The sequence below is a fragment of the Symphalangus syndactylus genome, chromosome 12, assembly GCF_028878055.3.
Source record: "Symphalangus syndactylus isolate Jambi chromosome 12, NHGRI_mSymSyn1-v2.1_pri, whole genome shotgun sequence".
Taxonomy (NCBI): domain Eukaryota; kingdom Metazoa; phylum Chordata; class Mammalia; order Primates; family Hylobatidae; genus Symphalangus; species Symphalangus syndactylus.
In genome coordinates this window covers 32,599,033-32,671,121 of record NC_072441.2, presented here as the reverse complement: position 1 = coordinate 32,671,121, position 72,089 = coordinate 32,599,033, and the positions used below count along the sequence as shown (strand labels likewise).

Genomic DNA, 72,089 nt, shown 5'->3' with positions numbered 1-72,089 from the left:
CCTACTGCTGGGATGCTTTCCACATTTGTCTCTCAATTCTGGCTGTGGGGTCCTGTCCCACTCCAGAGTAAGTGCACCAATCTCTGACCTGACTGGAATGCTTGCTTGGCCACACTGCTGGGTTGCCAAAAAATAGCTGACTTTGCATGAGCCCAGGTGAAAACTGGCATCCTGCTTTAAGTCCTGGATCTGAGAAAATGCCTACAGCTTTTCCCAGTGTCTTTCCCTCTCTGCATCTCCAAGCTTCTCCCAACATTTCCCCCAGGGCTTTGGAGAAACAAGGTGCTCTCCCTTGGCCTGGGTTGCTTGGATCCCTAGTGGAAAGGTGAGTCACAATGGGAGCCTCCGCCCCTCGCTCATGCTGGAGCTTCACTCACTTTTATCAGCCTGATGCTGTCCTGGGAGCTGTTAATCAACTGTCACCTCCCCAGGATCTGGGGTATCCTTCACTATTCCAGTAAATTCCTTTTTTCTTTTCTGAATTAAAGCAAAGAGAGTTGGTGTATTAGTCCGTTTCCATGCTGCTGATACAGACATATCTGAGACTGGGCAATTTACAAAAGGAAGATGTTTAACTGGACTCACAGTTCCACGTGGCTAGGGAAGCCTCACAATCATGGTGGAAGGCAAGGAGGAGCAAGTCCCATCTTACATGGATGACAGCAGGCAAAGAGAGAATGAGGAGGATGCAAAAGCAGAAAACTGTGATAAAACCATCAGATCTCATGAGACTTATTCTACCAGGAGAACAGTATGGGGGAAACTGCCCCCATGATTCAATTATCTCTCATCAGGTTCCTCCTACAACACATGGAAATTATGGGAGTGTAATTCAAGATGAGATTTGGGTTGGGACATAGCCAAACCATATAAGTTGGTGTTTTCCCACTATTTCGCTATTTCCAAGTGACTGAGGCACACTAAAGGCCTCTTATCTGCTCTGGGAAAAATTAAAAAGTATAAATCCTTTTAGAAATGTACAAGACACTTTTCTTCAGATTCATTGTAAAATACTGATAATAATACTTGTCTCTTTTTTTTGAGAATTAAGAAATTACACCTAGTACAATACCTAGGCTAGAGTATACTTTTAAAAATATATTTCCCACCCCTCTTCCTTTTACATACGTGTATCCATCTCTCCCTTTCCCAGCTGCCTCTTGCAATTGGTATAGAAGTACACTTGCATCAATAATGTCAAGTGACTTCACTGCTCAAAAATTTCCTAAAGATAATTATGAACTGGAAATAAATATATTTTCATATACATTTACCTTGACTTTTTTAGTTAATATGTTTACAATGCAGAGATAAAGTGGCTAGGCATATTTCTGGAAAGACAAAAAATTTGATGGGTAGTATTTGGGTTAGTATACTAAACATAAAATACACGTTTATTTTTTTCAACTTTTATTTTAGATTCAGGGGGTACATGTGCACTTTATTTACCTAGCTATATTGTGTGATGCTGAAGTATAGGCTACAAATGATCCCATCACCCAGGTACGCAGGTACCGTGCATAGTACCCAACGGTTACCTTTTCAGTCCTTGCCCCCCCGTCCCTCCCTCCACTTTCTAATCGTCTCTAGTTTCTATTACTCCTTTCTTTACATCCATTTGTACCCAATGTTTAGCTCTGACTTACAAGCAATAACATTTTGTATCTGGTTTTCTGTTTCTGTGCTAATTTACTTAGGATAATGGCCTCTAGCTGCATCCATGTTGCTGCAAATGACATGATTTTGTTATTTTTTGTGGTTGTGTGGTATTCTGTGGTGTATATGTAGCACATTTTCTTGATCCAATCCATTGTTGATGGGTACCTAGGTTGATTCCATGTATTTGCTATTGTGAATAGTGCTGCAATGAACATATGAGCACATGTGTCTTTTGATAGAATGATTTGTTTTCTTTTGGATGTATACCCAGTATTGGGATCACTGGATTGAATGATAGTTCTGTTTTAAGTTCTTTGAAAAATCTCCAAACTGCTTTCCACAGAGGCTGAACAAATTTATATTCCCACCAACAGTGTATATGTAAGTGAGGTAGGAGAATAGAGAATTAGGATAACCAAGGGTTAAGGGAGAAGCAAAAGAACCACAGGTGCATCTAGTTCTAGGAAAGACTAGGCAGCAGACAGCCTGCTCCTGTATAACAAGACAGAAGTTTCCACTTCAGCCTCTGATTGACCAAAGACCAAGTCTCTACTTAGCCTCTGATTGGTCACTGGCCAGTCCTTCATAGGGTGTAACCAATTGGAGGCCTCTAAAGGGCACTTAGGAGTGTTACCAAATTCTTTTAGCTTAGTAAAACCCCTAAAGAACGTTGTAATCAGAGCTCTTGAGCTACTCGCTCAAGGCTGCTCCAACTCTTTGGAGTGTACTTTCATTTAGATAAATCTCACTTTTGATGCTTCCTCTTTCATTGCTTCATTCTTTTGTTGCCTTCTTTTTGCATTTTGTTCAACTCTTCGTTGGATGCACCAAGAAACCAGAAAACTCGCAGACAAGACCTTCCATCAGGTAACGTAAGCATTTCCTTTTCTCTTCACCCTTGCCAGCATCTGTCGTTTTTTGACTTTCTAATAACACCTATTCTGACTGGTGTGCAATGAATCGTATCTCATTGTGGTTTTGATTTGCGTTTCTCTGATGATTAGTGATATAGAGCGTTTTTTCATGTTTGTTGGCTGCTTGTATGTTTTCTTTTGAGAAATGTCTGTTCATGTTCTTTGCTCATTTTTTAATGGGTTTATTTGGTTCTTGTTTGTTGACTTAAGTTCCTTATAGATTCTGGATATGAGACCATTGCTGGATGCATAGTTTGCAAATATTTTCTCTCATTCTGTAGGTTGTCTGTTTACTCTGCTGATAGTTTCTTTTGCTTTGCAGAGCTCTTTAATTTAATTAGCTTCTACTTGTCAATTTTTGTTTGTGTTGTAATTGTGTTAGAGGACTTAGTCATAAATTCTTTCCCAAGGCCAATGTCCAGAATGGTGTTTCCTAGGTTTTCTTCTAGGATTCTTGTAGTTTAAGGTCTCATATTTAAATCTTTAATCCATGTTGAGTTAATTTTTGCATATGGTGAAAGATAAGGATGCAGGTTCAATCTTCTGCTTTTGGCTAGCCAGCTAACTCAATACCATTTATTGAATAGGGTGTCCTTTTCCCATTGCTTATTTTTGTTGATTTTGTTAAACATCAGATGGCTATAGGTATGCAGCTTTGTTTTTTTCTTGAGTTTCTATTTTTTCCATTTGTCTATGTCTCTCTCTCTCTTTTTTTTTTTTTTCTTTTTTTACCAGTACAATCCTGTTTTTATTTCTGTAGCCTTACAATATGATTTGAAGTCAGGTACTGTGATGCCTATGGCTTTCTTGTTTTTGCTTAGGATTGCTTGGCTGTTTGGGCTCTTTTCTGGTTCCATATGAATTTTAGAATAGTTATTTTCTATTTCTATGAAGAAAGACTTTGGTAGTTTTATAGGGATAGTATTGAATCTATACGTTGCTTTGGGCAGTTAGGGCCATTTTAATGATATTGATTTGCCCAATCCATGAGCATGGAATGTTTTTTTTCATTTCTTTGTGTCATCTTTGATTTCTTTTAGCATGTTTTGTAGTTCTCCTGGTAGAGATATTTCACCTCCTCAGCTAGATGTATTCCTAGGCGATTTATTTTGTGTGTGTGGCTATTGTAAATGGGATTATGTTCTTAATTTGGCTTTCAGCTTAAACATTATTGGTGTGCAGAAATGCTAGGTTTTTTTTACAGTGATTTCATATCCCAAAACTTTACTGAAGTCATTTATCAGTTCTAGGAGCCTTTTGGTAGAGTCTTTAGGGTTTTGTAGGTATAAAATCATATTACCTATGAAGAAAGATAGTTTGACTTCTTTTCCTGTGTGGATGCCTTTTGTTTCTTACTCTTGCCTGATTGTTCTGGTTAGGACTTCCCAGTTACTTTTAAATAACATTAGGCAAATGGAATTCTTAATAATGGTACCAGTGTCCAACCTATAAATTAGACTGTTTAATTATAACACCATATTTTAAGTTTTTTTTCATGGCAGCAGTGTAGCCTGAATCTTAAGAGGCTGATGTTTTCATCCTCTCTCTGGGATTTTAGCAAATAGTTTCTTCAAGCTGTAGTGTTTTTGTCTATTTAAAATGACACAATAATACAGTGATATAATAATACCACAGTAAGGATCAAATTAAATAATTGTGAAGGTTACAAATCTAAAACTTCCAGGCAAGAGAGTCTTATTTTTATGGCTAATGAAGAGGTGTAAACATGGTCAAATCCGGGCAGTCACAGAGTATAAACGTAGTTACTGGTAAACACCTCTGATCATGACAGAAAGACTCAGAAATCTCAGAGAGGGGAGGATGATTTATAGGCTGATTAGATTCTCCAGAAAGGATCCACTAAAGACAAGATAATGAAGATCTTTGACTATCATGCTAAGTAGTTTGGATCTTACTCTGTCGACAATGAAGAATAAAAATAATTCAAAACAGGTAAGTACAACAGACATAATTATATTTTAGGAGAAAATTCAAAACTCAGTGGTAACCCTTAGGGGAACAAAAAGGTAGGGGGAAAAAAAACACCCAGACAGCTATACATCAATTAAAGCATGATGATACTTTGCCTGCAGTGGCCAATGCAATGAAGCAAAGTTAGAAGCTCACATGTTGGGACTCAATAACCATCTACCATCTCTTAATTATTAGAGCGAAGGGCTTGTCTCTATAAATAAAAATATGTCATTAGTCAAGTGGAGGTCTAACCACAGGCATTTTTTTCAGATGGCGTTAATATTTTAAAGTTTGATAATGACACTCTTACCTACTTGCAAAATTTACTCAGAATTACAATTGAAAGTTGAATTTCAGGGGCTGGTTATAATCTTGTAAAGAATTACTGGTAATACTTATGAGAGTTAAGTTATTTCCCAAGGCAATGTTGTAATATGATGACAGATCATCTTCTATTCTTGAAATCTGCAAGTTTTTCTTCTGAGACTACAGACATTAAAATCCTTCCCCCTATCTTTCCCCATACTTATCCTCCTCCAGGAATCTGGAAAGTTCCTAAACACATGTACAAGTGAGTGATAGCACTGCCAGCCCATGGGCTAAGTGGTTGACGTTGCTTCATCAGGTCAGAATGAATTGCTGTCTTAATTCTGGATTGAATTACAATCCATGGTAGATTATTCTGCTAAGGGTCAGCTGATTCAAAATATGTTTACAATTTAGTAGGACATAAGCCAGAAATCAGCTTAAATCAGTACAAGACTAGCTATCTACCTTCACAGGCACAGACGATGAGCTAACAACATGACTAGGGAACATAGAAGGCAAAAGCCAGTTGATTCTACAGTTGGACTATATTACAGCCTAAAAGCACACCACCACATAATTCTAAGCTCCGTCGCACTTCTGGGCATTGGCACATGGGGTTCTTGTGAAACCTTTTCTGAGTATCACAAGTTTCTGATTAGTGTGATTAATAAGGGCTGGAAGAAGTGTGCCACAAGTTGGAAAAAGGGTAAGAGCCTCAGGAGCCATAGCTAGATTTTCTGGAGAATTTTTCCTCATGGAAAATGCCATTATTTCCTAAGACATCTCTGAAAGCATCACTAAAGCACAATTTTAATATCTGCTTACCCACAATTTGGAAAGAAAATAGTTATGTAATACTTCTAATTTTAGCTTCTTTAATTCTCACACTTTTTAGCTCTCTGTTTTATATTTTCTTTTGAGTAGCTCTGTGAGGAAATCACTAATCTTATAAAACCCAAGTCATAAAGTGATGACAAATGTCACAATCTTCAAAAAAACTGTATACTATTGCCATTTTCTACTCCTTGAATAGTTTCAATTTTATGAATTAGGATACATTGCATGGAGATTTCAGAACAATAACATTTAAAGTGACTAAAACATTTTAATCTGTGTGTATTTTTAATATTCTTTGTAAACCTCATAGTAGCCAATGACATATTCTTCTTAGGAAGGACAGAAACTTTCCTGAATGGAAATAATGTCTTGAAAAAGCATAGCCTGGACTTTTGCTTCTGCGGTTAGCTTTTCTGTTTTTCCTTACCTTTGAAATACCATGTATTTGGAATTGCATAAAAGACTCTGTATTTTTAATGTCTTTAGAATGGCATTTTGTGTTCAAGTATTTTTATTTGGTTTTGATTCATTTATTCTCAACTGTCATTCTAATTATTTTGAATAAAGTCCATTATAATAGTTTACTTGTTCCAGAAGAAAAGGATTAGCTTTATATTTTATTTGGAAAATAAATACCCAGTATCTCCATGGAGAGCCAACAACTTATTAAAGACTTATTTTACTAGAGTAGGAAATTATCTTAAGACCAACTGGACTAAAACAAGACTGGAAAATACAAGGATCAAAGAAGATTCTAAACATTGAAAGTGTAAGAATGAAAACATAAAATTAATCCAAATGACCTGGAATTTTTGAAAAGAAGAAAAGCTTTAGTTAGAATAATAAAATATAAGCAATATTCCCAGAGATGACTATGGGAATTTTGCCTGTCTACATGGTGACAATAATCCTTTTGAAACCAGTAAGAGATTTTAGACCACCTAACCCTTGACTCACTTATGTGTTTTGTTTTTTTATGTACATTTTTTACTGTCAATTGATATCATCTCATGTTCTTGCCCCTTTCTGCACAGCTTTTACATTTTTCAGGTCTAAATGGTTTGGTGTTGAGGCAAAAAACGCAATTTAGGAAACTGATGAAATTGCCAGTACTAAAAGAGTGGAGCAACTTTGCATTATCAAAAAGCTTCATGAGGCTGGGCAAGGTGGCTCATGCCTGTAATCCCAGCATTTTGGGAGGCCAAGGTGGGAGGATTGCTCAAGCCCAGGGAACCATCTTGGGTAATACAGTAAGATCCTGTTTCTACAAAAAATAAATAATAATTTTTAAAAAATTAGCTAGGCATGGTGGTGCGCACCTGTACCCAGCTGCTCAGAAGACTGAGATGGGAGATGGCTTGAGCCTGGAAGTTGAAGCTGCAGTGAGCCATGATTGTGCCACTGCACTCCAGCCTGGGCAACAGTGGAATCTGTCTCAAAAAAATCTTCATGGTTATTATATATTTCATATCATGCCATATAGCTGCTTAGCCTAGTTGATTTGGCCAGTGGTTCTCAAAGTCTGTTCCTAAGATTAGCATTGCCTGGGACCTTGTTAGAAATGTAAATTATCTGGCCCCACCCTAGACCAACTGAATTAAGTCACTGATGTGGGGCCTCACCATCTGATTTAGTAAATCCCCCATCTAAAAAGGACGCATGCTAATGTTTCAGAGCCACTAGATTAGCTGTAGGGCCAATAAACCCAAGTTAACAGGCTCAATAGCTGTGTGGACCAGTTAGCATAGCTTTATCTCAACATCACTAACTATACTATACTGTAACTATAAGTTACAGACTGAATTGCTTCCAGCCAAAATTTATATGTTGAAGTTCTAATCCCAAATCCTCCAAATGTGGCTGTTTTTGGAAGTAGGATCTTTATAGAGATACTTATTAAATAAAGCCACTAGATTAAACCCTAATCGAGTGACTGGTGTTCTTGTACAAAGAGGAGATTGAGACATAGACACACACACAGAGGAAAGACCATATAAAGTCACAGGGAGAAGATAATTATCTACAAGACAAAGAGACAGGCCTCCAAAGAAACCAAACCTGCCCACACTTTGGTCTTAGACTTCTAGCCTCCAGAACTGTAAGGAAATAAATTTCTGTTCTAATCCACCTAGTCTGCATTACTTTGTTACGGCATCCCTAGCAACCTAATACAGCTACTAACTACCCCCACTTAGCCATCTGGAAACTCAATGGTGTTGGTCATAGCAGACATCTGGCAAAAAGGGAAAATAGTATTGCATAAAATTATGTTCTTTACTAGAAAAACCTGTGATAGGTCTTAAGGTCAATGTTGAATACTAAGGGTAGTATTATTTTTATTATTTTATGGTCTTTCTAGTGTTTCCCAATCTGAGTAAATAACAGAGGCCAGATGAGATAAATTCAATATTTCAAAAAGACTAATGGAAACTTGTTGGAGGCCGAAAGAATGAGGGTCGTGATCAGCTCAGTATACCACTGGAGGCTATATGAGTAAACAGCAAACTGTTCTGATAAATGCAGAATGTTGGCAAACTGTCAAACTGCGTCTGCCACCCAGAGGGAGTGCTGAGGGCAGTCACGCCTCAGGTGCAAGTGTTGCTTGTGATTAGGCACATCTGAAGCCTGTTAGCAATAATGTGAACAAGTGATCAACCAAGCAGCTGACCAACTGTTACCTCGTCCTCCCTGCTCTTTCTACCCAATAAATACAGAGTGCCGTGGAAGCTCAAGGCCTTTGCTCACTAGAAGCAAGGAGCCCCCTGACCCCTTCTTTAAAACAGATTCTTTTGTCTTAAGTTTTCATTACTGCATTCATCCTCTTTCGTTCAGTCCAGTAGTAATTGTCACAAGTGGCGTTCGTCCTCCTTTGTTCAGTCCCGTAGTGACTATCACAGAAACCTACCTCATATGATTTGGATTTGAGTCCCTGCCCAAATCTCATGTTGAATTTAATCCCCAGTGTTGGAGGAGCTTGATGAGAGGTGATTGGATCTTCAGGGTAGATTTTCTCCTTGCTGTTCTCATGATAGTGAGTTCTCATGACATCTGGTTATTTAAAAGTGTGTAGCAACTCGCCCTTCTTTTTCTTCCTCCTGCTCCGGCCATGTAGGACATGCCTGCTTCCCTTTCACCATGACTGTAAGTTTCCCGAGGCCTCCCCAGCCATGCTTTCCATATAGCCTGTGAAACTCTGAGCCAAGTAAACCTCTTTATACATTACCCAATCTCCAGTAGTTCTTTATAGCAATGTGAGAATGGACTAATACACTACCTAAAGTAAGATTTCAAGAATGTAGCTTAAAAACTATTGGGGTGTCTATTGGCTATACATTTATGGGAAAACAAAATTTCTAACTCACATGAGACACAAAAAAATAAATTCCATAAAATCTAGAAAATCTAAAGATAAAAGTCTAATTGTAGAAAATGACAATGGGGATATATTTATAATCTTTGTGGACAGAAATGTTTTCTAAACAGGAAACAAATCAAAGAATCTACAAAAGATGTCTCCCTTAAAACTTTGTAAAATTTATAGTCCTTTGGGTATATACCCAGTAATGGGCTATAAATCATGCTGCTATAAAGACACATGCACACGTATGTTTATTGCGGCACTATTCACAATAGCAAAGAGTTGGAACCAACCCAAATGTCCAACAACGATAGACTGGATTAAGAAAATGTGGCACATATACACCATGGAATACTATGCAGCCATAAAAAATGATGAGTTCGTGTCCTTTGTAGGGACATGGATGAAACTGGAAAACATCATTCTCAGTAAACTATCGCAAGGACAAAAAACCAAACACCGCATGTTCTCACTCATAGGTGGGAAGTGAACAATGAGAACTCATGGACACAGGAAGGGGAACATCACACTCCGGGGACTGTTGTGGGGTGGGGGGAGGGGGGAGGGACAGCATTAGGAGATACACCTAATGCTAAATGACGAGTTAATGGGTGCAGGAAATCAACATGGCACATGGATACATATGTAACAAACTTGCACATTGTGCACATGTACCCTAAAACCCTAAAGTATAATAAACCAGTATGTATTAAAAAAAAAAAAAAAAAAAAAACTTTGTAAAATTTTGTAAAACTCTTACATGGCAAAAAACCAACAAAACACCCTCATTGCAGAATAAAACGGCAGCCTGGAAAGAAAAATTGTAACATATAATGTATTAGTTCATTTTCATGCTGCTGATAAAGACATACCTGAGATTGGGCAATTTACAAAAGAAAGAGATTTATTGGACTTACAGTTCCACGTGGCTGGGGAGGCCTCACAATCGTGGTGGAAGGAAAGGATAACAGCAGGCAAGGAGAGCTTGTGCAGGGAAATTCCCATTTTTAAATCCATCAGATCTCCTGAGACTTATTCATCATCATGAGAAAAGCTTGGGAAAGACCTGCCCCCATGATTTAATTACCTCCCACTGGGTTCCTCCCACAACATGTGGGAATTCAAGATGAGATTTGGGTGGGGACACAGCCAAACAATATTATATATAAAAAATAAAAGGTCAATATCCTTAATATACATAGTCTTACTGCAAGTCAAAAAAAATCATTAAAAATGGAAAAAAGTCAAGAACAGGAATTCACAGAAGTGGTATAAATGGCTTACCAATGTATGAAAACATGCCTCAGCTTTATTAGCAATGGAAAATACAAGTAACATAAAGTATGGTTTAAATATGATTTAATTTTAGTCTATTAAACTGGTAAAAATAGATTGCTAAAATACACAATGGGTAATACCAAGAAGCAAGCATTGTTTCTTAGAAGAGAATGAGAGTACACAATACATATTTTAGCAGTACATATCGACATTGAAAATGAGCATGTCTAATCTGGTGATTTCTGCAAACTGCAAAGACAGATAGAAATATAAGAACATACATATTGAAATAGCATTATTTGAAAGAGGGAGCTGGGTACAGTGGCTCATGCCTATAATCCCAGCAATTTGGGAGGCTGAGGTGGGCAGATCACTTGAGGTCAGGAGTTCAAGATCAGCCTGGCCAATATGGTGAAACCTCGTCTCTACTAAAAATACAAAAAAACTAGGTGGGCATGGTGGCGGACACCTGTAATCTTAGCTACTGAGGCAGGAGAATCGCTTGAACCCAGGAGATGGAGGTTCCAGTGAGCCGAGATTACACCATTGCACTCCAGCCTGGGTGACAGAGTGAGACTCCATCTCAAAAAAAAAAAAAAAAAAAGGAAAAAGAAAAGAAAAAAGGAAATAACTGGAAACAAATGAAAATTGTTATTTAAATTATGATACATTCATATTATGTAATACTATTGATATGATTTGGCTGTGTCCCCACCCAAATCTCATCTTGAATTGTAACTCCCACAGTTCCCATGTGTTCTGGAAGGAACCCAGTGGGAGGGTGATTGAATTATGGGGTCAGGTCTTTCCATGCCACTCATGAGTGAATGGGTCTCCCCAGATCTGATGTTTTAAAAATTGGAATTTCCCTGCACAAGCTCTTTCTTTGCCTGTTGCCATCCATGTAAGATGTGACTTGCTCCTTCTTGCCTTCCTCCATGATTGTGAGGCCTCCACAGCCATGTAGAACAGTAAGTTCATTAAACCTTTTTTTCGTCTCAGTCTCAGGTATGTCTTTATCAGCAGCATGAAAAGGGACTAATACAACTATCTAGCTGTTGACAAGAATACTTTTATGTACCGACATGGACTATTGAAATAAAAATTTTCAGTACAACAGTATGTCTAGCATGGCCTCACTTTCTAAAACTAAAATTATTTAACTATATACTAGTACAAGATTACCTCATTTAATGTAGAGCTTAGCACTACAACAACACAATGCATTTTGTTAATTTGGGGTTTTACAAATCAGGCATTGAAAATAATTCAAGTTAAATATTAAACACTAAGGTTGAGTTTAGATCCTTGTTAAAATTTAAAGTGCACTTCAAATTTAAGATATAGTTCCTTCAGATTTCAGTAATCTGCCTCTTCTTTATTATAAGATAAATATAAAGTGAAATGTTCATAATTTTCTCATGAACCATCTAGATTGTTTACTGAAAATATACTTTAGCAAATATGAGACTAATAGCATAAAAACCTTCAAATGACTTTCTCATAATCACATATCATATCTTCATCATATTGCTTTCAGTTTATATTTATGCAGGACAGAAAGACAGCTCTGCCAAAAATCCTGTGCAATAACTTTCAGTTGAAGCTTAGAACAGAACATTTGGTTTATATGAACCTACATCTCAAGATTGCTAAGATTTAATTTTACCAAGTTTCTGACTTACTTCATGCACTGTCATGTTTGAGTTCAAAATGAAGGCACTGTTCCCACTTGGAGAAAAAGAAAAGAAAAGAAGTGTACAGTTTTATCTTGTTCCAGTGCGATTATGCTTCAGGTTTTCCAATAATTTGATAGAACTCAGTGAATTACCTTTATATCAAGGTAAATGTATGCTATTATAGGGAAATTAAAAGTGCAAAGGCAAAACACATTTTAGTCATTTTCATTTATTAGAAAAGCAACCATTTCAGACAATACTGCAACAATGCTTGGTATTACACAGAAATGTTTCAATCGCCTGAATTTTTAAGAACCAAGACTTCCCTCTTTCTATTATATAGTCCTTTTAGTCACCTAAAATTTCTTTTAGTTCTTTTATTCTACCTCATCTTTACAGATTACAAGACCATGCTTGTCAGTACTTACAAAGAGTGAGTCCTAAATGTTTTTATGCCATGATGTTCCTAAATGTTAAAAACAACTTTTAAAAATGGTTTCTGTTTAAATGCTATTAGGAAGACAAGAATGAAATTTTTTTTTACCTAATGTGGAAATCATTAGTGCTGTCTACAAATTAGTTTCTGTTTTCCTAACGTATCATAGTATTGCGCTTAGCTGCCCCCTGGGAAGTTAGTAAAGCCACATTATTTATGTTAGCTGGAGAAGTGTATGCAAATGTGTGTTGCCTCCAGATGAAAATTCTAACAGCCTGTCTGTGATTCACCATGCTCTGTAGCGTGAGGAACAGCCACGTATAATGGTGGCTGTTTTGTCACCTGAGTTTTCTGAGTGATTACAGCAGCAGAGCTCCCCTTCAGAGTGGACAGGAACCATGTGTGAGATACAAACCTTTGTGAAGTTTATGGCGCTGTAATTTGGAGGTTGTTTCTTATTGCAGACATGTCAAGGCTTTTCTGAATGATATATATAAACCTGGAGGCTTGGGAAATAATCAGATTTCTATCTAAATTATGACTTGCCTAGGTAAGTTGAGACACAGGTAAAAGAGTGAAGATATCACAGAAAAGTGGGCATGGTGGGAGAGCAAAAGGTAATAATGGAAAATAAGTTGAAATTCTTCCCATCCGGTAGCAAATAAAACGGGAGTTTAGGTTCAAGCGTTTCAAGTTTTATATGGTCCTCCTAAAAATAATCACTCTTGAAAAACATTAGTACAACTTTATTATAAAATTACTTGTTTGAAGTTTTAAGCTAGTTAAAGCACTAAAATTACATGAGTTGCATACCAAAGCAAACAACAAAATATACATATCACTATTTAATCTCTATACAATCCAACAAGTATGAAGAGCACAACATACATTTATTCACATAACAAAGAAAAACATGTTTCATCTACTATTAAAATGTGCCAGTAATAAGTTGAAGTCCAACATTATTTACCAGGTGGTAAAATCTTTGACACCTAGATTAAGAAGTAGTAAAATGTATATTCCCAGCGTTTATATTCTGACCCAAAACAGTTATTTAATTTGGAGCAATGATGGTATACAGGTGAAGCTAGCAATAGTTTTAACAAAAAGTACACTCTATATTTAACAAGTGCTCTTCTTTGGGTTCTACACTCAGAGTAGGCACAAAACAAAAGCAGATTTCTCAAGTCCAAAAGTGTGCAAACAAGAAACATTTATCACATAACACAAATATCTCTACATATGTGTGTATTAACTTTCAGGTATTTTTCATTTTAGCTATATAGATAATTAGAAGCAACTTTCTGCCTCTAGGGAAAAAAAAAATTAAGGGCACATTTCTTTCACCTAGTTAAACCCATCAGTAAAAGGTCTGATGTTTTGGATGTACCCATAGCTAATTGTGGATCAGCATTATCTATCTTTGTACTCATTGTCATAAAAACCTATGTGTGATATTTTTGCTTTTGTCTCATCTTTTTAGAAAAATTCACTAATACCTGTAAAAATCCTGACATGTTTAGGTTATTTGCCCAGAATAATATAATTACCGAGAAATCATGTTTAAATAGTATGTGAAGTTGCTTGGATAATGCCTTACCCAGTTCAAAAGGAAATTCAGTAATTCTGAAGATTAGTTATGAGTTTTGAAATAGAGCTGAAAACACTCAGATTGGTAAATTTATTGAAACTATTTGTACTATTTATTTTACTATTTATTTCCAGAAACCTGAACAAATACACTTCTACTTTGACCATTTATATGAAAGTTATTGGTAGACGTTCCAGTCAATTATTCATTATACAGTAAATCGCCAAGCTACTTGCAACACATATAATAACAGAAATAAAACTCTGAAGCCAGATGTGCACATTGTTGCATTTGTTTTCTATAATTTTGTTTTACTCAGAAGAAAAACTTAAAATAATGAAAACACATTCCTTTATTTTTTTTTTTTAATTTTTGATGTCTACTTCTTGGGTTAACACCATTTTTAAGACCAATTTGGTTACCCAAACCTATGCTCAGATAACATAGATAACTCTCCTAAGATATGTACACTTCTCTCTCACTCCTCAAAGCCTCGCATGCCCATACATTCTCACACATGGCCAGGGTGACATCATGGCAATACAGCAAGAATTCTGCCATTTATTTAGAAGCTTCAAGGAGAAGGATCCTAGAGCCCCTGAATGAGAGTTTCTTCTCCATGCCTCTCCCCAGTCAAAATACATGGAAATATTCATAGAAGCATTGTACCTAGCATGACGAGGAAGGATGGAGAATGGTTCCTTATATCTCTGTTCACAAGACATCAACACTCTTAAGTAACTGTATGAAATACATTCTCCTCTGAAAGCAAATAAACCATCTGAAAGGTCTTCTGGGCTTTAAGATTTCTTGAAACAAATGAGAGCATTTATGTAATGTAGTAACAGTCACTAATTGTAGCAGCTTTTTTTAAAGCATATGCGCTATAGAAATATATATCACACATATTCATACGTGTATATACATACATACACTCATATATACTACAAAAACCTATAACCGTCAGTTTAAATTAAAACTGCACAAAACTTTGCAATTCTGTGTTCATTTTGTACCAAGAGGTTCTTGTCTGTAGTTCAACCTGGCAAGTATTTATCGATCATCTACTATGTGCTCTAGAAATGAGATTAACCTAAATTTGTGTTATTATTTACTGGCCTTAAAATAAGAATATCATGTGCCAATATGTTTGTGTTTCTCTTCTTTAAACTTACTGAAAAATTATTGCCTTTAAATCTTCAATGAGGCTATTTGCTTAATTCCTTTTAATTTACTTATGGGAATTTACAAAAAAATCACTAAAAGTTAACATGACTTCCAATGTAAATTACCAATCAAAAGCAGATATTTACGAGCATAATAATTTAAGTCTCATTGAATTACACAGATTTCCTAGAGAATCTGAAATCAGCCTAACAGGGAAGATTAATTTTTAAATGAATCCAAGTTAATGAAAGCAAAGAACTCTCATACAGAAATGCATTTCCCTATTACAAAGCAGGACTACCTACCCCAATTTCTGATAGACCTAGGACAATTTGAATGAGTACCGAAATTCTTTTGGTTGAATTATACAAACAAGCAAAGAAAAAGTCTCAATTATTGGAAAATTTGGGGAGAGATTATCTCTTTATCTCCTAGTTAATTGTTATAATAATCCCCAAGTGCTTGGCAAATTGCCAGTCTTCCCCTCTTAGTACTGGTAGCACAGGCTTTAGAATATTCCATCTTACAAATTTAATGAACCTGCTCTCAACAGAATTTTCTGATGTCTATGTGTATATGTGTGTAAAGAAGAAACACACTAGCTGCAGATAGTCTTTGAATATTATATATTGATTATGTTTCTTTTGTTCTCTGACACAAATAATGGCTCAAGGTAAAGCACCTTTTGCCAATATTCTTTGCACCTATCACTGGCATGTAGCTTCTGTTTGTTTGCATTATCCATGGTAGAGTTTTGAAACTGCTGTAATTCTAGTTGCCCATCAATGTGCTGAGACAGAGCCTTTGTTTCTCTAAAAATTATTTATTGTGCAATCACGCACAAAATTTTCAGAGAAAAAAATGATTATTTGAAAATTGCTAATATATGACATCAAAAAACACTTCCAACAACAATTGACCTTAATGATAATAAATGTCGGTAGTCCTATTTGTCAAATATGACAAGAACGGACCCATTCTAGATAGGATTGCAAGATCAGGCAACCTGTCTGCCAGACCTGGAATACGCAGAGGTTGTTATAACAAACCGTCATGAATTCCGGGTGTGATGACCATGCATGTATTAATTGAGGCTACACAATGAGGGGCAAAATAGGCCAGATCAAAAAATAAGAGTGCTTTATTTTATTGAGCCTAGTTTATAAGGATTAGCTACAGAGCAGTGATCTCAAAATAACCATTTCACTATGCAGGCCGCATTAAGATATTCTCTGGCAAATAGGCCAAGTAAAGGCATTAGACCTCAACAGATGATTCACTCGAAGCATAAATAAGACAGATAAGCTCAAAATTGCTTTCAGTGTGACTCCTATGGCATTACTTCATTGTGTCTACCTCCCATTGGCAAAAACAAGTGAAAAATGTACAATTATCCTGTTTACTTGACAAATTTCAAAACCTGAATCTGACAATTGTATCTTCAAACTACATGATGAAGTCTGAATTTTCCAGTTAGGCTACAGTTATTTAACTAACTGAAATATTGCCAAATATGTCTTAATTTTGTTCTAGCCCCACACAGACTTACTGTCCTATTAAACTAGGTGCTTGCTGATTTCTCTACAACTGGTGACTCAGAAATAGCAGCAACCTTTAAGGAATTTTTAATGGAGCTAAGCTCCCAAATATGTAAGCTGATGACATGCACTCCGCAGCATCGACTGGCAAGCTTGTAGAGATTCTTGAGGACAGCCTTCCGTAGAAGAATATATACCCAAGGATCTAAGATTTGATTCCATGTTGCCATTCGGAGAGCAAAAAGTGTTGTTTCACAGGTTTCTAGAGAATGATGTCCATTTATTCCAATGTTGGCCATTGTCACCTAGAAAAGAAGAAAACAGGGAAATTAGTTGATGCAGCCTTTTTTTCAATCCTATAATTTTTAAAAAATTAGCTATGCTAGATGACATTCACTTCACTTTCCACAGAGTGGTGCTATTGTTCAAAATACTGACAGAAAGAAATGAATGATAGCAGAAACACTGATGGAGACAACTGAATCATTTTAATTCAAATTGACATTAGAACTACAAAAATGATAACTTCTATAGTAAGTCAAATACGCATAAACAGAATCACCTAAGGGAGAACAAACATTGATATCAGTAACTGACCTTCTCATACTTCTGAGAATAGTAAACACAAAGCCAACACACATTTGTTTTATTTCAATGAAGTATTTTTTAAAAAATAAATTATAGATAAGCTAGCAAAGGATACCATTCTCTTCAATTTTCTATTTCCCTTTCTACATCTCTTAGCCCTAGCCTTAACTTGGCTAAAACATTCCAAAAAGTATGCAATGGAATTTTCTAAGGATCTTGAGGAAAGAAGTTTCTCTCTACACCACAGTTGTGACTTAACTGTAACAATGTATTTTGTGATTTCATGTGTCCATTTCCTGACCACCCATGATTTTGAAGAGATCATTTCATGGAATCAGTTCTATAAATTGTCCCGGCTACGTGTTAGAACTACGCAAATCACTGATCCCAGCTTTGACTTCCAAACAAACAGTTGTGGAACAAATAAGGTGGCTTTGAAAACATCTTGGATGTACAGACAAATAAGAAATAAGTAAACAAAAGGTAAAACTGAAAAGTGAAGCTTGGGCCATTGTGCCACCATTAAAAGATGATGTAACAAAGACCAAAACACAAATACAAAGAAAATCAAGACCCATTACTAGAAAGAAATATATATCTTAATTTGACCCGATGATACCAATGGTTGAAGAATAAATGTTCTTTATCAAAACTTTCATTGTCTACGCAATAAAGTACAAACTCCTCAGCTAGCTCCTAGATGATGCATCTGAAGTCTACTTCTGTAATCTCATCTCCCCTGCAAATTCCCTGATACAACCACTGTGAAGGCCTCATCTTTCCCAGATGCACCATGCCCTGACGAACTGTTGTTTGTGTAACTCCTTTTGTTTTGAGTTACATGGTGCACACTTCTCTGATTCTCCTGTCTCCTCTACAAACAGCAGTGTGGTCACCAGATGTGGAAAGGCATGGAGTCCTCTTCTGAGGGAGCCCAGTGCCCAGGCTTCTTCCCAGAACACTAGGGCACTGCCCAGGCACTCATCATTACTCTCTCCCCACCTTTAACCCCTAACCCCAGCCTTGGAAAGAGGTTATTCCCCAGCCTGACTTGGGAGAAGCACTAATCATTCAGCCACCAATACATGTGGGGAGAGTATTTCTGTAAAAGAAATATCATTGATCATTAGTATATTAGTAATAACAAATACATTCATAATATTGATAATTCAGGACCACCTAAGTATCCAACAGAAGATAAATTATAGTACTTTCACATAATTGAGATATATGCAGACTTTAATGTTTGTGATTCGGTGTTAACTTTTTAAAAAGCAAATTGCCAAACTGCATTGATTGTGTGATTCCATTTTTGAAAAAAACCCAAATACGTAATTTTGTGCATAGAAAAAACCCTGGAGTGTATGTCATTGTTTTCGTTGGTTAACTCTAGACAGCAGAACTACAGAGACTTTTGATTTCCTCATTTTGTTTGTCTCAAATTCACTAATTTTTTAGATAGATCATGCATTGCTTTTATAAATTATGTTTTTTCCCTAAGAAATTTGTGGAAATATACTATTTTACTAAAGAATCAAAACTAATGTGGATTATTTGTGTACATCTCCATGGATGTGAGTAGGGCAGCACTGAAGTTGCCACAGAATCTCCTGGAAAACTGAAGCCCTGATAAGGCTGGCAAGAGGCATGTGGGAGCTGGGGTCAGAACAAGGATGTCTGCAAGCTGATTTGACAAAGGCAGTCGGAAGTCATTTTCTCTGGTCTCTGGCAACAGTCTCCTGACAAGCATTGGGAACATTATTTTCTGTCTAGTCCACCTGCACTTGTATTCCAGACACTTATGTACAGAGTCTCATCATACACATAGCATTTCATACAGTTTCCAAGAGCTACCCAGTACATGGAACTAAAGGAATATGGGTTATTTTCTAAAATCTCTTCCTGTGAACCTTGGTACATTACAGTTGTATATCTTTGTTGATGATTAGAATTCTGAGAAGTAGACCAGACAAAGTATTTGAATATTCTATGAAAAAATTAATCAATTCACCTGATAACTGTAAAACACTGGACACTAAGATAAGAGAAAGAATGAGATCAAAGAAGCATGGAGGAAGGAGAGTATATGTTCATTGCCAGGTTGCAAAGAATAAAATAGGTTGGTAATACAATGAATCTCCATTCATTTGGGCCACCTAAAACAATTCTATCAACTGTTAAGGTCACCAAAGTTAATGAATCTGCCAGGCTACTTTACTCATAGATAATAGAGCCCATGTTTGCTAAGGTTTTATTCTGGATGTTATTGCATCATCTCTCCCTCATGTCTGTACATCTGTTGGCCAGAGTCAGGGCTCTGTGGCTGTTTGCTATTCAAAGCAGTGGTAAATTCGATAACTATGCTTCCGTTCCTCTGCATATTCATAAAGATAAATAAATCCAGCAGCAAGTAGTTTTGAGTGTCTACTGTATCTAGGCATTCTGCTAGATGGCACTACCACCAAGACCCAAGTTAATGCGAGTAAAACAGAAATGTAACGGAAGGGATTCCAAGAACAGAAGGAAACAAAATGGGCTCCATTTATTATGCACACAGAGGACTGTCTACATCACCTCTCATGAGAAGACAGAATCACAAATCTTACACAGTGCAGGAAAATGTTATCTAGTCCAGACTTCTATACACAGCAGAAATTACTTAGGGATGTCATTAAGTATGTGAGAAGAAAGTCTCAGCACTACTCAGGAAAAAATCTTTTCCATTTGAGATGTATGAGTTGTAGAATGTTTTCTGTTACCGGGAGCTGAAATTTACTCAACATATTTTAATTTTGTTTTCTAGAGCATCATGGGATAATCAACCCATTTACTAAATGTCAGCCTTTCACATATCTTAAAATAATACTAGTCTTACAGTTCTTCAACTGCTTTTCATACAAAATGGTTTGCAAACCCCTACCTCTTATACTCTAGTTTCTCAATCTTTCTTTAAGAAAATACACTGGACAGAAATAAACTAACTCTATATATGGTCCAGTAACTACAAAGCTTAATGGAGCATCATTTCCTTTTGGACAAACTACTCCTATCTGTGCCTCCAGGACTACATTAGCTACTTTCTCCTTTGCATATTCCCTTGTGAATTGATCCTAGTTCATAGTATATTGCAAGAAATAACCTCTTACTTAATATTTTTACTCAGTGAATATGTAGAGTAAGACAGACTTCACTTTTCCCTGCTTATTTTTCAAATTATTCAAATACTTAGAAAATATGGATATATAAATATACATATATATGCGGAGTTACAATGACATATCTGTGACTCGATATTAATGAGTTTACTAGCCAGGCATGGTGGCACATGCCTGTAGTCCCGGCTACTCAGGAGGCTGAGGCACGAGAATCGCTTGAACCTGAGAAGCAGAGGTTGCAGCGAGCAAAGATCACACACCACTGCACTCCAGCCTGGGTAACAGAGTGATACTCTGTCTCAAAAAACAAAAAGGTATATATATGTGTGTGTGTGTATATATATATATATAAACACACACACACACATATATATACACACACACATATATATACACACACACATATATATATACACACACACATATATACACATATATATACATATATATATACACATATATGTATATATATATAAATGAATTTACTTGATGGCATAAACTTCCAGTTCTGGAGCCTCAGATGTCACCGTCTGAGCCAGCACCCAAGTGTAAGTTGTTTGATCCACTTTCATGTTGCCTCTCCATCCACACCTTGTTTCTCTGTCCTTTCTCGTTGAGTGTCTTACCTCTTTAAAAGCCAACATCATATTATAGACTCCTAAGTGGTTTTCCAGTCTCTAGTTATTTGTTTTTCTTATTGCATTTTTTTACTCTAGTTATAAAATATTTCACAAATGCCAAAAACATGCCATGTTCCCTGCCCTTCCGTCACTAAAAATTACCTATCTAAATCCTCCTATCCTTGTCCCATCTTCTGCGGAAAACCTTTCTTGACCTCTCTGTAGCTGAGTAATGTCTCATTCTATACAGCCATTAGGTGTGACACCACTCCTTTAACATTGATAAACATAATATCAGTATAATATGTAGAACATATTGAAATGAGATAATGTCAGTATGTGTATAATAGTCCCTTGTGTCTTGAGGGTAGGAACTATGTCTTTAACTTTCTCCAATCCTACTCCTCTGCTTTGTACAACATCATTAGGAAGAGACTCCTACAGTTGAGTTGGGGAAGACAAGAAGAAACAGACAATTACAAGCACACGAGTTAGGAGGGTTAGACAGAAAGCAGGCCAGGCAACCTCGGGTCCAAAGAGTCAAGTTGGATTTAAGGTAAAAAATAAATAAATAAATAAAATAAAAGGAAAGAAAACTTATATAAACTTACGTTCAAGGAATTCCTCAGACTCTCTGTGATCTTTAACTTCTAGTCTGCCCAAAAGTTTCTAATTACTCAAGATAAGAAATCCTGGTAAAGTTAAAGTGAGTTTTAACTTTTTTAATTGTTATGGTGATAAACCTTACATCTCCCCATAAGCCTTTGCTGTTCTTAAGGAAGGGCCACAATTGAAGATCACTGGGACAGGTGAAGAGAAGGAGGCAGGGATATAGAGACTCCTACCTGGGCCAGATCCCAGAAGGGTTTGGGAACTGGGATGGAGGTGGTGGGATTCAAGGTGCTACAACAGAGACGTCTGTGTCTTAGAGGACTTCCTCTTGTTTAAAGAAACTGTGCCATCCCTGCATCTTCTGCATAATAGGTTGTTAGTTCAACCTTGTTAAATCAAACTCACTGACTAATCAATTAGTTCGATTCAACTTTAAAGAAGCTTTGACCCACCTACTGCTGGCCATCAAATATACCTGTCAGTATCTCAAACCTCCAGCCACAGGGATGGTGCAAGAAGACCAGGTCCCCTGGGGTGGCTTAGGCACAGTAGGGATCATGGAATTTCTTTACCCCAAAGTGTCTTTAAGGAAGGAGGAAAGGGAAGGAAAAAGTCGCGTTAACACTTTATATATTTTAATCCATTTCATCCTCCTAAAACCCCCAGAGGTGGTTGCTATCTTTCTGATATTGCCAGAAAGAAAGCCAAGTCACAGACATGTTAACTTGCCCAAGTTCACACTGCTGGTAAGTGGCAAAGGCAAAATTTCAGCCCAAGTCTATCTGGATTCCAAGTCTGTCTTCCACTACACCATTCCCAGTAATGATGCCAATGGTGCTATGTTATATTTATGATTAAGATGATAAAAAAAATAGCTAACATTTGAGTACTTACTACGTTTCAGGCACTTAATATTTTACATCTGTTATCTCATTTAATCCTGCTAACACCTCTGAGAGAAGCAGTATTATCTCTACTTTAAGATGAAGCTGAGGTACAGAGAGGTTAACTTGCCCTAGGTCAAGCCAAACAAAAATGTGGTGGAGTCAAGATTTGAATAGTTGGAGATGATGACTAAGGATTTGTGTGTTAGCCACCATGGCACTAGGAGAGCTCATTTTTAATTCTCTATGATTCTAGTTCCATCTGCCTATGTCTAGTTGTCTTTCAAGCTGATTCTACCATGCTCTCATCCAATATTTCTAAAATTATATTTTTACTAGCATCTTTTTAAAAAAGTAGGAACTGGTGCTAATAAATGTTTTGCTCCAAATCTCCTGTGCCCATAACAACAGATATAACCAACAGGAAAATTAAATGAGTTAAACACCACATAACCAAGGTGTCCTTCAGAAGGATGGCTGTCAAAACAATGAATGTGCAGAGGACAGCTATCTGTTCCAGAATGAAAATGTAATTGTAAAAAAGTATCACTAATAGATTCACTAATAGTGATAAATGGAATAAAACAATGCTCAGTACCTTTTATCTTCCTTCTTCTTATCTGTCCCATGATGAATGGCATGATTTTCATTTCAGTAGTTCTTTTTCTCTCATTCTTTAGACCAGCAGTCCCCAACCTTTTTGGCACCAGAGACCAGTTTCGTGGAAGACAATTTTTCCTTGGAGGTAGAGATGGTTTGGGGATGAAACTGTTCCACCTCAGATCATCAGGCGTTAGATTCTCATAAGGAGCGTGCAATCTAAATCCCTCCCATGTGTTCACAATAGGATTTGTGCACCTATGAGAATCTAATGCCGCCACTGATCTGACAGGAGGCAGAAATCAGGTAGTAATGTTTGCTCACCTGCCACTCACCTCCTACTGCGCAGCCCAGTTCCTAAAAGGCCTGGGCCTGGGGGTTGGGGACCCCTGTTTTAGACTAATACTCAGATGTCCTTTTGGACCTTGTTTTTACTTTTTTAATCCAAACTTTTGTATTCACCCAAGAGTTATCCTTATTTTATCATTTATATTCCTTGGCAGTAGTGGAAATTAAAAAATCAGTAGGCAAATTCAAAGTCTTAGAAGAAGAAAACACATCTATAAAATCTTATGTTTGTCTGTATGCCTTGCTTTGGCACAAAAGGAATCTGAGGCATTTCACTTCATGCTTGTAATATCATCATAAACTCTGGCTGGTTCCAGATACGATTACCTACAGCAAACACAATTACACTAAGAAATATTAGTTATGCTCCAAATATTGGTACTAATAGATGCACAAGACATTTTCATCCTAATAAAAAATGTTTACCTAAAAATATCAAGACTGAAGTAATTATTAGCATCTCATCTATGAATTAAAGAAAAAACTAGTCCAGTCATTAGTTGTAATATTGGAGGTACAATGATTCAGGAATAAAAGGCTACTTTATTTGACCACTGGCAACATTGTTTTAATAGCAAAAGCAGACTGTACCAGTTAGGTGTTTCAGTAAACCATCCCTCCTATAACACATTATGTTTTTTCCAGCAAGAAATTTCCAACTGGCCCATTTAATTTATTGTTACAGTAGTTTGGAAAGATTTTCCAAAGCATTCTCAAAGTTGTAGTACAATAATGAATTATTTAATGAGAATTTTTTTCTCATCTATCTACTTATTGAAATGTGTGTATAGGCTTTTTGTGCCTGGGCATCTATCTATCTATTATTGAAATGTGTGTACTGGTTCGCTGTGCTTCAGCCTCTATCTGCTTATTGAAACTGTGTGTGTTCACGGTCTCAGCATCCATCTACTTATTGAAATGTATGTGTTGGTCTTCTGTGCCTTGGCATCTACTTATTTACTGAAATTTGTGTGTGTTGCTTACTGTGCCTGGACATCTAACTATATATTAAAATGCATTTGCTGGTTCACTGTTTTGGGATCTACCTCTTTACTGAAATGTATGTGTTGGTTCCCTGTGCCTTGGCATCTATCTATTTTATTTGATGGGAATTTTTAATGAGAAGAGTGTCCTTTCAAAAATAAAAGATATCCATACATTTTAGAGAAAATTAGTCTTTGAAAAAGCCAATCTAAACCTACAGACAAAATGCAAAGATACTACAAGACCAACAAATTAAGGCACACGGAACACACAGAAAAGGATTGAGCCAGAATTAATAAAAAATGTCTATTTAACCCTAAAGCATAATATGAGTCTAGTTAAAGATAAAATCCATACATACTTCTGGTCAGGACAAAAAATCAGCCGTTCCTGATAATCCAGTCAATTTCATTAAAATTAGTTCAGTTTAATGGTGGCACTTGAGTCAATCTGGTTGTTTGGTCCCAAGGATAAGACAATTTGAGTGTTGTGCTTTTTTTTATTTTTATTTTTATTTTTATTTTTATTTTTATTTTTATTTTTTTTTTGGTTAACTTTCTGAACTTACTTCTCTGGAGTTACACTTTTAATTTTTCTTCAGCATACCTAAGCAGCAAATTGAAATTCATCTTTCTTAGTTATAGGTCAATGTATACCCAAGCATTCTCTAGGTAATAGCCTATGGCTTAAATCTCTGATCATATTTACTCTCTCCCATGTAATTTTCAGCTCTTCGAATACATTTCCTATCTCGTGGCCTAAAATATTAGTTACAAAGTTCAGTGCCAATCTGTCTCCTCTACAAAACAATCTAGTGCAATGGTTATACCCCACATAATTTTCTCCTGACAATTTTCTGTGTATTACTCATCCTTCAACTGTTTCGGAAGCATATGCTATGACTCCATTAAACCATCAACTCCATCGAGAAAAAGATTTTGTCTTCTGGACACCCTTATTCCCAGTGCCATGCTCAATACTTGGTACATACTGGCATTCAGTAAATACCGAGTGAAGGAATTAATTAATGAGAAGAAATGTTAGGATCCATGGAGGTCACAAACCATGACTCTTATTTCTCTCTGTGCTGGGCACATAGTGGCTGTCTATTTGTTAACTGGCAAAAACCTTCTCTGTAATGCACAAAACTATACCAACTGCTTCAGCAGCCTCATCATCATCATAAATGAATAACCAACTTTCATCAAGTTCCTGATACTGTTATGTTCAACATGCAATAGAAAACAGATTTAATGTGTTGTAAGATTTGGGGAGAGAGGGAGTCTTTTTTTCTCTCTCTCTTTTTAGCATAAGTATGTCACTAATGTATCTCTTTGGCATAATTTGGGTGATACAATTACAATTACACCTTTATACTTCATTAATCATTACTTCCCTAAGATCTCAGAAGGCAGTCGTTTACTGGAATATTTGCATAACACTGATAATCAAAAAATTGCAGTAAGTCCTTTTGTTTAAGATACAGTCAAGAGAGGCCATCAATCATTGTCTAAAATTCAAACAAGTTTACTACTATATGAAAACTTGCTGCCTTTATGCCATTTAAACTTTTAAATGAAGACTCGCATTACTTTTTTAAATCACAAAAATCCAACTTTTAAATAAAAATAAATGTTACAATGCAGTATATAACCATTAGGTTGAGCTGATTTTCTTTCTGAGAAAAAGTACCAATCTCCAGATTTCTGACTAACAATCTTTTAAGAAGCATTTCATCTTACCTAAAAATTCATAGTTAGTAGCATGTATTATATTTGCTGCCATTGTAACTGAAGTCTATGTCTTGTGGTAATGTATACAAATAAAACCTTGAGAATGTGTCAAAGTGGTCCACTAGAGAGAAAATTTCAGCCTGCTGACTCTCATCTATCCCTAACAAAGCTACAAGGCCCTGCAAGATATGCCTTCTATAAAACAGATCGCATCCTCTATCTATTTTATGGACAAGTCACAGTTAATTCTACAATCAGCACAGTTGTGTTCTATCCCTTTTAATGAGTGACTGTAGGACTGTAGCCCGTCTTTGAAATGGCTCATTGACTCACTATTGGACCCAAACCTTTGCTTCACCAAGGCACCTCATTCACAATACAGGTCAGTGTCTGTCTTGAGTATTTCCTTGTCACGCCACTGACTGAGGATTGCTCACTGTCTCACTTGTCACTTGCTAAACAATGATATATATGGTGACTCCATTCTTTTTATTTGTTCATTCTTGAGAGCTATATTATAAAGAGCATTAAAAAAGGTTATTTGTCTTGGCTTCGTTCCAATAAAATCACTGGTGTTCTCATCCTGCCCTCCAGGTTCAGGAAGATCTAAGAGAAAATGTTAGGAGACCTGGATGTCTGTGGCTATGGTGTTAAAACTGTACAGGTTCTCTCTACTCTGTCAATTTATAGCTCCTATTTCAGCCATTCCCTGCTGACGAATGACACCAAACATACAGCAAAAGGCAAGAGCACTAGAACATGCTTAGCAGGATCCAGTGATCTCATTTAACACTATCTCTAGAAATGCACCAAATCTCAGCTCTCAGTGTGTTGAACTTGATGCCACAGCAATCCCATACTCCACAGCCTCTCATAAAGAAAGCAGTAATTATCTTCAATTTTCTGTTGCTGAATAGGAGACCACTTTAAAATAAAGATCTAGCAATAATGTTTTAGTCCCAGTGAATAACATAAATTGTGTATAATTCTTGCAGTGTTGGGCAGGACCTTTTTTTCACTTGTTTTTGTTTTTAAAGGCATACTGTAAGTCTAGTACAAACCAGTCTCAGCAATCAACCAAAATCAACTGTGTTTTCTTGGTATGATCATTATGTGAAGAATTAGTAATATAAGAATATGCTAATTCCAGAAGACTACTTCCAATTGGAACAGTTTCTAAGATTTTAAAACAAACAAAATATTCTGATACTACTTTTACGTCTTACTGTGTAATAAAGAATTTGACTGGTCATTGTCCCTGGTTCCTGGAAGGGAGCCTCTAAGCCCTTGGAATTTCATTAATGATAGGAGTGTCTTTATTAGTTCTGGTGGACACCTTGGACCATGTCTCAATTTCTGTTAATCAGGTGACTCATTGTGGAGCCCTATATAATTTCAGGATGGGGACTGGCCATACTTGAAAGACCAACCATGTGATTAGAGGGTCAGGGCTTTGAACCACATGATATCAGTCTGACCTTCTAGAGACTGAGTTCAATCACATGATCAATTATTCAATCAATTATGCCTACATACTGAAACCTAATTAAAAACCCTGGATACCTACAATTCAGATGATCTTCCCTGGTTGATGATACCCATTAACATAGTAGGAGGTGAAACATCCTAAGGACATGGAAGCTCAGAGTTTAGGACCCTCCCAGACCTTGCCATAGGAGTCTGTTCTTTTGACTGGTCTTAATTTGTATCCTCTATAATAAAATTGTAAATATAGTACTTTCCTGAGTTCTACAAGTCATTCTAGTAAAACATCAAATTCAAGAGGATAGCGGGAAACCTGAATTTGTAGCCAGTTTGTCAGAAGTGCAGGTGGCTGGGAATCTCCCAGGCTTGCAGATGTTGTCTGAAGTTAGGGCAGTCTTGTGGGGGACTCTGCTGTGTATCTATGATACTTGAACTAACTCCATGTAGTTAGTGTCAGAATTGCCCTGCTGGTTCCTTGTTACATCTTTGAGCATGGCAGTGTGACAGAGGTTAAGTATGCTGGAAGTACTACAATAGTCTTGGGCTGCTTCAGTTTAGGCATCCTGATACTCATCTGGCATGTTGGAATTGGGGATGGGGTACCATTTTCATACCATTAAGAAGCAGTTGGAGGATTTATGTGAACTTTTGATTAAGCCAAGCTGGTTATCTTAGGTCAAATACATTAACAGTAAAACAAAAATCTTGCATTTATCCAAAGTGTAGAGCTTTAGATGAAGTTATTCCACTTTTCCCTCTGATTGGTACAAGAAAAATATTTTATTAGAGAAAGATATAGAAGGTTAGAACTGGAAAGAATCTAAAAATTGTGTAGTCTAATTTGTTCATTTCACAGGAGAAAAAATAACCAAAGCAAGAGGGATAGATGATTTGCCCAAGATAACAGCCATTTAGTATCAGAGCTGGGACTGCATAAGATCTATAACATCTAAAATTACACTTTGATTCCCAAGCTGCTTTAGTTAGGACATTGTTCACTAGCTAAGGTGGATAAATTCCAATCAGGTTGTATTGCCAGTGAGAAAGAAAGCATGCAGGATATAATCAAATGTCTTGCCTCTCTTTTATTGGTCATTGAAATAGAACTTTCAATGTCTTTTTAAATTTTTTGCTGACTTACATAACTAAACAGTTGGCCTATGCAAATATTCATTCCACAAGCATTTTTAAGGCATCTATTATAAATCAAATCTAGGTATTTGGTTCTGAAGTCACTTCAAGAACTAATAAAAGTCCAGTATCCTCTAGATAACATGTATTTATCCTCTTCCTCATTTTGTTGATACCAAATGGATTACTCTTGCTCCAGTGCATTATGAAGCCAACAAACTCATCAAGCCCTATGTGTGTGCAGTTGTTGAGTATGGTGTGGAAGGGATGGGGGTTTAAAGAGGAAGGATGCATACGGGGACAGGTTCACACTCTTGAACAAGTGGCCTCATCATGTGACGTCATTCTTTTCTAATGAGCTAATGAATATACTCAATAGTAGCGACTACACCAGCTGCCCAAAAGGCACCATTAAGATTAAGCAATCCACACATTGTTGTATTATGTAAGTTGCACTAGACCTTTGTGTTCCAAAGGAGTTACTGAAATTTCACTTCTTTATTTTCAGAAATCTAGTACTGAGATATTTGCCGGATTAGATGCTACTTTCAGACATGCTAGGCATATAGTTCCCAAGAGTTAGGAATGTATCATTCAACATTTAAACTAAGGAATCACCAGAGTACGTGAAAAACCCTTTGAGTCTCTTCTTTAAACAATGAAATGCAGACTGACCCCAACTAACAAACTTTTAAAATATCACTCATTTACAAGTTATCATTTAAACCACAGAATACGGTTCACCATAATAATGTGGTATCTCTTTATTATATAAGCTAGTTTAAAATATTGTGCTAGTTTAAAATATTATTTAAAAATTAGCTAAAATAAAATTCTGTTTCCGTGTTAATAATCCTTACCTAAAACTTTGTCATATCTGAGAGCTACGTGTAGATCCTATCCACCCTACCTGTGCCAGACTCCCTATTTCCTGGTTAGTCTAAAAGTATTTATACATGTTTTTCACATTCTCCTTTCCCACAAAACTTATTCTTCAGCTCAGACTTCTTTTCATGACCACTTCCTCATGAGTTTTGACTTGAATTATTTCTCCTTTTTCTTCCACTGTCCCAACGTACTGACTACCTGTGACTCATTCTCTAAAGATATTATTCTATAATATAAAAAGTGTCTTTAAAAGTAAATGAGATTTCTGGGACTAAGAGGAAGGAAATGTGCAAATTAATTCAATCTTTCTATAGGACAATTTGGACAATTTGGAAAAATATATCAGTAAGCCAGTTCTCCTTGGATCAATTCCATGTCTATGAATTTATTCTAAGGAATCAAATAAAAATAGTGTACAACAACCTACAAGTTGTTCATCTCAGTGTAGTTTATAAAATGAAAAAATATATAAGCAATCTCCAACAAGCAGGGATTTATAAAAAGAGATTACAGTACACCTACACAATGAAATACTTTGCAGCCATTAAAATGACATCACCTAAGAATGCTTGCATATAAGGGAAAATAATTATAATGTAGTTAAGAAAATAAAGAAGATTACAAAGTAATAGTGTTTTAGTTTGGTTAACATAATAATAATTACATAGCTAAAACTTATTGCATAATTCCTATGTACTTTCTGACATAGGTACCACTAATATTCCCATTTCAATAACAAGGAAAAGGAGACAAAAGGAAGTTAATTATCCTGAGTAAGGCCAAACAGATAGTAAAGATAAATTGGGTTCACAAAGTCAAACTGTTTTTTTAGAAAAAAGTAGATTTTGCAGGGGTGTCCAAGGGAGAGAATACAGTCATGGGTTCCTAGTTTCTGTTTCTTGTTGGGCCAGTAAAGCCCCTTCCTCATCCCTCTTTTCTGCTTATCACTAGAGACAGAAACTGAAAACCATGGCTTCAGGCTGCTAAAAGCCTAAAACAAAACAAAATAGAACAACAATAACAAAATAAGTCTGGTTGGACAAGCTTTGATAAAGCCTCTCTAATACATGTTTATATGCTTTGAGAAAGGAGTAGAAGAATATGAGCAAAAATATAACAGTACATAACAAAAGTTGGGTATGTACTTGTGTTAGGCAGAATTTCAAAAATGACCCCTTTAATATGCCCAACCTAGTCCCTGGAACCTGTGAATATAATAAGATATGATTCCCATGATTATGTTATATTATATGGCATGGCCGACCTTAAGATAGTGAGATTATCTAAGTGGGCCTAATTTAATCACGTGAGTCCCTTTAAAGACAGAGAACTTTCTCTAGCTGGTAGCAAGAGAAGCCAGAGAGATTCCCAGTGTGAGAAGGATTCATTGCACATTTTCTGGTTTGTGCATAGAGGGGCCACAGGAGAAGGAATGCAAGCTGCCTGTAGGAGCAGAGGACAGCCCCGACCCGAGGGCCAGTCAGGAAACAAGGACCTCAGATCTACAGTCACAAGGAAATGGATTCTGCCTGAATGAACTCTGAAAATGATTCTTCCCCCAAGCCTGTAGGTAACAGCCCAACACTGCTCCTACCTTGATCTCAGACACTTGTTGAGACCCTGAGCAGAGAACTCAGTTGAATGCACCCAGACTTCTGACCTACAGAACTGTGAGATAAGATGAGTGCTGTTTCATGCTGCCAAGTTATAGAACTCTGTTATGCAGCAATAGAAAACTAATACAGTATTTATGAGTGATTTAAAGTTAGGAAACAGTGAAATTTATATATAATAGATCAAAAACCTACAATAGCCATTATACTTACTGGAGAAAGTGTAGATGCATTTTAAAATCTGGAACAAGACAAGGGTGCCCACTATTACTACTACTGTTTAACATAGTATTGACAATGCTATAAGAAACAAAAAATGAAGTATAAGAATCAGGAGAAAAGAGATAAGCTTTTGTTACTTAAAAAATGATTAGACTCAATAAACGATTGAAACCAATGAGTTCAACCTGTTGCTGAATATATGACTAACTTAGAAAAATCCAAATCACTTCCCTATACTAACAATACCAACTACAGAATAAAATAAAACAATTATTTCTGTATTTTTCAAATTTTATATAATGAACACATATAACTTTGTTAGTAAGTACATGCCCCATCAATGGTCATAGTCAAAATATTTAGAACATTGTTATCGATCAATCAGAATGGCACAGGAGATAATCAAGTAGTTCAGCCATATACGTATGTACCAGATGAACAAGAGCATCATACCTTATAATTGTCAAGTGATTATTATATTTCTCTTTTTGAAATCACTGAGAAGGGTAAACTTTAGCTACCCACTTTTGCCGAGGAGAATTTCTCTCAATAATTGTTTTTCCCATAGTCAGGGGAAAAGAATGTAATTCCTTTGGAGTATAATTAAAGCAACAAGGCAAGATGGCTTGCTTAAAAGGTTGCAGTGAGCAAAAGTCACAGCTGGTACAGAAGGTAGTGGAGTGTCTGTAGAGCTGGGGGATGGGAAATTAAGAGAGAGGAGCCAGCCCAGGCAGCCTGCATGTGACCGTACTATCCTACCTGAGCAGACAGGATTAAAAAGTGTAGCTCAGATTTCCTCCCCCGGCATGAACTCAGAGTCGTTGCAAGCATGTGAATGCTGGGGGCCTTGCCATTACTTGCCTTCAAATTATGAAATGACAAGCTTAAAAGTCCCTCATGGAACTTGATTCTCACACCCCCAAGTAACAAAAAACAGCAATTAAAGCATATATACCTACCTACTTAACAAGTACTTGACAAAGTCCACCACAGTGGTAGGTGAATTTTAACATAAAAAACAGCTTACTAGATCAAATTATTTTTACTTTGTAACACATTCAAGATAAGCAATGGAGACATGCTCTGTATACTTTAACCATGATCAATCCCAAACTGACGGCAAATCATCACCAAATTATACTAATGACTCACTCATATAACTAAGAAAGGTCTAAGTCATCCCAAGAGCAGATCTGAAAATGACCCCCAAAGACTGTCCTTCTGCTCTTAGGAGATTGTCAGCAAAAGCTCCAGAAATGTCTTCATTACACTGCTGTAAAACTGCAGCTCCATTTCCACTATTCTCTTTCCAGTATATAAATTATCTTGTTTTTTCCATTAAGCTACCAAGTTTTGTGGTATTATTTCCAATGCCAGAAAGCCAAACCCATCCTCTGTGGTTATACGGAAGATATTGTATTCTTAAGAGGTTTCGCAAATAATACCACAAAAATGGCCTCACTTAAAAGAACACAACTTTTTAAAGAAATATGAGGAGATAAATACATACGTTCAACAAGTATGTATTTGTATTCAGGTAAATTGTTTCATAAGGAAGATGGGCTGAACTAACTTTCAGATTTCTCTGGTTGTTTAACCAGTGAAAGACACAAGATCCAAAACCCCCTATCTCAGAATGGCACAAACCCAAAATCCCAAAAGGTAATGGTGTCTGGTTGGCATCTTAGAGGAGAACTGACCTTATTAAACACATTCATGTTAGGAAGCACAGCATGAAAAGAAAGGGAGTGGTATAAACCTGAAATGACATTTACTACAAGTTTATGGAAAAGAAATCAGTGTGAAGAAAAGATGAGATAATTTAACCCACGGAAAAAAGAAAAAAGGAATTTATAAATCAACAATTAAGTCAAAAGAGAAGAGTTGCAATTTTAGAAGAGAATCCACTCTCATAACCGGTAGGTAAGAACCTACTCCACTAAGCCCAGAGACCACCAGACACCACAATATATATGAACTCAGGAGCCCTTTGGTCCAGAACTCTTTTAGTTGCTTGGCATAGATTAAACATAAATGAAGTTTCTTAGCAAAGCTGTTCCTTGGAAGGCCATGGGCACTTGTTCACAGGATTCTTTTGTAACAAAACTGGTTCTGTTCATGCCTCCCCAAACAAACTACAAATTCCTTTGAGGTTAGTATCCCATTTTAGTCATGTTTGTATCCCCTGTAGCACATGTGCACGGGCCCGTGATAGGCACTCACTGAACGTTTTCATACGTTACTATTGAGTTTTACTAGGGTACCAAATGGAATCACGGCCGTAACAGTAACAGTAACAATCACACGGCACCTTTCATTGGATGCTTACCAGATACTATGTGAAAACTAAGGTTACCTGATTAAATCAGTGATAGAGTCAAAAATATTATCTATATTTTACAGAGGTTATTATCTGTTATCTAATATCTATATTTTACTGAAGCTCACAAATATCCTTAATAATTTGCCAAAGGACACGTGGCTACTATGTTCAAACTCAGGTAGTGAGAAATTTCTGCACGCTACAATAGGCTATATGAACTTATTTAATTAGGAGGAGAGGTTCAAGTATAGACTTGGGAGATAAGCTTTTCACTCTCAGAGATGGTTTCAGTGTAGTCACATATTGTGGAGTAGCCACTGATGAAGATGCTTATTGATAGAGACAAAAATCAAGGTATCTTTGCATATAGTAAGTGCCTTATAAATATTTGATAGGCGATTTCAGGGCCAAATTAGGAAACCTAAACAGTTTCCCAAGTCAAGGAATTCTATTCAACTGGGAATGAATACTGATCCTTTCTTCCCAGTAACAGAAGCCGAACAGTAGTTAAGCACCTTACTCAAGACAAGTCAGAATTCACTGAGGTTAGCTACAGTGGGGCTGTCTCTTTTACTCCCGAGAAAGATTTGCTTCTGCAGGGTACTCAGTTTTCTAAATATTTTAAGGCCTTATAGAAAAGCTCTGCAAAATAAAATGATAATCCCTGCTCATGTTTTACACATTTGAAATGATGGGAGCTGTGATATTAAAATCAATTACGAAAAAAATGATTTTTTTAATTCTAGAATTAAACCCTAACTGAACCCCAAATAAGGGGTGTCTAAATTCCTAGTTCATGGTCTATCTAACATGCAATACATGCTCTGCTATAAATGCGTGTGTGTGTGTGTGTGTGTGTGTGTGTGTCTTTTATACTGTAATGACAAATGCTGTAGTGGTGGAAACTTTCTCTTTTGTATTAAAGTAATTACTAGGGCACTTCAAAACTGATTCTCTAGGGTCAAGAAATAGAACAATTTGTAACTAAAACATGGAGTTGCCTAATTTTTTGTGTGTATAAAGCTGTGCAAAACCAAAGCCAAAAAGAAATAATAAAAGAGTAATAAAAACAGACAACTCCACCTCAGAAAAAGAAAAATGTAGATACATAACTATATTCTCAGCCAAATGAATGTCTATCAAAATGTTCTTTGCTAAACCAACAGAGAAGTTATATTGAGATTATTAACCAAGTAGAATAGATAAGATATAACCGTATGTTCTCACTCATAGGTGGGAATTGAACAATGAGAATACATGGACACAGGAAGGGGAACATCACACTCCAGGGACTGTTGTGGGGTGGGGGGAGCGGGGAGGGACAGCATTAGGAGATACACCTAATGCTAAATGACGAGTTAATGGGTGCAGCACACCAACATGGCACATGGATACATATGTAACAAACCTGCACATTGTGCACATGTACCCTAAAACTTGAAGTATAATAATAATAAAATAAAATAAAAAAAGATATAACTAAATGTTTCCTTTATAATTTTTCCACAAAACATAATTGTGTTTTAAGCCATAAGGAAAATTATTTTGAAAGTATTTTCTTTTTTTTAATTTATTCTACTTTAAGTTTTGGGATACATGTGCAGAATGTGCAGGTTTGTTACATAGGTGTGTACATGTGCCATGGTGGTTTGCTGCACCTATCACTCCGTCATCTAGGTTGAAAGCATTTTCTTTGTTATTTACAAACTAATCTTGGCATAATAGTAATTTATTATTTGCCTTACTTCCTAATATAAATTCCAGAAAAGTAATCACTTGTTACTCATGCATTAAATGAAATTTCTAACAAAAGAATTTTCCAAAATAAAACTTTCTGCTATATTCTGTTCCATTATAATCCATTCTCTATAAGGCAGCCAAAATGATCTTTTTAAATCATGCATTAGATCACACCTTTCCCTTGTTAAAAACCCTTCCAATGGCTTCCAAAACAATTTTAATTGAAACTCACCATGGCTTCCAAAGTCCTAGACAATCTGACTCCTACCTTATTCTGTGTCCTCAAATTCTACCACTTTCATATATGCTCCCCTTGCTCCAGTGAATGACCTTTGCTTTGTTCCTCATTACAAGAAGCTCATCTCTGCTATTCGGTTTTTGTGCTGGATTTTCCCTCTGCTCAACCACCCTGCCCCAATAATTTCCCATGGCTGGCTCCTTTTTGTCACTCAGGACTAAGTTCATGGTGAGGATGTCCTTGAATATCTAATCTAAAATAGGCCCATTCCCACCCACAATCACAGCACTTATCAATCTTTGAAATCATCCTGTAAATCTATTTTTTACTTATTATCTACCCCTTTCCAAACCGTCCTTACCCCACTTCGACCACCACCTTCAGAAGACTGTAACCCATAAGAGAAGGGATATTGCCTTGTCCAGCAACACAGCCAACACCATAGCCCTAGCATCTAGAACAGTATCTTGCACATGGAAGGCACTGATAAAAAAAATTTTATTGAATAATTGAATGAGTATTTCTAAACTCATTATGGTACATTTTATGGTATATTTTAAGTGCCTTGGTATGGTATTTATGGTAATATTTGAAGTGCCTTCATATAGTGAATTTTTACTAAAGACATTTATCTTTGGCTCTTTAAAAATGAAGAACTATGGTATCCTGCAGCTGCAAATATGCCTAGGTAAGACTGCAAACAGTAGTGTTCTCATAGAAAACACATCAGATTTTGCAAGACACTTAGGATAAACAGGCTGCTCAGTGAGAGATGAACACATTTTCAAGACAAAAGTTTGTTTTGTTGTCATCAACATTCTGGAACTGGCTCCTTCTTGCACCCTCTGATTTTAATCAAAGCCTGAAGACTGGTTCCTTGCAACCCTCAGCAGTGACCTCTCTCTCCCCTGGATGTGGTTGTAACCTTTCAATGACAGAATAGGAGAGAAAAACGACTTCTCAAAGGAAAAAAAAATTCTGTACAAATCTAGTTTATTTTTAATACTCATTGCCAACTAACATAGCTGTCCATTTTTAAAATTTTCAATTCTAAAATTTACTCAGATAAATTAAGACCTATTTGGGTTGGAGACAGAAAAGGATATGAGGCTGAGCGCATTGTCAATGCTCTGGAAGGGAGAAGAGAAGCAAAAATTAGTTTCAAAACATTATTAAAGGCAGCCTTGTTTAGCAAATTTGTTTAAAGATTGCTCTCAATCAGTCCTGTGTCAGCATAACAACAGAGTACAAAAATAATCCTCCTTTTAAGGTTTACTTTTCTCTACATATCACGACCATCTCAACGTCTTTGTGTTTCTTCATGTCAGAGCTCTTCTCCATGAATATTGACTTAAATCTGAAGACATTTTAATTTTAACTAAAATTTCAAATATAATATATGGCCAGTAATGTTGGGCAACTGCTCATAATGTTGTGTTATATGATTGCATCCCTTAGGTAAACCCTCTGAACATACATAGTCATAAATATTTTCCACATCTAAGGAAATCTACGTTCTACAAAATGTCATGAGGATTCAGTGAGTTAACATCTGTAAAGCACTTATAGTCTTGTGTGGCATATAGTAGGAGTTATGCATGTGTTTTTTTTTTTGTTTTGAGACAGAGTCTTGCTCTGTCACCCAGGCTGGAGTGCAGTGGCGCCATCTCGGCTCACTGCAAGCTCCACCTCCTGGGTTCACGCCATTCTCCTGCCTCAGCCTCTCCGAGTAGCTGGGACTACAGGCGCCCGCCACCACGCCAGGCTAATTTTTTGTATTTTTAGTAGAGACGGGGTTTCACCATGGTCTCGATCTCCTGACCTCGTGATCTGCCCGCCTCGGCCTCCCAAAGTGCTGGGATTACAAGCGTGAGCCACCGCGCCCGGCCCAGTCATTAAATCTTAAAGCTCCTAAATCAATCTCCCTTAACTCCACATCCTGCATCCAGAGTACACTGATGCAAGGAGTGAGCTCCCAAGGGGAAAAATCCACCCCTGTGGCTTTGCAAGATGCAGCCACCGTGGCTGCTCACACAGGTTGGAGTTGAGAGCCTGTGGCATTTTCAGCCACGGGGTGCAAGCAAACAGTGGCTGTACCATTCTGGGGTCTAGAGGATGGTGGCCCCCTTCCCACAGCTCCACTAGGCAGTGCCTCTCTGTGGACTCTGTGTGGGAGCTCCAATTCAAAATTTTCCCTCTGCAATACCCAAGAAGAGAATCTCTTGGGGCTTCTGCCTGTGGATCCAGCCATCCCCTTACATCCTCTAAAATCTAGGCAGAAGCCACCAAACCTCCTTCACTTTTGCATTCTGTGTGCCTACAGGCTTAACACCATATGGAAGATGCTAAGGCCATAGGCTTGCACACTTGGCAGTGGCAGCCCAAGATCTGCCTGAGGCCCTTTGAGCCACAGGTGGAGCCAGGGCACCCTGGATATGGGAAACAGCATTGCATGGCTGTGGAGGTCCTCCTAGGTCTCTGGGCCTGTGATGCGAGGGGCTGCCTCAAAGACTTCTGAAATGGCTTTCAGGCCTTTCTTCCATTGTCTTGAATATTAGCACATGGCTACTTTTTAATCATGCTAATATCTCTAGCAAGTGATTGCTCCACAGACTGCTTGGATTCTTTCTCTACCAGAGGACTAAACTGCAAATTTTCCAAACTTTTACACTCTGCTTCCCATTTAAATATAATTTCCAACTTTAAGTCATTCCTTTGCTTCTCTATCTGATCATAAGTTGTTAGAAGTAGCCACGCCATTTCTTAAATGCTTTGCTGCTTAGAGATTTCTTCTGCCAGATACCCTAGGCCATCACTCTTAAACTCAAATTTCCACAGATCCCTGGGTCATAAACACAATGCAGCCAAGTTATTTGCTAGGGCATAACATGGATGACTTACACACCAGCTCCCATTAACTTCCTCATTTCCATCTGAAACTTCGTCAGCTTGTCCTTGTTTGTCCATATTTCCATCAGCATTTTGGTCACAACCATGTAATCAGTCTCTAAGAAGTTTCTAACTTTCCCTCATCTTCCTGTGTTCTTCTGAGCCCTCCAAACTCTTCCAACCTCTGCCTGTTTCACAGTTCCAAAGCCACTTCCACATCTTAAGTTTGAATTTTTAGCAACCATGTAAAACAACCCAAGAAGTCCAAGAGAAAAGTGGCACCAATGCTGTGGTTACATTCTAATGTCAATTCATACCTGAGGGAGGTGTTTAAGATGAGAGTGTTGATATACGTAAAACAGGTCATTCAGTCACCTTTACCACCAAACATAAAATGGCTTGCTAAATCAATGATGTGTAAATCCATATAAATGTAAAACCATATGAATAAGCAGGCTAGCTTTTATATTATGACCATTTAGTTTATACAGACAATCTAAACTGGGCAACTAGCAGAAAGTCAATAGCACACAATGGAAATTACTGCTAGATAGATTGCTGTCTTCTCTGCTATCCAGGAAAGCTAGATTTCAGTAACAAAAAAAGCCACCATTATAGAAACATTTAAAAATTAAGATGTATCAGAAACTATCTTTTCACCACAATGAATACAAGAATAACGATACAGACATCAGTCGCTACTTTTTGTTGAAATTTGGAAATAAACTTTTATACTAGGAAATAAGAAACAAGACAGCACTCATACTGTTCTTTATATGCAATTCTAGTCCAGCATTTCCCCAAAAGATGCATTTCTAATAGAAGCGGACAGAAAGGATATGCTAGGTCGGAGAAATATTCTCAGAAGTTTCTTCTTAATGCACAGGTACTGAGCAATTCCAAACCACAACTAGACTGGTCTGGATGAGGGATAGGCCAATTACAGGCGTTGATGACCACCATTGTCAGCATCCTATTCCTGGTGCTGGGCAGAATGGGCCTACCTTCTATAGTGGAAATTTAGCTATACTCTTCCATCCACTGATTCCTTTCTGATTTAGCAGAACTGAAACCGCTACCAGAATACAGGCGGGAGAATGTAAGTAGTAAAGTTACTCTCCACATTAAAATTTGTTTAATGTCAGAATTCTGGAGTCCAACCAAGAGGCACTGCAAGCATGAGACAGAATGAAAGAAAATCTCTGTTTGGTCTGTTCGAACATGATGGTCTATATTCCACTAATAAGAATGGCACTAAAAGTTCCTTAGACCATACCAAAATACCCACACATCTCACTAATTCAATTTTGAAAATCACCTCAGTAAAAAGAATTGACTGTAACATTCATATCAGTATCTTGTAGCCAAAATGACTAAAATGAGAAAAATTATATTCTAGATTAATTTTCCACTTTAAGGCTTGCCTTTATAATTTATACAGAATATTATGAGAAATACACATTTTAAAGTAACAATGACCCCTCTGGGTTAAGAAGGTGATTTTACCTTTACATTTTGCCTTCTTCCTGACCAAATTCCCATGGGAACAACTCAGTTAGAAACACCACATATACCCACCAATGCTGGAAAAGGCAGGCCGGACTGTTGTGAGTGGATCAGAGATAGAGGTCAGGGGAGAGTTTGAACCATACAAATTTCTCTGAGGTGCACAGCAGGGAGCTGGCACTTACTATGGGGACAGTGACATTCATTCCTAGGCTGTACTTGGAGCAGTAAAGGGGGTCGTGACAGCTCTACACTCCTAATGAAGGGCATGATGATTCAAAAGAGAGCAGTGCCTCAGGTAACTTTGGACTACAGTAATACTCATGAATAGAAACTGTTCAGCAAAACCATGAAGTTTCCAGCCACATACCAAAGGAAAAATAGTATTACTGAATTTCAAAATATAAAGGATGCAATAAAAACAGAATACCAAATCTGTCTAGGCAATTTTTGTGGAAAAGAATAAAAATATACATATGATGCATGAAAAGATAAGTATTATGAATAATAAATCAAGAAGCTCTGATATATTTGTAATAAGTATTTCACAAGGAAAAAACAAAGTAGCCAGAAGCACAAACAGAAAAAAAGAAAATAGAACATTTCTGTGAGGTTAAAAAAAATCAGGTTAAAAAAGTATCCTGAGTATAAGCAAAATGTAACAAAAGTATTCCCACACTGAAACAAATTCCAAAGATAATCCTATAAGTAACTACACAGGAAGGAAAAGACTTAAATTGGTTTCAAACTCCTTCTTTATAGAAGTAAATGAAGAAAACAAAATAGAATACAGTCAGCAAGGCCTTTAAGGGAAAATAATTTTGATATAACAACTCAATAACCAGCAAAACTATTGACCAAGATAAGTACATTTTCAAACATTCTAGTTTGAAGGCAAGCCTCATCCTTATTCTTCACATTAAGAGTCTAATTTCATACTTCAGCAATCTAGAAATCAATCAAAATACCAAACATTAGAATGGAGGCAATATGATCAAAAGGAAATTGCAGCAGTAACAAAGCCAATAAAACAAAATGTCAATCAAATTCTACATAATTTTTCAATTGTTTATAGTATGGTTATGAAACTTATTTTATTCAACATTTTACAAATTTTCTTGAATACTCACTGTGTGACATGTCCTGTGTTAGGCTCTGCAAATACAATGATGAGCGAAGCAGACATAGTCTATATCCCTATGGAACTTCCAAAAATGTCAAAAATAATTTTAGAAAATGGAGAGGCATGAACTTTTCTAAAAAATAACAATTCAAATCTAACATCTAAATGTGGTATTTCATTCCAGTATGGCCAAATAAGCTCCTATGGAACCAAGCTTCACTCAACAGCTACAAACTCTGTGCCAAAAACAAAAACAAACACACTGCCTGAAGACACTGGAGAATAACAAAAAGCAGGCAAATTCTAGAGAATAATCAATTATTCTCTGGGAAAAAGGATGAGTTTCCTATTCCATAGTTTCTGGTCTGAAAACATACCCCAGTCTGTGCCGTGCAGAGTAGCTAAACTCTAATACTAAACCCACAGTCTTTCCAGCCAGAAGAACCAGAGGACAGAGTTCTCCTGGAAACAAAAGAGCCAGAGAGGGGAAGCTCCAAATATTATATATAAATTCTGACCAAATCTTGGGCTGACCTTTGAACCATGCATGTTTAGGGTAGATTCCATGTAACCTAGTTAAGGATAAAATAATTTAACTGGTATTTGAGCTGCTGTTTGCAGTTTGAGTCTGGTCCAGTTCATTTCCTGTTAAAACAGAAATATTAACACTCTTCAGAGGAATACAACAGAATGCAGAGTCTCTCTAACATAACATTCACAATGCCCAAGATACAATTCAATAATGTTCAGTAAACAAAGAAACAGGAAACTGTGACTTGCTCTCAAAAGAAAACAGAACCAACAGAGACTGACTCCAGGATACAGAAATGCTGGAATTAGCCCAAAAAACCTTTATATTCTTAGAATATTAAGATATTATATCTTATTCAAATATACTATTATATTTATTAGGTTACTATATTTTATTAGAATATACTCAGTATCCTTGAGAGTATACATTTAGTAGCAAATTTTTACTGAAAATTTACTTATTAAAAATAGAAAAAGATATACAAATCAAACAAACCAATCACTAGGAATAAAACTAAAACTGTCAAAAAAAAAAAGTGCTGAAATAATGTCAAATCATCATAAAGCAACTAACAGCCAAATTACTTAAATTATTCTAGACCTGGAAAAATAAGAATTTCCCTACTGGTTTTTAAAACTGGAATAATTCTAATATTAAAAGTAAAAGAATAAAATAAAACAGGGAAATTACAGAGCAATATAACTTTTTTACACACAAAAATAAAAATAAAAGATTTTTTCCAAAAATATATACAAATAGCCAACAAGCACATTAAAAGATGCTCAACATTAAGAAAATGTAATTCAAACTACAATGAGTTACCATGACACCCACTAAAGCCATTATAATAAAATATAAATATAAATAAAAAGAGAAAATAAAAAGTGTTGGCAAAAACTGTAGAATAATTGGGACACGTGAAAAGGTTTGGTGGTTTCTCAAGAAGTTAAACAGAATTACTATATTACCAACAATTCCACTCTTAGTTATATACCCAAAAGAATTGTAAACAGATGTTCAAAAACTTATACACAAATGTTCATAGTAGCATTATTATTCACAATAGCCAAAAGATGGAAATAGCCCAAATGTTCATTGACTTCTGAAAAGATAAACAAAATGTGGTATATTGATACAAATGAATTTATTCAGCTACAAAAAGGAAAGATGTACTGATTTTGCTCAGTATAGATGTAGATGAACCTTGAAAACCTTATGCTAACCGAAAGAAGCCAGACACAAAAGGTGACATATTGTAAGATTCCGTTTATGCAAAATAACCATAATAAACAAATCCAGAAAGAGAGAAATTAGTGGTTGCCACGGACTTTGGGGTGTGGGGAGTGACTACTGATGGATATAGGGTTTTCTTTTGGTGATAAAAAAATGTTCTGTACAAGATAGTGGTGACAGCTGCACAACATTGTGAATGTACCAAGTGTCAGGAATTGTACACTTTAAAATGTTTAAAATGGTAAATGTTATATTATGTAAATTTTCCCACAATAAATAACAAATGTATCAAGATCAGTGCTTTCTTATATACTTGTATATGTAAAAGAAAGTAATGATTATATTTACAGTAGAAACAAAAATTTTAAAAAGTTAGAATAGGCCAGGTGCAGTGGCTCATGCCTGTAATCCCAGCACTTTGGGGGGCCGAGGTGGGTGGATCACCTGAGGTCAGAGGTTTGAGACCAGCCTGGCCAACGTGGTGAAACCTCATCTCTACTAAAAATACAAAAATTAGCCAGGTGTGGTGGTGGGTGCCTGTAATCCCAGCTACTCAGGAGGCTGAGGCAGGAGAATCACTTGAACCTGGGAAGCAGAGGTTGCAGTGAGCCAAGGTCACGTCACTGCACTCCAGCCTGGACAACAAGAGCAAAACTCCATCTCAAAAAAAAAAAAAAAAAAGTTAGAATAAAAGTGCTATAAAACTAATGCAACTAATTTGCCTCACTATTATGAGGAAAATTACAAAATTTTTATTCAAAACATGACTTTGATAAGATAGATTGTGATCAAGATAAGAAACACTCTATATTAAAATTGATAAATTGTACCCAAGTCTAAATAAAATATAAAGATGATAATTGTACATAAAGCTAATACTAATTGTACATAAAGATCAATAGGGTAAGATAAAGGATCCAAAAATATCCAAGCACATGTTAGAATGTTATATACAATAAAGGTAGGAATTTAAAACAGGTTGCAGGAAGAGCATTCAATAAATAATTTGAGGACAACTGGCTGACCATTCAATAGAAAATTCAGACGATTAACTTGTAAATTAAACCAAAATAAGTCATAAATGTATTAAAAACATAAATACAAATGATGAATGGGGAAAATTGCTAGAAGAAAAAAAGAGACAAATTCTGATATCATCTCAGCCTGAGAAAAGCATTTTTTAAACATGAAACAAAGCAGTGACCACAAAGGAAATTATTAATTCACTACTTTTGTAAACTCAAATACTGAATTAAAAGGCAAACAATAAACCTGGAAAAACAACTGCTTTTATAACAATTTATTTTATAAGTATTTTTATATATCAGAATTATCTGTTCTTTGCTATCCAAAGAGTTCTCGAAAATCATTTAGAAAAATACAAATACCTGCACATTCCCAAAAGGGATAATGCCCAACAACTGTAATAAAAAATGTTTAACTATTAATCAAAGAATTAAAATAATGTATTTTCCCCATTAGCTAGGTAAAAGGATAGATGCACTCAGAATACTAACAGTAGTTATCTTTGGATAGTGGGATTTGGAAGATTTAAAAAAAAAACTTAATGTATAGTTTGTTATAATTTTTTACAATAAAATTTTATAGCTAAAGAAAATACTATATTTTTTTCAAATAGCTTGGAGAATATAATACACGAAATTTAATATTCCTCAATAAAGGAGAAGATGTCTGTGAAAATAAAAGAAGTTCTCATCTTTCCAACAGAGTTCCCAAAACATGAGAGTGCCTCTCTTCACCCTCATACCACCAGCTTTCTGCTGCCCTAATTGCCTTGTTTTCACCCTTGCATTCTGTTTCTCCTTCACTCATGTGACTTTTATTTTTCCTTCTATTTTCTGGTCCACAGCCACGGTCATAAATGCAAGAAGCAAAATAAAGGAATATGTAATAACAAAAACAACCAATATTGCTGCCACTGATGCTACAACAATGTTCTTGCTGTGTATTTAGTACTTACTAATTCACCTTTGTGATCAGAGGTTCCTTCAGTATTATTGAGCCATTACCTCCCTGACCTGCTCCAAAGCAAAGCCAGAAAAATATAAATAGCTATATTTACTCCACAGTAAAAGTGGAAAAAGTAGGCAGAGGGAGCATGTGGAGTTTGGAGAACAGAATGCAAGGTCACAGACAAAATGAAGGAGATAGAAAGCGTGAGTCTTTGAATTTGTCTCAGGAATATTTTCCCAGGTCATGTCTGTCTCTATCCTTTACCCTGCACCTGGAGAGACACCCACCAGTTTCCTCAGCAAAGTCTGCTGAAAGAATAAATCAATGAGTAAATTATTCATTAGTAAATGAAAACATAAATGAACTTTTTTGTTTTCTTTCTATTACTCATATTCACAGCAATTTAATTGTTTTTCTTTATTTCTAAAACTTCCTTGAATTCTTAGAAAGTGTTAGGAGCTTCTGTAATGCTTCATTTCACCCGAAATTTATTTCTCTTCTACATCCTGAGTCACTTTCCTTATCAAAAGATAGTATAAAATACTAATATGAATTATTAAATTTTTATTATCTGACTTAATTTTTCTACTCATATTTTATTACTTGAAAATTTTTATTTTAATATTAACTTATTATAACCTGCTGTATTCTAATCCTGTTAAACCCTGACCCAAATACTAAAGAGTTTCTCTTCTCGTTTTCACACTTCTGTATCTCTGGGAATTATATGCATTATTTTCTCATTGGTTCTTACAGCTTACATTAATTGACTTTCGATTACATTTATTTCCAGTAATTTTTCTTTGTAAATGATAGCCCAGAGAAATTTTTTCCTTTTCATAAGTTGTCACAAATAATCTCATCCACAAACTTTCATAATAAAATACCTGCTATTCTGTTGTAACAAAAGATAGGATCGTTATATTTCAGTTTCCTGCATATCTCTTCTCTTTTTATCTTATAAGTACTATTGTTTAAGGCCATAGACATTATGAACAGTTAAATTACAGTTATTATTATTATTCTAGTATCTAGAACAGTGCCCGACATATGTTAGATGCCCAATAAATATTTGTCAAATCAATAAACAAATAACTACTTCTGGATCACCAAATTAGAAGTGACAAATCCCTCTTATAATTCCCATTATCCATTTAATAATTTTAAAGTGTCTTTGATCATCTCATTGAGAAAATGATTAGTGGGCAACATTATTATTTAATAGTAACAGCAACAACAATGAGAATAGTATAATAACTGAAGCATATGGTACTTGTTATATGTCAAACACTATTTTAAGTGCTTTACAAACATTATTTAATTCTCACAACCACCCTATGAAGTGGGTAATATTACTACTTATTTCACTTTATTTTACTTACTTTACTTTGCTTTATTACTACTTAATTATGAGGAAACAGAGGCACAGAGTGGCTACAGACACATGGCCAGGAAGTGAAAGAAACAGGACTTGAACCCAGATTCTTAAACCACTACACTATATTGCTTCTTCAAAGGCTAATATCTTACATCTTTTTTTTATTATTATTATACTTTAGGTTTTAGGGTACATGTGCACAATGTGCAGGTTTGTTTTTCTTACATCTTTTGCTTCAACTAAATTATAAGTTCCTTGAGGAAAGATCTTTATCCTTTACTCCCTGGTACCACTCACAACTCTGATCTAATAATTAATACCTTACAAATTATCAGAATATTTAGGAGATTAGCAAGCAACATCTTTACTTTTTTTTTTTTTTTTTTTTTTTTTTTAAGACGGAGTCTCGCTCTGTCGCCCAGGCTGGAGTGCAGTGGCGCAATCTCGGCTCACTGCAAGCTCCGCCTGCCGGGTTCACGCCATTCTCCTGCCTCAGCCTCTCCAAGTAGCTGGGACTACAGGCGCCCGCCACCACGCCCGGCTAATTTTTTTGTATTTTTAGTAGAGACGGGGTTTCACCGTGGTCTCGATCTCCTGACCTCGTGATCCGCCCGCCTCGGCCTCCCAAAGTGCTGGGATTACAAGCGTGAGCCACCGCGCCCGGCCTACTTTTGATGAGATAGTGAAATAAGGACCTATAATTTGAAACTTGGAGTAGAAACGTTCAAGTTTTCTGAAGCTGTGAGCTTCTTCTCTCTTCCTTTCTACTGCAACCAATCCTTCTTAATGGAAGAGAAAATGGAAAATATCTGAACTAAACATAGATGATTATTTTTCATTGGGATGGTGGGCAGCATTAATACCAATAAACTTTTTGAGTATTTTTGGATTTTGTTGTACATTTACTATGTGCCGATCACTCTGTGATGAGATTTTAGGGAAGTCAAATTATTTAATCTGATAGTACATCTGAGTTTACGATTATTATAATCACGGATATGCACAATTGTCTTAGAGTAACTCTAAGGTCACAGCTAAGGAGTGGTGAGGCTGAGATTCATGTTCCCCGCCTATACTCTGAATAACTACACTACTCTCAAAGGAAGCCTTGACTTGGGACTATGCACAAAAAGCTAAAATAATTCATTTTGCATAATCCAATTTTCTCTGTCTCCTTCACCGTCACACCACAGCCACACTCCATTTCAGCATTCCACAGTCTGAATTTCATTTGGGATACAATAGCTGAGGAGAAGTGAGAAAAAAATACCTCCCTGCCTATGTAAAACCACAGTTGTATTCACTCTTCTATGGCATTAGCTGCGTTACACCCAGAAAAGAGGACAGACAGGAGACAGGTTTACACAAGCTCTGAAAGGCATATTTACAAGTATCACAAGACAGATTTATCCTATTGGATGAAGTCCTCGCTGAGTACAGATAAATGACACTGATGTATCAGGTTAAATTGGGGTGGCTCTATATGCCTTCCAAAACAAATATGAATGGAATACATTTTATATACTTCCTATAAAGATAAGTCTTAAGCAAATAAAGCTAAAATTGGCAACCCAGAGAGCTTTGGGACACATCAACATCTTGAATTGTTCTTCAAATGTTTTGGAGCTTAGTGAAAAGCCCAAAACCCTTTAAGCCAGGAGATTTTTATATCCTTGAGGGTATAAATTTAATACACATGTTTCTGATTCGTTTACACTTAAGTCATTCAAGTAATGTTTTGTAAGTGTCGTCTCAATGTCTACGATATCTTTGGGCATTTTTATAAGTCTTTCTTCTTAAAAAAAAAAAAAAAGGTCATGTTTTTCTAAGAGTAAATAAATTTAAAATAACAAAGTATTCCAGATCACTGTGCTCATCCAAAGCAACAAATTCTTGAGTAAATTCTCATCCTAGCAATGTCTTTTAAAAATGGATTGACATTTGCCAATTTTACACCATACACTTCTATGGAGGGAGATAGTTTTATACTTAAATGAGCTCAATTCCATATACATAGCCTACACATAGCTCATATATTTATCAAATAATACTATAAACCAATGTGTAATGCACTTTATATGCAGATAGCACATGAACAAATAAACTTCTGGAAGATTGTCCTAAGGTAGACTCTGGAGGCAATAGACTTTGGGGCAGAGATCTGCACGCAGGAAGATTTCCAGAGAGAGAGTGAAGTGGACAAGGAAGCAGGATTGGGTAGGAGAGGGGCTGCAATGCAGTCGCAAGGAGACTCCTCAACAGACACCTCAGCAAGCCCTGAAGCATGAATGGACCTTCGGAAATATCCCAACAAGGCAAAGGAACAAGTTCCCTGTCACCCCACATCCACCAGTCACTGCACATAGACTGACTCCAAGAGACAGGGACACAACCTTGGACAAAGCAGCTACTTTCAGCTAAAGGAAATTCCCTTGAGAAAAGGAAGATCTGGGAGGAGGACCGCAGTGTCCACTAAAAAGATCTGTCAGATTTTTTTGAGAATTAATCCTCTGTGAATATAAAACCTACCTAATCTTTTAGTCTGATAACAGTACAAATTAAAGCATATACATTCACTTAATCAGCTGGTAAAGACACAGTGTAAGCAAGCCTATTTCAGACAAATTTCCACATTTACCATAGAGCTTTCATTTTATGACAAGGAACATGCAATATCTGGAGATCTTTACTCAAAGTAAGTTCTCCTCTTGTCCCCTGACATGATTCTGTGAGAGATAAAATACCAATAAAAAATAAACACATTATGAAAAAAATGTATGGCTGTAGAGAAAACATCAGTGTTAAAGACTTTGGGGTGAAATTAATACAAATTTCTATTACCTAACATTTTCCTTTGCCTTTGATACTTCCCATTCAATACTTGATTCATTATCTTATTCATTCAACAAACATTGATTAATGGCTCATTATATTTGAAATTAAAACATAAACTAATAATGTAGAGTAAAGCCACCAAGCACCATTTGGAATAACAGAGAAAACATATAAACAAATCATTGTAATATCATAAAATAAAATACCAAGCCTAATATGTCCATGAAATTCTTCTAGATGCTGACAGATTTCCTAAATTCTCATTCTGGATTCAAACTTCAGAAAGTCCAAGATTCTCCAGGACATTACTTCCAACTTACATTCTTAGGGAGCTCCTGAACACAGAATTTCTCCCTCTCAGACCTCTCCAGCTCAAATCACAATTCGAAGTACTACGAGTATTCCCAGGGGCTGTCAACCAGGTCCTGACCTCCTCAGCAGAGCTAATCCAAAGTGGAAATGAGGTAGTCAACAACCGGGCCCTCCTTGACATAAGATTCATTTGGCAGACTCTTACTGACCCCAACTATATGCCAGGCACTGGTCTAGGAGCTGAACACAGAACAATCAGCAAGGCCCCTCCCTCAGGAGCTTACGTGCTAGGGGCAAAAGCCCATCAACAACCAGATAGACAGAGAAATATGTATTATGTTATCACACCCTGCTAGGTCCTATGAGGGAGATAAAGCAGAGGAAAGGAAGAGAGGAAAAGAGAACAGGAACTTTTTAAGATAGCCCAGATAGAGGAGGGGATATTTGAGAGAACAGAGAAGAAAGAGGGAGAGAGTCACATGGATGTCAAGAGGAGAGTGTTCCAGGCAGGAGAACACCAAGGCTCGGGGACAGGAACGTGCTCCCTGATCTCTCAGAGCAGCCCCTCTGCTAGCTATGGTTGGTCATTCACCCCATGGCACTTACTTCATGCCTTCCCCAATGTGAGAAAGCCGCCTGGATTCCCACGATTAAACTACATTAACGTATCTCTAAAATATGTCTTTTCTGCTAGATACGAATTCTGAGTTGTTTAGGTCTAAGTTACAAACTTCGCAGGAGTAGAACCCAGGTGTCATCAGTCCTGTATCCGGACAACCTCACTGCTGCTTCCATGTTCCAAACAGAGGGACACTCCCGCTTCACAAAGAAAACTAGCTAAAACAATTTATGAAAATATTGCCTCTGAAATCAGCAGAAATCCAAGAGTAAACCTGAAAGAGCTAATATTCCAAGACCTAATATAAGACTATAGAACAGTCCATTTTGTTTGTTTGTTTGTTTGTTTGTTTGTTTGTTTGTTTGTTTTTGCAGTCAGGGGATACATGTACAGGTTTGTTGCATGGGTATATTGCACGATGCTGAAGTTTAGGCTTCTAATATCACCCAAGCAGTGAACACAGTATCTGACAGCTACGCCAACCGCTAGAATCTCTCTTATTTGATCCAATGGCGATTGGTTATTTTTTAAATTGGGGAAATAATTTAACATTTATGTGTGTATTTGTATATATACATACACACACAGGTATGTATGTACACATCTACACTTTTATGTATGTACCTACATACATAAACAATATATATACACACTACATATATATGTACACATTTATATTGTACCTGTGCAATTTTCCACATTATCTCTTCACTTAAAATATATAAACGTACATCCACTCACCATCCTCTGGGTATTGAGGCAAGTGCTCAAGACATATACATAGATTTCCATTACACCATTCTTAAATATGATGATGGGGCTCAGCCTTTCAAAGAAAATAATCTTCACTAATAGTCAAAATGTGCTATGATGTCATGTTACTCCATCATTTGTCATTAGCCCTTTAAGACCTGGTCATTATGAAGCCAATACCTTTAGTAATTTCAGTCAAAGTTCAATTAGCCACCCAGTTCTTTGATCTGTATCTAACAAACACCTTAGTGACCAAACAATGTTTAACTATGTTGACTAGAAATATTAGCATAAGAGTAACCTTAGGAAAATCAAGCTCCAACTCTACATTTGCAAGAGAACACATTTCTTGGGTAAACTCACCTACATAAGAAATCACTTTGCTTTTCATGTATTTTATATTTCTCTTTCCCATTCAAAATTATTCCGTATCCCTGAAGAGAAGGTAAAACAAACATACGGCCTTCCAGTAAAAGACAGCTGAAGTTTAATAGCGTCCTAAGTCTACCATTGGTGATTAGGGAACAGATTAAAATTACCATTTGGTTTCAGAGTTTGCTTGGCTGTTAACCTACAAAACTCAGAATCCATATACTGGTCAATCATTTCCAATCTTTTGACATTCATACTACTTAAGTTACAGTCAACCAGTCAACAAGTATTTATTGCTCTGCCAAATAGGTGAACTACGCATAGCACTAATAATTAATTCCTTTTAGGCTTGCATATTCTAGAAGTGGAGCGTTGAAAAGAATCATTACCCATATAAAAGTATAAACAAAACAATATTGAGAAAATGTTTCTCAAAAGTGCTGGTGAATCTCTTTTTTTCCCCTTCACAATAGAGACATCAGGAGAATGTGTTCAAGCTTTATTTATTAAGGAAAAGTGATTCAACTAGGAAGAACACGAGACGATTTTATAATTGCTTTTTCACTTTCAAAGATGTTTAGAATTAACTTGTTGCTAAATGGAACTGTAAGATAATAAGTGCCAGTTGTAGTTTCCTGTATTTTTTGGTTAGCATTATAATTAAATGAATGTGAATGAATTGACTGTGTTTAAAACTATGAAACCCAGATATTATAAAAATTCAAGTAATTAACAAGTTATATTTTAAACAAATGTTATGTTTGTACTACATTTCTACATTTCAATTGCTAGGAGGAGGAAAGCACATTTTCCCCTTTTGGAAAAATAAAACACATTAAAGGTTTTAATTTAAAACCTTAATTCTGCATGATACTATAATGGTGGACACGTCATTCTATGTTTTCAAAACCCATAGAATGTACAACACAAAGAGATAGCCCTAATGTAAACTACAAACTTTAGTTAACAATAATATAGCAGTGTCGACTCATCGATTGTAACAAATATGCCACAACAAAGCAAGATGTTCATAATAAAGGTGATGGGGTGGGGGAGGGGGAGGGAGTATTTGTAAATTCTCTCTACTTTCTACTCATTTTTCTATAGACCCAAAACGACTCAAAAAAGTAAAATAGAGTCTATTAACATGAGACAGAATTCAAACATTATGATCATTTTACCTTTGTATTGATTAAAACTCAACAAATTAATAAAGTATCAGCTTTGACATAAACTTAAATATAAATTTCAATTTATACATTTCAATGATTTTAGAAATTATGCCACTATTGACAAGTTTTGATGCAGTAGTTCCTGTCAAGCACAAACACCTTACTCCTTTCCTCCTTTTAGTGCATGTACCTCTACCTTCATTCCAGTTTGAGACTTGAAAATGACTGTGAACACTGGTCAAAGAGTGTGTGCAGATGTTCATTCAAACACAAATCCAACAATTCACACTTAATCAGAGAGAAAAGGCACATGGTATGAAATACGTCATTGACCTGGAAGCTGTCACTATTACAGCACAACTATGGGAATCTAAAAGCTTGGTTTCAGGGGTATTTTTAAAAATCAGAAGCTTTTAAAATACAAGTTGGGCAGGAAAATGATGGCTCAGTCATTAATATCTATTAAAACCCTCCTAGATATGTGAGAGAGAAAAAGAGAAAATTTTCAACTGAAGTATTAGTACTGGATGTTATTCTGAGATTCTTAAGCCTGTATTTTTATAAGGTTGTTTATACCTGTCTGAGGACCCTAACTTAATCCCCAAGGCACTTGTGTCCAGACCACCAAAGTTCTGACAAAATCTTTCAGTCAGAAATTTTCATGAAGACTCAACTCTCCATAAAAGAAGCCAGGAATGCAAAGAATGCTTAAAACAACTCAAAATATCAGCCCATTAAGTAATACCTGTGGTGTATCCACTACCCATCTAACACAAATAATTTTCATGCTAGAAGTATTGATACGTTGGTGACACAGATATATCAATAATTCATAGTTAAAGAGAAAGTGGATCTCGGAAAATGTTCTGTAAAAATGAAACTTTGTTTCCAATAGAAAATATGTTTAAAATAGGAATTAAATTGTAATATTTATTCCAAACCAACCAAAAATCTAGGAATGGAAATTAGGAAAAAACATACATTCAAAATATCCATGCCAAGAGTCTGAAATTTTGCTTCCTTCCATAGTCTTGCAGGAGTAAGTCTATGACTCCTATTCCTCAAAGTAGAAACGCAGTAACTAAACAGAATTTTTAAGATGCCTCAGAAAAAACAACAAAATACAAGTGATTACCTCAGTTGTCCGGATTATGTCTCTCATTTATTAACACTTCACTATTTCACTGTTTTGAGGTATTCTCCAGAGACACAACCTTCATTGTAAAAGTTTATTTAAACATTTTTAGCCACTTCTTTTCTCACTTCCTTTGTATTTCTTTCGCCACCCCCAAATTCATTTCAACTCACTCAGACTCACTTTTTAGTTTTAAAAGCTACTTTACTTCAAAGCTTAACTACAGAAAAATAAAAACCATTACACTCAGGAAACTTCTTTAGTCGAGTGACATACATTGACCTCCTCAAAAATAAACAATGAAGTGGTTCCAGTGTTGTTAGAAAAGGTTTCTGTTATTCAATTCATGCAACTATACTTTAATCACAGATCAGACTCTAACTGGGTTCACCCAAGGCCTCCTCAATTGACGATTATCAGGTCTCCAAAGGTTGACTTGCCATTGATAGACCCACTCTCCCCTTGGATGAACTCCTATGACCTGGGCAACTCAGGAGCAACACAAAAAATATTTAAATGACTTAACCATTCAAGAAGCCAAATTCAGGTTGTGTGGCAATAGTATGAATAGAAATGTTTCAAGTATTAGAGAAGTAGAACTCCCTTTGTAAAATAAACTCTATCACAGGATCTGTCTGCAGTAGCAGCTATCACAAACTTTTATGTGTATCAAAATCATCTGGATCGTTAATTAAAACTGCACTAGTGGGCCGGGCGCAGCGGCTCATGCCTGTAATCCCAACACTTTGGGAGGCTGAGGCGGGAGGATTACGAGGTCAGGAGTTTGAAACTAGCCTGGCCAACATGGTGAAAACCCGTCTCTACTAAAAATACAAAAATTAGCTGGGTTTGGCGGCACATGCCTGTAATCCCAGCTACTCAGGAGGCTGAGACAGGAGAATTGCTTGAACCCGGGAGGCGGAGGTTGCAGTAAGCCGAGATCGTACCACTGCATTCCAGCCTGGGTGACAGAGCGAGCCTCCGTCTCAAACAAACAAACAAACAAAAAAACCTGCACTAGCAACAATTCTTGGGCAATGAGCCTGTTTGCAGCCTAGGAAAACTGCATTAGTAACAAGCACCTTCATTCTACCGGGTAAGGTACGACCACTACCTTTGTCTTACCTCTACCTTTGCCTTACTTCCATCCCACCTGGATTGCTATCTCTGGATGCCCTCCCACTTCCCCATTGTTACAGACGAGGGAAAAAAGAAAATCTTTGCTGTCACTTGCTCCCTACAGAAGGGTTTTTTTTGTTTTTGTTTTTGTTTTCTTTCATGGCATGTTGTCACTTCTTACATTATAAAGCAAGATATTAGAAGGAGTTAAGGTCATACTTTATCATAAATATGATTTTTGTCTTCTATCTGGAAAGTGACATGATTTATGTTTGTTTCTAATAGCTTCACTTTAGCTTTCATTTCCAAATTAAACTATCAAGCTATCACATATAGATGCTGGTTAAATTAAAATGTTAAATGAATGAAACAAAAAGTGAGGAATCTCTGGCCTTCCTGCCAAACGTACCTCTCCCTGGACTAATGGCATTTTTCCTGAGCTGGTGAATTACTGATTTCTTCACTTGAACTATCCATGCAGTACACCTGAACTATCCAGCCACCTCAGTTCAGCACCATGCTTTGCAGTTCTGGTCATTACCTGCTTTGGAGAACCCAGTAGCTAATATGCCGTTTACAAGTTAAAAGTTCATGTGACTTTCTATCAAGACTTACTGCAATCTGTTCAAATGTTGTTTTATAGTTGGTCATTTTGTTCATATTTTAGAATAATCATATTCAGTATGTTAAAAATATGCAGCTTCTGTTAGAACTACACTGCTTTGCAAGTAGCTAACACTATGGTTGGAATTGTTTAACAACACATTTCTTTCACTTCAGGGCTTGTGGGAAAGTAACCATATGTGTCATATGTCATGTAATTCTAAGCCAGAGCTGAGTGCTGAACTAAATTTTGAGTAGGGGTCATTCTCAGCATTTAAAAGACTGAACTTCCAGATAACCTTGAATTGAACATGGATTAACCCAAGAAAGCAGAAGTCAAAACTTCAGGCTCTTACCAGAAATGGGCTCCAACAAATACAGGAGACACACATTATCGCCAGGAGCTGGATCACCATTTCCAAATGATGAGATCTGCCTTGTCTGTGCTGTTGACTTTTAAATTTAACTCTTAAAAGTGTAATTCCCGTGATTGCATTGCACAACAATGAAACACCAAGGGCTAAGAGCCCCAGAAAAGAAAAAAGTAGAAGATAAAATCTATCTTCCCAGTCTTTGATGTCTTCCGTGTTGTAGAAACACCAGGTCCTCGACGCCTGAATTTTATAGTCTCGATGTCCAAGGATGGGCAGCAAAGCTATAAAAACAGCAAACAAGCACACACCACTTAACATCATTTTCACATGTTTGGATGTAATTTTCGTAGAATGAAATATTGGTTTTGTGACTCCAATACACCGTTCAATGGCCATCACACTGCCTAGAAGAAGTGGGCACAGACCAGAAAACACCATGCAGATACCAAAAATACTGCAAAGGACATTTGATTGGTCAAAGCGGATCCAGTCTTTATCAGAAGCATATACAAATACTGCTATGGCTCCATTGATGAGATGGCCAAAGAAGTCGGTGATTACCAGGCCACTGGCCAAAAGCAGAAACGATGCCTTGGACTTCTGTCTAAATCTCTGATATGCCTTCATGAGAATGGCGATAGCAAGGCTGTTTGACAAGATTCCCACTGTCATGAAGATTACTGAAAAAAATACGGAAAGCCGGTTTTCCGTCTGGCAGGTTGTGTTTGAAAGAAGCCCAGCCGCAGGAGACACTGGCTGTTTGGAATTGTTCATGGACATTGTTGTGGAGATAAAAGCCAACCACTCAAGTCATCTCCCTCTCAAAACTGTGCAAGCTTGCAGTCCAGACATCTGTAGGATAAAGGGAGAGGAATTATGAACACCACATTACTGCTCATCTGAGGTTTATGACTGACGTGCCCCAGCATCCTGTGGTGGGATGGGTTTTATCTGGCCTATCATAAGCAAGGTTGCATCATACTGAAAGCAGCTCATATCTGCCTGCGGTTCCACATTTCATTTTCAAGGTGAAGAAGCTGTCGAAATTGAGACCCCTTGGTTAACTTCTGTGGCCCCTCTGCAAATAAGCACTTCTTCCTCCTCCTGAATGTCCCCCTGACACGTCACTGACACCTTAAAATTTTCAAGTTTTACAAAATCGCTACCAAGATTAGATTTAAACCCAATAAGGTTTTTAAAATCCTAAGTCTATTAAAAAAGAGAGAGAGACGTTTTAAAGTGTCTGCTCTTTCCTCTGGTGGGCTTTGTCCCCAAACTGCAGATTATTCCTCAGTTGAATGACCTGCTTGTCAGGCAGACATAACAATCTCCAAACTTTGGAAGGGGACCAGCGAGTTCATTGATGTTAAATGCAGATTTTCTGAATATGTTTCTAAGCATAAATCAAATAACAGCAAGCCACACACACGTTGAACCCATGAAAAGCAGAGTGGTGAGTCTCTCGGAAGGTTTTCTGGTCTAGCTGCCCCTGTGTAGAAATTCTGATCCGCGATGAGGCAGGGGGCGGGCCACACTCACTGTGCACCTCGGCCAAGATACTGTCCAGTTACAGCTTCAAAGTAGCAACATTCAAGGCGAAGTATTTACTTGTCACTCTCTCCCTAGGGAGTTGAAGCCTGAGTCACAGACACTGGATACACAAGGCCACAGCCACTCTTCTCCGAGCCAATTTGATTGGCGTTTCCCGAGCAGCTAGCTTTCCCGGAGGCTGGGCATTCCGGAGCCAGCCTTTCCTGCGCCCAGCCCGAGTGGGACTGCCTAGGCTGCCCCCAGGATGGTCGCCTCCTCCGGGTCTTACTCACAATTCGACTTTCGCCCGTTACTACCCCCGCCGCCCTTCGGCCTGGCCTCTCAACATCCTCTCCAAACTAACTCGCTGAAACTTTCTGCAATTGCTCAAACGCCAAAGGGCTGTTTTCTCCCTCATCCAGGGCACTGGGAGTGCGGAGGTCCCTGGGTGAGGAACTCGAAGTGCCGCCCGCAGGGAACCCCGCAGCAACGAGAAGGGGAATCTCTGCCCATTTCCCTCTTCTGAGACCCTTTCTACCCAGTCTCCCCCAGAGCAGCTCAGAATGGAGATGAGTTAGCTCGAGACCCTTCTTTCTCTACGCGTCTCCCTAGCTTGGGGAATCTGGTCCAAACTCAATGTCAGGCGCAGCCAGCAGAAGCTGTGGCCGGGTATCTCAGGGGGTGAGTTGGTTAAATCTGGGTCTAGATAAGCGAAGCCCATGCATTGGGATCAGCCTCTGGAAGGGTGGTACCTTGTCATCCCAGGCCGCCAGCCGGGCTCTCTGAGGAGCAGAAGACGGAGCCGCTCGCTGTGCCATGGCGCCCCGCGCCGCCGCCGCCTCAAGTTCCACCGATCCCAGCGCGGAGATCCTGATCGGGCGCCGGCTGTGGTCCCGCCGCTCGTCCTCTCCGCGCACTCGTTCCCTTAGCGTGGAACCTGCCGGGCGCGCTCGGCTCCTGGGATCCCTCTGCACCTAGCTGCGCTCGCAGCCTGGGAGGGATGGGGCGCGCGAGTGACCTCCGCCTCTTCCTCTTCTCTCGCCTCCGCCCCCTTTTCCATGGGCGCAGAGCAGAACTGGGAGAGAAGAGGGCACCGTTCTCGGATGCATCAGAGCTGCCCTCAGCCGCTGGACCAGCTGAAGAAAGTTTTGTTTTAAACTAATTTTTATCCCCAAGCCATCTCTGGGGATGCAAGACAGCAGTCTGGAGAGCCGAGGAAAGCCTAAGATGGTGTGTTAGGTTGTCAGATGGTAGCTTGCAGACAATTCATTCCAAGTCCACCTCAAAACGCATAAAGACAGCAGATAGGAAGAGGTTGTGTGCTTGAGGGAGAATTCTGTAGCAAATATCTCCAGGGAGTTAAAAACAGGTATTCAAGCCCAGTGTTGTAAATGAAAACACTCGCAGCCTTAGGGTTCACTGTCACACAGAGGACTGGGACTGTTTCCAGCTTTCTAAGGAATGTGAAAAGGAAAAGGGGTGAGATGCCTTCTTGAAGTACATCTGCAGATAAGGGATCAGTAACATTTCAGTGATTGTAGAAGTCCACTGCAGAGAGAATTTCTAGTGATATGTATACCCCAAGAGATGTGCATCTAATAATAAATTTTGTGGAGATAAATTTATGATGAAGTAATCTATTTTTTCATTAGGAATTATAATTTGAGCCATTTTATTCTGTAATTGCTTTTATCTAATACTGCTTCGACACATACCCATTAGCTGTGTCTCATTTTTCTAGCAAAACACTTATGTGAATCCATTACTGACTTTTGCTCTTTTTATTGTAGTAAAATGTTGCCACTACCTATGTGAAAAATCAGTACCACATGGAAACGAACACTGTTTCTCCATTCTAAAATCAGAAGGGACCTCTAAATTCCTGGAAATTGGCAGGGATCAAAAAATGAAAAAGCGGGATAAAATAAATTAGCCATTAACTGTAGAAAAGAATGATTGCAGTTTTCCCCTGTGGTAGATATTGAGATTTTTAAAATGATATGATCATAACTTGTAAACTAAACTGTTACTCAATTATGGTGAGGGAATTAAACATTTTGGTTAGATAACCTGGTTACTAGAGAAATATTATATGTGAATGGCCAGTATCCAAAGAACAATTATGTGATAAGCTATACTGAAAATATGAATGACACAGAGTACTATTCTTTTCTTTATTTTTAAAATATGTGAGTGCATATATAATTTTTTTCTTTCTTAAAAATATGAAATTTTTGCACCTATTGACCCGTCCTCTAAGTTCCCTCCCCCTGCCCCCCACCCCCTAACAGGCCCTGGTGCATGTTGTTCCCCTCCCTGTGTCCATGTGTTCTCATTGCTGGACTCCCATTTATAAGTGAAAACATGCGGTGTTTGGTTTTCTGTTCCTGTGCTAGTTTGCTAAGGATGATAGTTTCCAGGTTCATCCATGTCCCTGCAAAGGACATGATCTCATTCCTTTTTATGGCTGTATAGTATTCTGTGGTGTATATGTACCACATTTTCTTTATCCAGTCTATAATTGATGGGCATTTGGGTTGGTTCTATGACTTTGCTGTTGTAAATAGTGCTGCAGTAAACATATATGTGCATATGTCTTCATAGTAGAATGATTTGTATTCCTTTGGGTATATACCCAGTAATGGGATTGCTGGATCAAATGATATTTCTGGTTCTAGATCCTTGAGGAATCACCATACTGTCTTCCATAATGGTTGAACTAATTTACATTCCTACCAACAGTGTAAAAGCATTCCTATTTCTCCACAGCCTCGCCAGCATCTATCTTTCTTGACTTTTTCTTCTTTGAAGGTCATTAATATTTTATTTTACCTTTTTTTAAATTATTATACTTTAAGTTCTGAGATACATGTGCAGAGCGTGCAGGTTTGTTACATATGTATACATGTGCCATGGTGGTCAACCCATCATCTACATTAGGTATTTCTCCTAATGCTGTCCTTTTCCAAGCCCCCCATGCCCCAACAGGCCCTGGTGTGTGATGTTCCCCTCCCTGTGTCCATGTGTTCTCATTGTTCAACTCCCACTTATGAGTGAGAACATGCAGTGTTTGGTTTTCTGTTCTTGTGTTAGTTTGCTGAGAATGATGGTTTCCAGCTTCATCCATGTCCCTGCAAAGGACATGAACTCATCCTTTGTTATGGCTGCATAGTATTCCATGGTGTATATGTGCCACATTTTCTTTATCTAGTCTATCACTGATGGGCATTTGGGTTGGTTCCAAGTCTTTGCTATTGTGAACAGTGCTGCAATAAACATACTTGTGCATGTGTCTTTAGAGTAGAATGATTTATCTTTTGGGTATATACCCAGTAATGGGATTCTGGGTCAAATGGTATTTCTGGGTCTAGATTCTTGAGAAATCACCACACTGTCTTCCACAATGGTTGAACTAATTTACATTCCCACCAACAGTGTAAAAACATTCCTATTTCTCCACATCCTCTCCAGCATCTGTTGTTTCTGGACGTTTTGATGATTGCCATTCTAACTGGCATGAGATGGTATCTCATTGTGGTTTGATTTGCATTTCTCTAATGACCAGTGATGATGAGCTTTTTTCATATGTTTGTTGACCACACAAATGTCTTCTTCTGAGAAGTGTCTGTTTATATCCTTCATCTACTTTTTGATGGCATTGTTTGTTTTTTTCTTGTAAATTTGTTTAAGTTCTTTGTAGATTCTGGATATTAGCCCTTTGTCAGATAGAGAGATTGCAAAAATTTTCTCCCATTCTGTAGGTTGCCTGTTCACTCTGATGATAGTTTCTTTCACTGTGCAAAAGCTCTTTGGTTTTATTAGGCCCTATTTGTCAATTTTGGCTTTTGTTGTCATTACTTTTGGTGTTTAGGTCATGAAGTCTTTGCCCATGCCTATGTCCTAAATGGTATTCCCTATGTTTTCTACTAGGGTTTTATGGTTTTCGCTTTTACGTTTAAGCCTTTAATCCATCTTGAGTTAATTTTTGTATAAGGTGTAAGGAAGGGATCCAGTTTCCATTTTCTGCATATGGCTAGCCAGTTTTCCCAACATCATTTATTAAATAGGGAATCCTTTCCCCATTGCTTGTTTTTGTCAGGTTTGTCAAAGATCAGATGGTTGTAGATGTGTGGAGTTATTTCTGAGGCCTCTGTTCTGTTCCACTGGTCTATATATGTTTTTGGTACCAGTACCATGCTGTTTTGGTTACTATAGTCTTGTAGTATAGTTTGAAGTCAGGCAGTGCAATCCCTCCAGTTTTGCTCTTTTTCCTTAGGATTGTCTTGGCTATACGGGCTCTTTTTTAGTTCTGTATGAAATTTAAAGTAGTTTTTTCTAATTCTGTGAATAAAGTCAATGGTAACTTGCCGGGGATAGCATTGAATCTATATATTACTTTGGCAGCATGACCATTTTCATGATATTGATTCTTCCTATCCATGAGCATGGAATGTTTTCCATTTGTTTATATCCTTTCTTATTTCCTTGAGCAGTGGTTTGTAGTTCTCTTTGAAGAAATCCTTCACATCCCTTGTAAGCTGTATTCCTAGGTATTTTATTCTCTTTGTAGCAATTGTGAATGGGAGTTCACTCACGATTTGGCTCTCTGTATGTCTATTATTGGTGTAAAGGAATGCTTGCGAGTTTTGCACACCGATTTTGTATCCAGAGACTTTGCTGAAGTTGCTTATCAGCTTAAGGAGATTTGGGGCTGAGATGATGAGGTTTTCTACATATACAATCATGTCATCTACAAATAGAGACAATTGGACTTCCTCTCTTCCTATTTGAATAGCTTTATTTCTTTCTCTTACCTGATTGCCCTGGCCAGAACTTCCAGTACTATGTTGAATAAGAATGGGGAGAGAGGGCATCCTTGTCTCGTGTTGGCTTTCAAAGGGAATGCTTCCAGCTTTTGCCTAATCAGTATGAAATTGGCTGTGGATTTGTCATAAATACATTCCATCAATACCTAGTTTATTGAGAGCTTTTAGCAAGAAGGGGTGTTGAATTTTATGGAAGGCCTTTTCTGCATCTATTGAGATAATCATGTGGTTTTTGTCATTGTTCTGTTTATGTGATGGATTACATTTATTGATTTGCATATGTTGAACCAGTCTTGCATCCCAAGGATGAAGCTAACTTGATCATGGTGGATAAGCTTTTTGATGTGCTGCTGGATTCGGTTTGCCATTTTATTGAGGATTTTCACATTGATATCTATCATGGATATTAGTCTGAAATTTTCTTTTTTTGTTGTTGTTGTGTCTCTGCCAGGTTTTGGTATCAGGATGATGCTGGCCTAATAGTTTCAGAAGGAAGGGTACCAGCTCTTCTTTGTACCTCTGGTAGACTTCAGCGGTGAATCTGTCTTCTGTGGGCTTTTTTTGCTTGGTAGGCTATTAATTACTGCCTCAATTTCAGAACTCTATTGGTCTGTTCAGGGATTCGGCTTCTTCATGGTTTAGTCTTAGGAGGGTGTATGTTTCCAGGAATTTATCTATTTCTTCTAGATTTTCTATTTTATTTGCATAGAGGTATTTATAGTATTCTCTGATGGTAGTTTGTATTTCTGTGGGGTCAGTGGTGGTATCTCCTTTATCGTTTTGTATTGTGCCTATTTGATTCTTCTCTCTTTTCTTATTAGTCTGGCTAGCTCCTGGATTCTTTGATTTTTTTGAAGGTCTTTCGTGTCTCTATCTCCTTCAGTTCTGCTCTGATCTTACATATTTCTTGTCTTTTCTAGCTTTTGAATTTGTTTGTTCTTGCTTCTCTAGTTCTTTTAGTTGGGATGTTATGGTGTCAATTTTAGATCTTTTCTTCTTTCTCCTGTGGGCATTTGTTGCTATAAATTTTCCTCTAAACACTGCTTTGGCTGTGTCCCACAGATTCTGGTACATTGTGTCTTTGTTCTCATTGGTTTCAAAGAACTTACTTATTTCTGCCTTCATTTCATTGCTTACCCAGTAGTCATTCAGGAGCAGGTTGTTCAGTTTCCATGTAGTTGTGTGGTTTTGAATGAGTTTCTTAATCCTAAATTCTAATTTTATTGCACTGTGGTCTGAAAGACTGTTTGTTATGATTTCCTTTATTTTGCATTTGCTGAGGAGTGTTTTACTTCCAATTATGTGGTCAATTTTAGAATGAGTGTGATGTGGTGCTGAGAAGAATGTATATTCTGTTGATTTGGGGTGGAGAGTTCTGTAGATGTCTATTAGGTCTGCTTGGTCCAATGCTGATTTCAAGTCGTGAATATCGTTGTTAATTTTCTGTCTCATTGATCTATCTAATATTGACAGTGGGGTGTTAAAGTCTCCCACTATTATTGTGTGGGAGTCTAAGTCTCTTTGTAGGTTTCTAAGAACTCACTTTATGAATCTGGGTGCTCCTTCATTGGGTGCATATATATTTAGGATAGTTAGTTCCTCTTGTTGCATTGATCCCTTTACCATTATGTAATGGCCTTCTTTGTCTTTTTTGATCTTTGTTATTTTAAAGTCTGTTTTATCAGAGACTGGGACTGCAATCCCTGTTTTTTTTTGTTTTTTTTTTTTTTTGCTTCCCATTTGCTTGGTAAATATTCCTCCATCCCTTTATTTTCAGCCTTTGTGTGTCTTTGCACGTAAGATGTGTCTCCTGAATACAGCACACCAATGGGTATTGACTCTTTATCCAATTTGCCAGTCTGTGTCTTTTAATGGGGGCATTTAGCACATTTACATTTAAGGTTAATATTGTTACATGTGAATTTGATCCTGTCATAATGATGCTAGCTGGTTACTTTGCCCATTAGTTAATGCAGTTTCTTCATAGCGTCGATGGTCTTCACAATTTGGTATGTTTTTGCAGTGGCTGGTACTGGTTGTTCCTTTCCATGTTTAGTGCTTCCTTCAGGAGCTCTTGTAAGGCAGGCCTGGTGGTGACAAAATCTCTCAGCATTTCCTGTCTGTAAAGGATTTTATTTCTCCTTAGCCTATGAAGCTTAGTTTTGCTGGATATGAAATTGTGGGTTGAAAATTCTTTTCTTTAAGAATGTTGAATATTGGCCCCCACTCTCTTCTGGATTGGAGGGTTTCTTCAGAGAGATCCACTGTTAGTCTGATGGTCTTCCCTTTGTGGGTAACCCGACCTTTCTTTCTGGCTGCCCTTAACATTTTTTCCTTCATTTCAACCTTGGTGAATATGACGATTATGTGTCTTGCGGTTGCTCTTCTCAAGGAGTATCTTTGTGGTGTTCTCTATATTTCCTGAATTTGAATGTTGGCCTGTCTTGCTAGGTTGGGGAAGTTCTCCTGGATAATATCCAGAAGAGGGTTTTCCAACTTTGTTCCATTCTCCCCGTCACTTTCAGGTACACCAATCGTACGTAGGTTTGGTCTTTTCATACAGTCCCATATTTCTTGGAGGCTTTGTTCATTTCTTTTCATTCTTTTTTTTTTCTAATCTTGTCTGCATGCTTTATTTCATTAAGTTGATCTTCAATCTCTGATATGCTTTTTTCCACTTGATCGATTCAGCTATCAATACTTGTGTATTCTTCATTAAGTTCTCGTGTTGTGTTTTTCAGCTCCATCAGGTCATTTATGTTATTCTCTAAACTGGTTATTCTAGTTAGCAATTCCTCTAACATTTTTACAATGTCCTTAGCTTCCTTGCATTGGGTTAGCTTTAGCTCAGTGGTGTTTGTTATTACCCATTTTCTGAAGCCTACTTCTGTCAATTCGTCACACTCATTCTTCGTCCAGTTTTGTTCCCTTGCTGGCAAGGAGTTGTGTTCCTTTGGAGGAGAAGAGGCATTCTGTTTTTTGGAATTTTAAGCCTTTTTGCACTGGTTTTTCCTCATCTTCATGGATTTATCTACCTTTGGCCTTTGATGTTGGTTAGCTTTGGATGGAGTCTCTGTGTGGACATCCTTTTTGTTGATGTTTATTCTATTCCCTTCTGTTTGTTAGTTTTCCAACTAACAGTCAGGCTCCTCTCCTTCAGGTCTGCTGGTGTTTGCTAGAGGTCCACACCATACCATGTTTGCCTGTATCACCAGCAGAGTCTGCAGAACAGCAAAGATTGCTGCCTGTTCCTTCCTCTGGAAGCTTCATCCCAGAGAGGCATCTGCCAGATGCCAGCCGGAACTCTCTTGTATGAGGTGTCTGTCAACCCCTGCTGGGAGGTGCCTCCTAGTCAGGAGGCACGGGGGTCGGGGACCCACTTGAGGATGCAGTCTGTTCCTTAACGGAGCTCAAGCGCTGTGCTGGGAGATCCACTTGTCCCTTCAGAACCAGCAGGCAGGAATGTTTAATTCTGCTGAAGCAGCCCCACAGACACCCCTTCCCCCAGGTGCTCTGTCCCAAGGAGATGGGAGTTTGATCTATAAGCCCCTGACTGGGGCTGCTGCCTTTCTTTCAGAGATGCCCTGCCCAGAGAGGTGGAATCTAGAGAGGCAGTCTGGCCACAGCGGCTTTGCCGAGCTGTGGTGGGTTCCGCACCCAGTTCACACTTCCTGACAGCTTTGTCCACACTGTGAGGGGGAAACCGTGGACACCCCTCCCCCAACCAAGCTCAAGTCTCCCAGGTAGACTTCAGACTGCTATGCTGGCAGCAAGAATTTCAAGCCAGTGGATCTTAGCTTGCTGGGCTCCATGGGGGTGGGATCCGCTGAGCTAGACCACCTGGCTTTCTGTCTTCAGCCCCTTTTCCAGGGGAGTAAACGGTTCTGTCTCCCTAGTGTTCCAGGTGCCACAGAGGTATGAAAAGAAACTCCTGCAGCTAGCTAGGTGTCTACCCAAACAGCTGCCCAGTTTTGTGCTTGTAACCCAGGGCCCCGGTGACGTAGGCACCAGAGGGAATCTCCTGGTCTGCAAGTTGCAAAGATCATGTGAAAAGCATAGTATCTGGGCTGGAGTGCACCATTCCTCACGGCACAGTCCCTCACAGCTTCCCTTGGCTAGGGGGAGGGAGTTCCCTGACCCCTTGTGCTTCTCCAGTGAGGCAACGCCACACCCTGCTTTTGCTCACCCTCCATGGGCTGCACCCACAGTCTAACCAGTCCCAATGAGATGAGCTGGATACCTCGGTTGGAAATGCAGAAATCACCCGCCTTCTGCATTGATCTCACTGGGAGCTGAAGATCAGAGCTGTTCCTGTTCAACCATCTTGCCATCCACCTTGTTTCTTGACATTTTAATAATCACCATTCTAACTGGCATGAGATGGTATCTCATTGTGGTTTTATTTGCATTTTTATAATGATCAGTGATATTGAGCTTTTTTCATGTTTGTTGGCTGTGTAAATGTCTTCTTTTTAGAAGCGTCTGTTCATATCCTTTGCCCACTTTTTGATGGGGATGTTTGCTTTTTTCTTGTAAATGTGTTAAGTTCCTTGTAAATTCTGAATATTAGACCTTTGTCAGATAGGTAGGTTGCAAAAATTTTCTCCCATTCTCTAGGTTGCCTGTTCACTCCGATGATAGTTTCTTTTGCTGTACAGAAGCTCTTTAGTTTAATTAGATCCCATTTGTCAATTTTGGCTTTTGTTGTCATTGCTTTTTGTGTTTTTGTCATAATGTCTATGCCCATGCCTATGTCCTGAATGATATTACCTTTGTTTTTTTCTAGAGTTTTTATTATTTTAGGTTTTACATTTAAGTCTTTAATCCATCTTTAGTTAATTTTTGTATAAGGTATAAGGAATGGGGTCCAGTTTCAGTTTTTTGCATATGGCTGGCCAGTTTTCCCAACACCGTTTATTAAATAGGACATCCTTTCCTCATTGCTTGTTTTTGTCAGGTTTGTTGAAGATCAGATGGTTGTAGATGTGTGGTGTTATTTCTGAGGCCTCTGTTCTGTGCCATTGGTCTATATGTCTGTTTTGATACCAATACAATGCTGTTTTGGTTACTGTAGGCTTGTAGTATAGTTTGAAGTCAGGTAGCATGATGCCTCCAGCTTTGTTCTTTTTGCTTAGGATTGTCTTGGCTATATGGGGTCTTCTTTGATTTCATATGAAATTTGAAGTAGTTTTTTCTAATTCTGTGAAGAATATCAATGGTAGTTTGATGGGAATAGCACTGAATCTATAAATTATTTTGGGCAGTATGACCATTTTCATGATATTGATTCTTCCTATCCATGAGCATGGAATGTTTTTCCATTTATTTGTGCCCTCCCTTATTTCTTTGGGCAGTCGTTTGTAGTTCTCTTTGAAGAGGTCCTTCACATCCCTTGTTAGCTCTATTCCTAGGTATTTTATTCTTTTTGTAGTAATCATGAATGGGAGTTCATTCATGATTTGGCTCTCTGCTTTTCTATTGTTGGTGTAAAAAAAATGCTTGTGATTTTGCATATTGATTTTGTATCCTGAGACTTTACTGAAGTTTCTTGTCTGCTTAAGAAGCTTTTGGGCTGAGACAATGGCATTTTCTAAATATAAAATCATGTTCTCAGCAAACAGGGACAATTTGACTTCCCTCTTCCTATATGAATACCCTTTATTTCTTTCTCTTGCCAGATTGCTCTGGCCAGAACTTCCAATACTATGTGGAATAGGAATGATGAGAGAGGGCATCCTTGTCTTGTGCTGGTTTTCAAAGGGAATGCTTCTAGCTTTTGCCTATTCAATATGATATTGGCTGTGGGTTTGTCATAAACAGCTCTTATTATTTTGAGATATGTTCCATCAGTACCTAGTTAATTGAGAGTTTTTAACATCAAGGGATGTTGAATTTTAGCAAAGGCCTTTTCTGCATCTATTGGGATAATCGCGTGGTTTTTGTCTTTTGTTCTGTTTATGTGATGGATTACGTTTATTGATTTGCATATGTTGAACCAGCCTTGCATCCTAGGGATGAGGCCAACTTAAACATGGTGGATTAGGTTTTCGATGTGCAGTTGGATTCAGTTTGCCAGTATTTCATTGGAGATTTTTGTATTGATGTTTATCAGGGATATTGGCCTGAAGTTTTCTTTTTTTGTTGGGTCTCTGCCCAGTTTTGGTATCAAGATGATGCTGGCTTCATAAAATTAGTTAGGGAGGAGTCTCTCCTTTTCAATTATTTGGAATACTTTCAAAAGGAATGGTACCAGCTCTTCTTTGTACCTCTGGTAGAATTCAGCTATGAATCCATCTGGTCATGGGCTTTTTTTGCTTGGTAGGCTCTCTTCCTATTTGAATACCCTTTATTTTATTTATTATATAGGCTCAATTTCAGAACTCATTATTGGTCTATTCAGGGATTTAACTTCTTCATGGTTTAGTCTTCAGAGGGTGTATGTATCCAAGAATTTATCCATTTCTTCTAGATTTTCTAGTTTATTTGCATAGAGGTGTTTATAGTATTATCTGATGGTAGTTTGTATTTCTGTGGGGTCAGTGGTGAAATTCCCTTTATGATTTTTATAGTGTCTATTTGATTATTCTCTTTTTTCTTCTTTTTTAGACTAGCTAGTGGTCTATGTATTTTGTTAATTTTTTCAAAAAAAAAACAGCTTCAGGATTCACTGATTTTTTGGAGCTTTTTTTTTATCTCCATCTCCTTCAATTCTGCTCTGATCTTAGTTGTTTCTTGTCTTTTGCTAGCTTTTGAATTAGTTTCCTCTTGCTTCTCTAGCTTTTTTAAATTGTGATACTAGGGTATTGATTTGAGATCTTTCTAGCTTTCTGATGTGGGCATTTAGTGCTATAAATTTCCCTCTTAACACTGCTTTGGCTGTGTCCCAGAAATTCTGGTAGGTTTTCTCTTTATTTTAATTAGTTTCAAAGAACTTCTTGATTTCTGCCTTAATTTCATTATTTACCCAGGAGTTATTCAGGAGCAGCTTGTTCCATTTCCATGTAATTGTGTGGTTTTGAGCAAGTTTCTTAATCCTGAGTTCTAATTTGATTGCACTGTAGTCTGAGAGACTGTTTGTTATGATTTCAGTTCTTTTGCATTTGCTGAGGAGTGTTTTACTAGCAATTATGTGGTTGATTTTAGAATAAGTGCCATGTGGCACTGAGAAGAATGTATATTCTATAGATTTGGGGTGGAGAGTTCTGTAGATGTCTACTAGGTCCACTTGGTTCAGAGCTGAGTTCAACGTGGGATGTTAAAGTCTCCCACTATTATTGTGTCAGAGTCTATGTCTTTGTAGGTCTCTAAGAACTTGTTTTTTGAATCTGGACATTCCTGTATTGGGTGCATATGTATTTAGAATAGTTAGCTCTTCTTGTTGCGTTGTTCCCTTTACTTTTATATAATGCCCTTCTTTCTTTTTTGATCTTTGTTGGCTTAAAGTCTTTTGTCAGAGACTAGAATTGCAACTTCTGCTTTTTCTGGCTTTCCATTTGCTTGACAAATTTTCCTCCATCCCTTTATTTTCAGCCTATGTGTGTCTTTGCACATGAGATGGGTCTCCTGAATACAGCACACCGATGGGTCTTGACTCTTTATCTAATTTGCCAGTCTGTGTCTTCTAATTGGGGCATTTAGCCCATTTACATTTAAGGTTAGTATTATTATTGTGAATTTGATCCTGTCATCATGATGCTAGCTGGTTATTTTCCACACTAGGTGATGCAGTTTCTTCCTAGTGCCATTGGGCTTTATATTTTGGTGTGTTTTGCAGTGGCTGGTACCTGATTTTCCTTTCCACATTTAGTGCTTCCTTCAGGAGCTCTTGCAATGCAGGCCTGGCAGTAACGAAATCCATCAGCATTTGCTTTTCTGAAAAGGATTTTATTTCTCCTTCAGTTATGAAGCTTAGTTTGGCTGAATGTGAAATTCTGGGTTGAAAATTCTTTTCTTTAAGAATGTTGAATATTGGCCCCCAATCTCTTCTGGCTTGTAGAGTTTCTGCTGAGAGGTCTGCTGTTAGTCTGATGGGCTTCCCTTTGTAAGTGACCTGGCCTTTCTCTCTAGTTGCCCTTTACATTTTTTCCTTCATTTTGATGTTGGAGAATCTGATGATTATGTGTCTTGGGGTTGATGTGCTCATGGAGTATCTTAGTGATATTCTCTGTATCTCCTGAATTTTCATGATTGGCCTGTTTTGCTAGGTTGGGGGAGTTCTCCTGGATAATATCCTGATGTGTGTTTTCCAGCTTCTTTCCATTCTTCCTGTCTCCTTCAGGTATGCCAGTCAATCATAGATTCAGTCTTTATACGATGTCCTATATTTTTTAGAGGCTTTGTTATTTCCTTTTCATTCTTTTTTCTCTAATATTGTCTGGATGCCTTATTTCAGCAAGGTGGTCTTCAGACTTTGGTATCCTTTCTTCCACTTGTTCGATTTGGCTATTGATACTTGTGTATGCTTCACAAAGTTCTCGTGCTGTGTTTTTCAGCTCCATCAGGTTATTTATCTTCCTCTCTAAACTGGTTATTCTAGTCAGCAGCTCCTCTAACCTTTTATCAAGGTTCTTAGCTTCTTTGCATTGGGTTACAGCAAGCTCCGTTAGCTCAGCATAGTTTTTTTATTACCCATCTTCTGAAGCCTACTTGTGTCAATTCATCCATCTCATCCTCTGTCCAGTTTTGTGCCCTTGCTGGAGAGACATTGTGAACATGTGGAGAAGAGGCACTCTGGCCTTTTGGGTTTTCAGCGTTTTTTCATTGATTCTTTCTCATCTTCGTGAGTTTGTCTAGTTTCAGTCTTTGAGGCTGCTGACCCTGGGATGGGGTTTTTGTGAAGACTTTTTGTTGATGTTGATGCTGTTGTTGCTTTCTGTTTGTTTGTTTTTCTTTCAATGGTCAGGTCCCCCTTCTATAGGGCTGCTGTGGTTTGCTGGGGGTTCACTTCAAGCCCTATTCATCTGGTTCACTCTGTGCTTGGAGATGTCACTCAAGGAGCCTGGAGAACAGCAAAGATGGGTGCCTGCTCCTTCTTCTGGGATCTCTGACCTCGAGAGGCACCGACCTGATGCCAGCAGGATCACTCCTGTATAGGGTGTCTGACAACCCCTGTTGGAGGGTCTCACCCAGTTGGGTGACACAGGGAACAGGACACATTTAACAAAGCACTTTGACTGTCCCTTGGTGGAGGGGTTGTAATTAACTAGGGGGAAACCCACTCATCTGGGCTGCCTGGATTCCTCAGAACTACCAAGAGGAAAGGCTAATTCTGCTGGTCCACAGACTGCGACCACCCCTTCCCCTAGGGGCTCAGGCCAAGGGATATTGGGGTTCTATCCCTGAGCCTCTGGTTAGAATTTTTGGAGTTCCTGCAGGAAGCCCCACCCAGTAAGGAAGGATGAGTCAGGGTCAGGCCTGAAGAGGTGCTCTGGCTGCAGTCTGTCACAGCTGGTGTGTAAGGCTGTGGAGACACCTTTTGGAACCAAGCCATCCAGCCTCACTGGCTCCAGCAGGGGAAAAGTGTGGTCTGGAGCTATAGAGATGGATGCTGCCCTTCCCCCACCCAGGGAGCTTAGCGTGTTAGGCAGTTGTGAGTCCCAGTGCTGGCTGCTGCCCCTCTCCCAAGGAGCTCAAATGGCTTAAACAGCAGGCAGCTGCAGCTCTGGTGCTGGTTGCTCCTCCCACCAGGAACATGGCAGGCCTAAGCAAATTCCAGCTGAGAGGCTGCTGAGAATCTGCATGGCTCCGGGATTGGGGCCCTAGACCCTGGTGGTATTGGCTCACGAGTGGGATCTTCCAGTCCATGGGTTGCACAGTTCCATGGAAAAAGCACAGTTGCCCCAGCTGTGTAGCACAGTCACTAACCACCTCCCTTGGCTGGAGAGTGGGATCTCCCCTGCC

The 72,089-nt window shown here is 37.6% G+C and overlaps 1 protein-coding gene across 1 annotated transcript; it reads right to left on the bottom strand.

Annotated features, from left to right (window-relative positions):
* Positions 1 to 12,268: 12,268 nt before the first annotated feature.
* On the bottom strand, positions 12,269 to 58,378 carry PTGFR (prostaglandin F receptor). The gene is made up of 3 exons (XM_063624106.1): positions 58,116 to 58,378; positions 55,816 to 56,685; positions 12,269 to 17,045 (listed from the first exon to the last, which is right to left on the bottom strand). Exons 2-3 carry the CDS (start codon positions 56,611 to 56,613, stop codon positions 16,764 to 16,766), a joined length of 1,080 nt encoding a protein of 359 aa, XP_063480176.1. The 5' UTR covers positions 56,614 to 56,685; positions 58,116 to 58,378; the 3' UTR covers positions 12,269 to 16,763.
* Positions 58,379 to 72,089: the final 13,711 nt, after the last annotated feature.

Bases quoted from the DNA above. Each gene is read 5' to 3' on its own strand.
- PTGFR (XM_063624106.1), bottom strand. From the start codon at position 56,613: ATGTCCATGAACAATTCCAAACAGCCAGTGTCTCCTGCGGCTGGGCTT. The intron at 17,046-55,815 runs GTAAGAGCCTGA...CTTCTTTTCTAG, and splicing joins TTTGTTGGAGCCCATTTCTG to GTGACAATGGCCAACATTGG.